At 39.0% G+C, this 72,089-nt stretch overlaps 1 protein-coding gene across 1 annotated transcript; it reads left to right on the top strand.

The window, feature by feature from the left end:
* The first annotated feature begins 18,677 nt into the window (after positions 1-18,677).
* LOC149286976 (bifunctional 3'-5' exonuclease/ATP-dependent helicase WRN-like) lies at positions 18,678-67,423 on the top strand. Its single transcript, XM_089493579.1, has 32 exons — positions 18,678-18,686; positions 20,075-20,190; positions 20,908-21,053; positions 22,796-22,944; positions 23,380-23,529; positions 23,727-23,799; positions 23,893-24,007; positions 24,097-24,406; positions 25,859-25,939; positions 26,403-26,544; positions 27,053-27,128; positions 27,803-27,870; positions 31,918-32,026; positions 33,228-33,296; positions 33,991-34,073; positions 39,660-39,766; positions 40,305-40,492; positions 45,579-45,753; positions 46,319-46,500; positions 46,991-47,092; positions 48,027-48,119; positions 50,355-50,496; positions 52,709-52,879; positions 52,961-53,058; positions 54,734-54,803; positions 58,592-58,704; positions 59,739-59,853; positions 60,696-60,824; positions 62,830-62,992; positions 65,422-65,630; positions 66,477-66,635; positions 67,301-67,423. Exons 1-32 carry the CDS (start codon positions 18,678-18,680, stop codon positions 67,421-67,423), a joined length of 4,035 nt encoding a protein of 1,344 aa, XP_089349705.1.
* Positions 67,424-72,089: the final 4,666 nt, after the last annotated feature.

The following is a 72,089-nucleotide window of genomic DNA, read 5'->3' as shown; positions in this document are numbered from 1 at the left end:
GGTAAGGCAGGCATTATATGACTGGGAAACTATGTTTACGCTTGTAAGTGAAAACAATTAAGGGGGTAAGTACTTAAGTTTGAGTTTGTAAGTTTGCAATGACTGGCAGGAAAAAACTGGTACAAACTGGATCCCAACTAAGCACTAGCCCAACAGACATAGACTCTGCGACTTACTTGCTTGCTGGCCACACTGCAGAACTGAATGCAAGCACTGGATATGATGTCACATCCTGTGCATCTGGTCAATATTACACAAAGCAAGTGAAGGAGAAAGGTGGTGAATAACCCTTAAAAATAGTCTAGCGGTGGTCCTACGAGGGCTCGGCAGGCACATGTGTTCTGAAACAGTGATGCAAAGAGTAAGTTGGTAAGATAAGTTGAACAGAAGCAGTAGAGACTAATACAATGAGGGAAGTTAAACATACATGGTATAGACATAAAGTTATCCTAAGACGAGACCTTAAAGTGAGGTCTTTACATCAGGGAAAGTGGGTGGACTAGATGGGCCAAATACTTCATATATACGGTCTGATTATATGTTTCTAATTGGGTATGTCCATGTGAATTAATAGATCAAGGTTATTTGTATGGCCACTGAGTATGCTACATCCATGCCAAGAATTAACATTGTATTGCAGTACTGCCAGCTGAATGTTATTGCATGGGCTCACCAGAATGTGATAAACTGTTGCAGGTTATTTGAACTGTACATTTTTAGCAGTTTGCATATATGGTGTAAAAACGCTTCAGAGTGACGAGCAAAGGGAAGCTGGCCTGCATCTGATGGTACAATATTGGGCCTGCCTTCCATATTTCAGGTAATTGATGCTTTTGAGACTGAATGGTTAGTGAAAGAGAAATATTGAAAATGTCAGTTATGTAATCTCCATCTCCCACTAACAAATGCCTGTCTGCATAGCTTCATTAGTGAGAAATATTTTGGGAAACAAAGGCATTCTTTCCCCAGCTGAAATATTTCAGCACCACATTAATATGTGGTCTATAGGACAGCCTAAGATTTCTGCATGCAGGATATTGGAATTAAATGCAATGAATAAATTCTGCATACATATCAAACTGTGGATAAAATGCCTTGAATGACTATTATAACAAAATTCTTTAAAGGGAAACTGTTTAAAATATCTAAATTACTTTCACAGTATATAATAAACCGTGTGGAAAAACATGTAGGTCTCCTAAAAATTGTAAAGCTAAAAATTTGAGAGAGCCAAGGGAGGAGGAAGTGTGTGAGGTGCATAGATTATCAGAAAGCGAGAGTGTGTGTGTAAGTATGTATAAATGTGTGGGGGTATATATATGTATGGTTGTTAGAATGGCTGAATGTGTGTAAGTGCGGTTTCAGATCGTGCATGGTGTTGGCGTGTGTATGGACATATGCTGATACGTGTAAATGTATGGTGTTAGAGTGAACATGTGTAAATGTGTAACTGTATAGTGTAGAAGGGGCTGTATATATATATATATATATATATATATATGTGTGTGTATGTATGTAAAAGGTGATATGTGTGTATGTATCTGTAAGTGTAGAGCTGCCCTTGACCATCATCATACTCCACACATAATGATTCATTACAATCCCCAACCACAATTATTATATCCCTAACCACCATATACATATCCCCTATCATCATCAATCTTCCTAACCGTAATTTCCATCCCCTCCATCCCCTCCATCTTCGTCCCCTCTTAAATAACTTTTTAGTATCTCCATACCTACTCAGCACTATTCCCCCATTATCTTCATATCCTTCTGTCAAAGCCTCAAGAATTCAAGCAATGAAATGCAACCATATAGTAAGGCGAGTTTAAGTAGAAATTAAACATTGATCTCTGAGGTGGGGCAGCCCCATCCTAGGTGTTTATACATTTCCGTAGTTCGGTAGATTAACATGTATTACGATGCAGATTAAATATCTCGACAAGCATGCTGACAAAATCCCTTAACGTCACACAGTACCTAGTTTCTGGTAAATAATCATGTTAAAATTATTTTGATATAAAATATTTCGGAATGTACCAGGCTTTGAGTCAAAAGGCACGAGCACAAGTTACACACGTTCCAACAAAAGTTAATGGACATATAGACAAAATGGAGTCTCTGAAACATAGCCTCTAACCCAGCCTTCCCCAGAGACACCTACAGTCCATGTCTCACACTTCCCTTAGAACACCCCTCTTCATACTTATGCAAACATATTTTTCCCCTCACTTCCTTATAGATTTGAATTATGAATTCCGCTCTGTTATTTAGAAATTATTTCTCCTCCAAAATAGAATAACAACAAGAGTTTATAATCTGAAACAAGAGGGTCAGGGGCTTAGATGTAAGGTAAGAAACCTTTACTTGACTGAAAGGGTGGTAGATAAAGGGCTGATTAAGGTTCCAGTCTTTGTCAGGAAAACTGGGCAGACTAGATGGTCTGAATGGTTATCTGCTGTAAAATTCTATATTGCTATGATATGTTGGAAACTGCGCTGGAATGCACCATTTGACTGCAACTCAATGTAATATTAATTAAACAGCTCTGTTATTAAGTGTTACCATTTAGCAGTTAAAGCATTTCTTGTGTATTGAAGGTTTGTGCGGTGAAGCTACAGAGATGGTTTCTGTGCCTCAACAAGACTATTGCATTACTCAATATGATTTATTTATTTACTTACAGCTGTTAGAAAAGTCATAAAAGTTAAGTAGAAACTTGTACCATAATTTTATGCACTTTTGTTATTGTCTTATGGTTTTAAGAAATATGTATCAAATTTTTCATTTATAGTAACTTTATAAGTTATTTGTATGTTACATATGAGTGCGCCTACCTATGACAATCTGCGATTTGAGAAGATAGCCCCTTTGTTTAATATATGGCACCTGATTGTGTCACATGTGACAAAGCATTCAATGTAATCATGTAAATCTTTACATGCGGCACTTAAATCTGCAAATGGTTCCACAAGTCCTTATGCAAAAATGGACCTTTATTTTTGAGAATACCCTGAAAGCCCCTTAGCATCCAAAGTTCTGCTAAGAAAGCCTGCACGCAGCTGTAGCAAACACTGAATGCACTGCATGGAACCCACACTGGGAAAATCAGGCACTAAGTGACCCTTAAGACTAAGTAAAGCATACAACTATGGGGAAGCAGAAAATAAATGTAAGGGTTGCCTGTGTAGACATTAATGATAGAGCAAGTTAATGTGATTTTAGTTACAATTTGAGAAATGCTTTGATAATCAGAACATCACATGGTATCATCAACTGAAAAAAGAGCTAGAATAATATGCAGAGTGTTTTAGCACCACCTTTCTAAAGATATATTAGTACAAAAAATAGTACAAATGAAGGTTTATGCTGTAAGTGCAATTCTTAACATTCACCAATAACAGCAATAGTTCATTCAGTGTTAACAGCTGTTGTCTGTTGGTCGGTTGCTATAGAAATAAAATGATTTTAATAAGCTATTTCTATACCATATTCCCTGGCCAGCTGTCCCTACCCTTTAATATGCTGGTATCGGAGATAAAATGGGAGCTTCCAGTTGTGCAACAGGTGTATGCAGCAAGCCAGTGTCTCAGAGGATTAACAAGATGCTTGTGATTCCACTTTGTGGTTTGTTCTTCAAGTGATGATAAATGTATTTATAAATGCTAGTGGTGTTCTCTGGCTTAGGCGCAAACTACACAAGTCCAGGAGGCAGCAGCAATTAGGCTTCCTGGTGTGCTGTTCCTTCCTGGACTGTTCTTGTAAACCACCCATAACACTATAGAGATTTGTGTCAGCACAGCCTGTATAGCAACTTTAGCCGGTGCTGCATATAATTAAGAGGATATCGGGAGATTTTATGGTCATATCCCAGAACATGTTTGGTAGCACATTATATATTACTAAGTGGGGTTTAACAATATTAAAAATACAAAGCCTTTTGTTGCCATTGTTATTTGGGACTTATTTTTTGCTATTGTCTTAACTATTAGATTGTGCCAGATAAGTAATTATACATATTATAATTTTTCTCCTCTTCTCAAGATTTTCCCTCAAAAGCAATCTTAATCAAAAATAACAAAAATGTCCAATATGTTATGTGATTAAGCTTTACACTGTCAACAGTTTTGGAGAACATTAAGGTAGTGGCGTAGATGACATGAATAGAATAATATTAATGAACACGAAAAAAGTGAAAACCTGAATTCAGCAGAAAATTCAAACATTTGTTATGTTCCAAGACAATTTCTTGGCTCATCCTACCAAGAACCTGGCCTAACCATAGGACCTGATTCCCATATTTAGCAATGTTAATAATCCATACAACGTTAAGGCCTATACCCATGGGCGTAGGAACCCCTAAAAATGTGGGGGGTAACATTTTATCCTATCAGACACCCCCTTCTTTCTCCCAATCAGATACCGCTTTCCTCACTACACCCTACCCCACTTTCTCCCCATCTTTTTTTTTTTTGCTTTTGCAAACAAGTACAATAATATATTTGAAATATATTTATATATAAGTTGAAACACTGGTCAAAATAATGTACATTTAATGTATTAAATATAGGGAAAAACAACTAATCTTGGTAACAATTTCTTTTGTAAATATTGAAAAATTGGACCCTATGCAAGCATTTCCTTGGGCCATGCTCCCTAGCATGCAATCACTCCCTCTGCTCCCACACCATGTATAGATCAAGTGAATAAGACATACAAGCCCTATGTTTGCAGATACACATAAATATATGGAAACCTAGCATAGCAGGTATAAATCAACATAATACACAAACCCAGCATTGCAGGTATAGATCAATTGAAAATCACATGTGAACTCAGTATTGAAGGTATAGATCAAATAAGCAGAATCAGACATACAAATCCTGTATTTGCAGGTTAACAATAATAATGTATGGAAACATAGCATGGCAGGTATAGATCAACAGAATAACACACAAACTCAGCTTTACAGGTATAAATCAACTGGAAATCACATGAAATCACATGTAGGTTGCACACCCCAAAGGCCAGCCATGGCATCCACATTGCCCACATAGAACCTGACCAGCACCCAGATTGCACATACAGATTATAGTCCAGAGTGAGCCATTCCCATAAACACTCAGTCTGTGCCATCTTGGTCCCCAAGGCTCAAACATCCTGCTTGTGCCATTTTTGCCTTTCCCTAAATCACATCCACGATACACATATCCATTAATGCATTCTCTCATTCAAGCAATTCATCCACACATGAATTCATTGTCTTACTCATTCACACAATTCATCCATGCATTAATTCATTTATTCTCTGTCATTCTCAATCTTTATTTCAATATTCTTACTACCCCCCCTTTCTTAATATCTTCACCCCCCATTCTCACTATCTACCCCCTCTCAGTCCTTATCACTATCTACCCCTTTTCCCCCCCTTTGTAGTTCACTTAGCTTGCTGAAGTCCTGTCTCTCTGCGGTGCTCAGCGTGAAGCGCCAACACCGAGACAGAGGCCTCTCGTTCCCACTACCGCAGTCAGGGCAGCGCTGAGGCGGGTAGTGGCAGGGAGCGGAGGAGACAGAGGGGCGCCGAGCAATTGCTGAAAACTCTTTTATGAGCGACCAGTCAGTGCCCCTCTCTCTCCTTCGCCTGGGTGCCGTACAGCTTTTCACTTGTCCTGTTGCATGACCCGATCTTGGACAAACTTTAGTTGTTAGATGGCTTCACATTTGAATAATTTGGTATACAGAGGATCATGGTCGACTCAATGACTGCAAGGTTCCTAGGTCCTGTGGCTGAAAAGCAAGCCCAAATCACAATTCCACCACTGTGGTTGGTATGAAGTGTTTGTGCTGATATGCTGTGTTTAAATTTCACCAAATATGGCGGCGTGCATTATGGAAAAACATCTCCACTTTGGTCTTGTCTGTCCAACGGACATTGTTCCAGAAGTTTTGCAAACCTAAGCTATGCTGCCATGATCTTTTTTTTCAGATAGAAGAGGCTTTCTCCTTGCAACCTGTCTTCCGCACTGTACAATGATGGACTTGTTTGTTTGGAAATGGCCTTATAACCCTACCTATATTGATGGGCAAGAACAATTGCTTCTCTAAGATCATTTTATGATCAATTAATCAAGGGCATTTGATTAGCGGCACCTGTCTGTGGAAGCAGTAAGGGTATACTTCGTTTTTCACATATGGCTTCTCCATTTTTGCTTTTTTTTTGTTAAATAAATAATGAAACGGTGTAATATGTGGTGTGTTGTTGTTCATCTGAGGTTGTTTTTTATCTAATAAGATAAGAACGTGGAACGACAATTTGTTCATTTAACATACTTCTCACTGCTTCTCACAACACTGGAAAAGCAGGGAAAGCAGAACAATAATCGTTACTTAGCAGGCTATAAATGGCAACGGTAAATAAATTTATCTCATGCCTGCAAACCATCCCTGAAGCTATTTAGAGGAAGAGGTCATGTTGTGTCTGGGTATGTCTAAACATTGAGTGAATTAAAGGGGCTGCATTTTACATAACTGATTTTGCTAGGGAAAAGATCCTCATGTTCTAGAAAGCTATGTATTTCTCATTAGTAGTGCCCCAGGGCCGGCCCTACAATGGAGCCCAAGCGCATTTTTATTTTTTTTTTAAGCGGAGGAGAGAGAGGGTCGCCGAGTGGTTTTCGCTTACCCGCTCGGCGCCCCTCTCTTCTCTGCGAGCCCTCTAGCTCGGTCTCGGTGCCGGCTTGTAATTCTGAGCACCGGAAGTGACGTCAATTTCTGGCGTTCAGCATTACAAGCCGGCACCGTGGCAGAGCAGGGAGACTTGCCGCAGCACCGTTTAAAGGTAAGTACAAATAGGGGGGGGTAGATAATGGCGTCGGAGAAGTTTAAAATGCCCCCTCCAGCGTCGGCGGGGGCCGTATTTTAAACTTCGCCCCAGGCGGCATTAAGTCTTGGGCCGGCCCTGTACTGCCCTATACCTGACTCAGGGCAGTGTCTCCTGTTGAACCCGTCTACAACTGCTGCCATTACTGCTCAGCATTCTGTCACTTAGATACATGTTTCGAGGTACAGCTCGCTGCGAAAGCTGCGATGGCTAGGCGGTCCTCTATAGTGTAAATTGGGTGCCACTCGTTTAGCAGAGGAGGGCCTGCTGCCCTAGGCCTAGCCTTCCTAGGCCAATATATGCTGCTAGGTCCAGATGTGGTTAACACAGTATACAGGTAGATTAGCTTTTGAAATTTCAGAGCTGTATGTTTAAGGAATCTTTGGAATGGGGAATCATTCCATTTCCAATTAGTGGAAAAATGTTGGCAATCCGTATACAGTTTGAAAAGTGGCCTTATTACCATAGAAACCAATGAAATGTTTGTGCTAATTGAACTAACCCATTGGTTGCTATTGAGGCAAGATTTTCAAACTTTGCTAAACCATGTTTAATAAATGTTCTTTTGATATGCATATATATTTCAAAAAAAACAATTTATTGAAATCTCTGTGGCATCATGGTATTTTCTGTCTAGAAACTTTATTAGAATAACAAATGTTAAATAATGCATTCTGTATACTAAACACAGGGTCAATATAGTCATGTGCGCTAATAATTTTTGAGTAAATGGCTTTTACAAAAGGTTCTCTAATTCTGTGTGGCAAAAGAATAGTTCAGGCATTACAACCTAATTCATGGTCATTCTCTAATGTCTCCTGTTTCACATTACAAGTATAAACATATTATTTATAGATCAAATACTGAGAATTTATTAATGCAATACTCGACTATTAGTATTTCCCCTTATCACGATTAATGAAAAGCTGTTATTTTATGCGTGTATTATTTCTGTTACACTGCTTAAAGGAGAACTGGACTGTTTTTGCCTTTGTTACATTTTGTGAATTGTAATAAAATACCTGCTCGGCAGACTCCTAAGTACCTTTATAAATGTATGCGTTAATTACTACATGCATCTCTTTATATCATTAGCATAAATAATGGAATAACTGCATAGGTAACAGCATGGTGAATAAAAATGTTATGGAAGATCCTTAAAGTTTTCTGCTATTGGTGTTGTTAAGACTTCATTGTAAGAATTGTGCTGTCTTTAAATTATGTTGTAGGGAAGTCTGCTCTTTCCCCATTTGTTAAAATTATATAATCTATTAACGTAGCAAGCCAAATTTGTGGTATGGCAATTTTATGATTCTTGTAACCTAAAGCCACATATTAAACACTATCCTGCTGCAGCACATTACAATAAACAGGTGGTTCATGTCTAATTTGGGGTATTGTATGTGCTTATATATATATTCAGCAGGGTTTTCTTTCTGTATTACTTATATAACTAAATATTGGTGCAGGACATGCTGAAAAATGAGACTAGGTAGCCCTTGTGACAAACACCTTTTGGCAGACATTTTAGGTTTCCCTATTGCGTTCTCAGTGGGGTGCATGGTTCCCTTTGTACTGTATTTAATGTATTATCTTTTAAATGTATTGTACTGTATTAAAATACCTATGAATTGCCTTGTATTGGACTTTAATGTATCTCAACACTGATTCCAGGTTTTACAATGCACGTTGACAGTTAGCTTCTATAACAACAAAAAATAACATTAGTCAGTGGTGCTATTTAATCTTATGGTGCTTCTATAGATGCTAACTGGATACCTGCTGAGCAAAGCTTGAAGGAATTACCATGACCTCCTGTATTGCGTCATCGTCTGTCTAACAACACCAGAAGTCTTTTTTGATAAACTTGAATTTCCTGTCAAATACCCATTGACAATCTGAGTGAAATTTTATATGTAGTTAACAATTTTTGTTTTTTGATTGTTTTTTGTTAGTTTTTTTGTAATTAGCTTTCTCTACTTTTCTAGAAGGAAGCAGCTCTTTCACAAATCCATGCTTTGTTCTTAGAAACCACAAATTTCTCTGTTCTAGCCAAGGACTTAACAGGACTTTTAATTAATCCCATCCATGATGCTGGAGTGGGTAATGACATCACTGCACAATCCTGATATGGCCAAGAACCTTATTGTGAGCTTTTGCAATCACTGGTTATCTCATACCTTCACACTATAAAAAAAATAGAAATATTTGCAAAAAAATTTAATTAGTAGAATGTGTTGCAAACAAAAAAACAGAACCACCTTAATGCAGTGACACTGTACAATTCAGTGAAATTTGTAATAGTTTTTGTGCATGGTGTTTTTTGGCATGTGGTTTGCATGGACCCATACACAGCACAAACCTCTTGGGAAAGATGTTATTTATGTAAGGCACATGAGGAAACATATATCAGAAAACAGACTACAAGCTACTTCACAGTCTGTAACAATGAACCAAAATATCAGCTTCAGGTTATATTGTATATTAATAGTTTGTTGCCCAAAAACAGTGGCCCTCTAGCTTTTCTAGAACCAAAACACCATGGGATACTGTTCAGACATAGTCACTCCTTTTACTGAGGTTTTCGAGGAACCAAAAGAAGGTAGTAGAGCATTACCTGTTGGTTGCCCCTGCTCTAGGGGGTAGTATACCACAGTGCATACTGAACTTTTACATTCTAACCCTGAAACAAGCATCTGTACTGTTTAAATAGAGCAGTGCTGCCCATTCAGTATTCAGACACCAGTAGTCATAGTCTTCAGATTACTTAAATAGCTGATTTAAAGGTGGTGTTCCAAAGTATTGATTGTGCTGTCTAGCATGGTAAGCATGTAAACCTACACAAATGTGTCATTTTATTACTTCAAACACTTTTTTATTTTAATCGGAAAACACAAATGTTTATGATTTTTCAGTTTCAGTGGCAACAGCCTATTAGTGCCTGCTTTTATGTCGGTTCACAGTTAAGTGTTCTTAGCAAAAAATATGAATGAATGAGGCAAACTCTTTCTAATGCTTTATTAAGTTATAAAAGTCACAAATTAAATTCATAGGCCTAACAGCACCTTTAATAACTACTACGATCTGCATACCAGCTCATCGGAAGGGGAGGAAGACATTTCAGTAAGTGGAAGCGGAAAAAACTCTTTTTCCCCTTTCATCATTGGGCCCTTGTGTATAATTTTAAGGTGCATGAATTGGCTCAACTCTTGCACAGGCTAAGCGATACAGGTGTGGGTTTGTTTCGGTCTCGGTACAGCTAAATGTAACTTTTGTAAGTTCTACAACACTCATATATGGAGTTCTCTATGTAAAAACCATAGGTTCCCCATGTGAATCTTTAAGTGGTGCTAACATAGTAGGCTTCCTGAAGGTGTCACATAAACTTCATCTATCCTTTGGACTCCAGACAGTGGTTTAACAATGTTCCCCAGCTGCGGGGATTATGGTTTATCAGTCTGTGAAGTAGCAAGTTTTGTGTCAGTGCAATTGTCCTCAATAAAGAGGCAATTTGCTCACTATAGAAACATAGAATTGATACAAGCTTTACATTACAGTTCCTTTACTAAAGTTTCTTGGCCTGATGGATTAAAAGTGAAATAATCTTGTTTGGTAAATTAAACAAACACCTCTGACATGAGCTGCTGTAAAAATATATATCTAAAAATTATCCTTAGTATATTTTGTATCTATTTGAACATGTTTACCCCAGTTATTGAGTGAAATTGCATATTGGTGTTTTGCCACTATATTTGTTCTGTCTTAGAAATAAATTTGCTTCTCTGTGTAATCAATAGAGTGTTTGTTTTCTTTATTTAAAATGTGAGGTCAGTTTGGATAACCTATATTATACCATGTGCAGGGGTGAAGTGACAATATGACAGGGGCAAATTCCCCTAGTCCTCATTTCAACTATCTGGTTTGCCCTTGATAGTGTATAGTGATGTCGGAGAATGGACATTTTTAAATTCTCCTGCAAAATCACCCATTTAGTGCATGGACCCTCTGATGCTGGGGTTCTAGTCTAGCACTAGATGGACAAAAGTATTGGGACACCCGACCATTACACCAACAGGGAATTTTCTGCCAAAACAGCCTCCGTGGTCTTGACGGCCCTACTTCCGTCCCAAGGTAGTTCCATCTCAAATAATATTATTTTTAGGTATGTGGGTGGACTCCATAAACAAGTTTGGGTTTTTTGGTTTTTTTTCCAGCAACAAGAGAAGTGTTCTAAGAACTCAAGTTCAGTTAAGACCTTCACATCAGGTGATGTGGAAGGGGGCTGATTGTTGCTTGAGGCTTCAGTTATCACATTTTGAAAAGCCTCCATGCAGACCTCCAAGCATCTGTTCAGTAAGGTGACCAGATTTTTTTAAAGAAATCCGGGGGCATTTTTTTAAAATTGGCAAATAGTGAAAAACTATTTTATAAACATATTTTCTACAAACTATATATGCAGTGTATTTGGTATGTGTTTATGAAGCAATTGTATGATATGTACATTATTTTTCACATTTTGTCCATAATATAATAAAATACTGGGCAGAGCTGGATTAAGAGCATCATGGGCCTGGTGCTGAGGGGCCTTTTTATGGAAATAAATAAAATAGTCTTAACTCTTCGGCATCCATGTGTACTAGATAAAGATGACATCAGTGCTTGTCAGATAATATATATATATAATATATTTAATAAAATATGCAGATTGAAATACATTAAATAACAAAACATTTTACACTGATTTCTGGGCCTAGAAAGTTTTGTCCTCTGAAGGGACTACACATTCAGGAGGACTTTTTATCTCTGAATTAGTAAAAAATGAAATAGTTCAATTTATTCCTACAGTAAGTAAAGTGCCAGGAAACAGATGACCAAATACACACACACCAGGACAGACACTGCCACACTGACCCCCAAACACACACACCAGGACAGGCTCTGCCACACTGACACCCAGACACACACACACACCAGGACAGGCTCTACCACACCCAAACAGAGCCCCCCCCAACTTACACATCCATGCTATCACACACATACTCATTCTTCAAACATTGCTGGATTCTGAACATTCATTCCCTCAATCACTCATACTTGTTCATACACCCTCCCCCACCCCCTTGCCTGCATTGCTGATCTCTCGCTGTCGCTTGCAGACTTCCGCAGGGGCCACTGCATCCCTTTGTGTTGCTCGCACTTCTCTTGTACCGCACAGGGGAAGCAAGAATGGAGCAAAGACATGTGACGTGACATAACACTCCCCTGGGTTCCTGCTTTCCCAGAGAAAAGCAGCGGCCCCTGCGGAAGTAAATATTAATCTGGCCCGGCATCCTGGGACATGTCCGGGGACATAATTTATCCAGGGACAGTGTCTGTGTCCGTGTTTCCGGGGACTGGGAACTGTCCCCGGAAACCGGGAACGTTTGGTCACCCTAATGTTCAGGACCTTCTAATTAAAATATCAAGCCCTATAGGAAAAAAAAAATCAAGAAAATAAACATATCAAGGTACTTCTAAGAACATCATAAAAAATCTGATTAAAGATAAATTTACATTTTACTGGCTCAAGGAGACAAGTTGTACACTTTCTTCTTTGACTAATCTGAAGGTCTTGTTCTAGTGGCTTTTTGTGCCTTTTTTTAAGGTGGCCTATCTGTGCTTAATAGAATGACAAGAGTACATTTTAAACATATTGATTTTGCATTTAATCAGTCATGCCAAGGTGTACTAGTGCTGCTTTTCATCATTGAAACCACTCTTTCAATGTCTACATTGCTATGTAGCAGCACTAAAAGATGTTTGTCAACCTTCCAAGACAGGGAAACAATTATATCCAGTTACAGCTGACTTCATTTGGGAAATCTTATACCACAGATATTCTTGAGATGAAGTGCCCTTATTTTCGCAGGAGCAGACAAACAGGTGTAAGTCACAATATGGGGCGCACCAGGTCAGGGCTCCCCCGGAAAGGTTCTTTTGAGCCATGAAGGATGCAGCCTTGGCAGGAGTAGAAAAAGGTAGGGGCATCCGTCATGTACAATCCGTAGCTTTGCAGGATATAGCAGGGCGAACCTGTTTTATTGTGAAACAGTTGCCTACACAGTGGGGTGAATTACTTGCGTTTCGCTGTCACAGAGCAGAATAATCCGATGCCACAGCGGAAGTAAGAGGAGAGAGCGTCGGGACCACATCTTCCAAAGAAGGGGATTGTAGCAGCAAAGTATCCTGTGAGGTCTCCTGTGGCTTCAATTTTGAGCTAGGGCACTCCCGACCAGCTTTTTGACTTGCTTTTCCCGTGAGCTTCTTCTGCAGCATGACACAGAAGCAGGTAGGTGGGAGCCGGCCGGGGCCTACTTCCAGGCCAGACTCTTGAGGTGGAGAGCTGCGATGACGGGGACTGCTGGGGAGCCCCAACCAGGACCCAATGGAACCTGTGATTTTGTCTCTTGCAAAATAGTGGCGCCCATTAAAAATAAGATGAGATGCATCTGGAATCAGCCCACACATCTCTGTCAATCTCTTGTCCATTTAAATTACCTTTAGATTTTCATAGGCATAATTAATCGATTATAAAAAAATACACCTAAAGTAAACTAGGAGTTTATAAAAATAGTCATTTAGTATTAGTATTTTATTCTTCACTGCCAGTCGTGCCAATATGTAACATTCAGTGTATGTAGGGCCATTAGTGCAGCCAAAACAAAATTCTTGCAGCCTGCTAAGGCATTAAATATATTTCTTCTTTTTTTAATTCAGTATGATGAATAGAGCTCAATGTAACAAGTTTGTTATACAAGTGAAACTATATTTTTGATTACAGAATTATGATTTATCCATCCTTCCAAAAGTGTAGGACTTGGTATAGCATGCCATTTTAAGGAAAACTGGGCCGATCAGACAATGACCTTCTAAAAGTGTTTGGTTAGCCCAATGAGGTGCACTATCCAGAAAAAGAGAAAATGGATAGATTAAGGAAAGAGAATAGTGAGAAGTGAGAGACAAGCAAAAGTGGAAGAAATGGGAGAGATAATTACAAAGAGGAGAAGAAATAGAGGAGATGAGCTAAAGAGAATGGAATATTGTGTCCCCAGCTATTTTTTTTACAGAGGTTTTTATTTACACTGCCCTTACAAACACCTGTCTATAAACACACATATGCAAATACACGCTGCCTTTACACACACCTGCCCATTAATAAGCATACACTGCCCTTACACACGACTGTCCATAAACACATATATACACATACACTGCCCTTACACACACCTGCCCATAAACACACATACACTGCCCTTACACACGACTGCCCTTACACACACTTGTCCATTAACACGCATATACACATACAACCCTGCCTTTACACACACATATACACACACACCAGCTTACAAACATACAAATACCTACACTACCCATATATACACCAGCTTACAAACACACACATATACACACATACACTGCCCTTACACAAGCCTGTCCATACACACATGTATACACGTTATTATTATTTATTGTTTTATATAGCTATACAAGCAGTTGGGGCGCAAAGAACATAAAAAGAAGAGAAAAAGTATATGTTTTATATAGCACCATCAAATGTCGTAGCGCTGTACAATGGATGGACAGGACATAACAAGTAGTATGTAACAACAATTTGACTCACAGAGACAACAGGTAAGGAGGGCCCTGCTCAAACGAGCTTACAGTCTAAAAGGATACACTGCCCTCATACTCCCCTGCCTTTACACACACACACCAGCTTACAAACACGCAAATACCTACACTGCTCTTACACACACACACTGCCCATACACACACAGCCCTTACAATCTGTCAGGGACTGGGTCCATACAGACGACTGTAATGACCCAGAGCACCCGAAGATGGAGTTCAAAAGGTATTGTGCAGTAGTGGAGGTGGACAGGGCCTGGTGCAGGGCGAGTGTACTCTCCAGGGTGTTGAGCACCTAGGGTTGTGCGGCCAAATACCAGGGCCCTGACATAGCTGCGGATGTTGTCCAGAACAAATCAAAGTGATATCCTGCAGGCACCCTGGAGTCGTACCACCCTGAATGCACGCAATCTCGTCTGATCTCGTAAGCTAAGCAGTAAATCTAAACACAAAACAGAGGACATACCTTTAGAGTGCAGACTGAGATAAACATAACAAACGGTGGGGCACACCTTATAAAGGAAACAGGAGCTGAAACTAAGAGTAGAATTGGAATCAAAGAATCAGACGTACAGGTCAGAGCATAAGGAAATCCATGGATTACAGCAAAAAGGGAACAGTAGCGAGACAGGGAAACCTAGAAACAAGCAGCTCCGCAGCCAGAATGGGGCGTGACACAACCCTTTCTCCCCATCTCTTACTTTTCTCATCTTCTATCATCCATAATCTTCTATCTTCCATCCTGTCATGGGAGCGCAAGGTCTGTCACTCCAGTCACTCCTCTGCTTTAGTGCTCCCTCATCACTTTGATGCAGAGCACCGGGGTGACGTCATTTGCCAGCGCGTAGTGATTAGGGTGCACAGAAGTCAAAGTCTGAAGTGAGAGACCTTGCGCTCCCTGTTGGGCTGGTTAGGGGAGGGGTTGTGATCAGACACCTCCTACCAATACCAACACTGATGAGCAGGGCTGGTTGGGGAGAGCACAATCCCCCTTTTAACAGGACCAACAGGGAGCGCGTGGTGGCCTCTCTGCTCGTCCCCTCCCCCTATAGATACGGTAGTGTTTTTTTAGGGGCCTCGTGGTAATTTACATTGCTGGCAGCAATGTGATTCGGCACGGGGCCCCTAGAATGTTGGGGTCCTGGGCAACTGCCAGTGTGCCCAATGCGCAACCTTAATGTTGGGCTGGTTAGATAGATCTGTGATCTCCCCAACTAGTCCTGCAGGCTGCAGCTGGTGATCGGGCGGCTGTGCGCCCCCTTGCAGCTGCACCAGAGGCGAGTGCCTCTCTCGCCTCACCCTTCCCTTTTTTTAACCCTTTCGATTCCAGGACGTACCTGGTACGCCATGGCTACATAGAGCTGCAGACCAGGACGTACCAGGTACGTCATCTCAAAAATATTCCCCCACGTAGCCACAATCGTGGGGATCTGGATGTCTGGGCAGACCAGCACAGCCACCCAGAGTCCATTCCTGAGCCTTCCATCACAGTCCCAATTTCAGGTCTCTGTCCCGCCTATCCCTTCCTCTGTCCCACTTTGCAGGGGCAGAGGAAGGGCGAGGCGAGAGCGATACTCACATCAGCTGCAGCCTAGCTGGGAGATCGCAATCTCCCTCTAGTCGGCTCAACATTGGGGAGCGCGAGGTCTGTCACAACCCGTCAGCATATAATGCCGAGCGCGGGGATATGACAACACTTAGTGATGAGACAGTAGTAGAAGTGACAGACCTCGCGCTCTAACCGCAGGATACAGAATGGAGGCAGAAGGATGGAGGATGAGGTAAGAGATGAGGCGAAAGGGGTGTAAGGGCAGTGTATGTATGTGTTTGTAAGCTTGTGTGTGTGTATGGGCCAGTATGTGTAAGAGCAGTATAGGTATTTTTGTGTGTGTGTGTGTGTGTGTAAGGGCAGTGTACATGTATATGTGTGTAAGGGCAGTGCACATGTATGTATGTGTGTGTGTGTGTGGGCAGTGTACATGTATATGTGTGTGTGTAAGGGCACTGTATATGTATGTGTGTGTGTAAGGGCAGTGTATGTGTATATGTGTGTTTGGGCAGTGTATGTACATACATGTGTTTATGGGCAGGTGTGTGTAAGGGTCCTGGGAGGGAGGCTTACATTAGCCTTTTATCGTTTAAAAAAATCTCTGCTGCTGTTGACTACTCTTCCAATGATTCTCAGCCAGCATTATGGCGGACACCTGGCTGAGAATCGTGGGAAGTTTTGTTCACAGCTAGCATCTGCAGCTTTACTGTTGCTGCACTTCCCATGACGCTCAGCCAGCATCATGGAAGTAGTATGTCTGGCTGAGCCTCATGGGGATTCAATTCAATGTGTTGGTTATTTTTAATATGTATGACTGCTGACAAAAACAAAGTGTGCTTTAAGTGGTGATGCAAGCGTGACATTGTGAAGTGTCCCTGACATTTTGAAATGTTGGAAGGTATGCATTCATATTTAACCCTGTAAGTGCCAAAATAAATGAAAATACCAGTCATATGAGGTGTTTCCAAAAACAGGATGAATACCTAAATACACTTTTGAAGTTTTTTTTCCCATATTATATATATTATATTATTAAGTTTAAGTTTTTATAGGTGAAACTGTGAAAAAAAATCCCCCCCCCTAATTTCCCCCACATTTTTAGATATTTTTCATACTTAATAATGGTTTATATATATATATATATAATTATTATTTCAAAAGAAAGCCCTACTTGTGCTGAAAAAAACTATATATAATTTGTGTGAGTGCACTAATTGAGAAGAGAGAATTTACTGTTGAAGAAAGACATAGCAAAAACACAAAAACTGCTCTGGTCTTTTAGCGCAAATGTAGTAACAAAAACTCATCCTGAAGGGGTTAAAATGGGTTGATGCCAACCTTTAGCTTTTCTTGTGCCCTTGCTTTTGTGGAATACAACTCCCAAGCTGATAAGGGCGATGGAAGGATGGTGGCCCACAACAGTAAAAAGCAAAGGCTGGCATACCTGTGCAAATGTATCTAACTGTGCTTGTATAGTGTATTATCATTTAACCCTTTATTTTCTGTGTGCAGTGAAATGAGTGTGTCACGTAGTGCTTCCTGTAGAGCTCATAAAATCTACAAAGCGTATGCACATGGGGTATTTCTGCAATCTGGAAATGACGCTGAATACATTGTAGTGAGTTTATCTGCAGTTGCATGTAATCTGCACAAACAATCCTGAAATTTTGGTTAAAAAAGGGAAACGAAAATCAATGTTAAGGCTCCCTTTGCCAAGGATTGGTGATCAACTGGTTACATGATGTGTCCAAATGCTCCTAGTGAATTTATTTTGATCTGGTAGGCTGCTAAACAGTCCCAAAATGAGGCAGAAATGCATCACAACATAAAATGTTAAAATTACAAGTTTGAAAAAGGGAACTGGCATGTGCCCCATAACTGCCAAAAAACCCTCTATGCATGTCGGGTTTTCTCATTAACATTTTCGTGGTATTTTGGTCAACTGAACTGGTTTGGAGACCATTTTCATTATTTTACTGAATCGTTAAATGTGTAGTGTATGTCAAGGTGGTGCTGCATTATAGTTCATCATGGGGGCCAACTCAGACTTTCTCGCGGGAGAATTTGACAAGCATTACCCCTTGTATAGTAAGTAATGAGGAAGATCATCAAGGACAACGGAGCACTGTCCCTCTTAATCCACTGGAAAGACTGAAGACGGATGCAACCTGTTTTACATCAGCATCTCTAAACAAATGCGCCACGTTCAAAGAAGACCTGGGTACAATTAGCAGTGGATACCTTTGAGATATTCACACATGCAAAATGGTCCCCGGGTTTATTTTATCCCGCAACCATATTGCGTTTAGTTTCATTAACTATGTGTCAGTCTCCATCTCCATGTAGTGGTTTCTTGTCCAATAGTGACACGACGTTTATAACTGACGCGTATACGCCGGCCTTCAGCATCAGTGCTACACTTCCCGTCCCACAGTGTGTGACGCAGCTAACACGAGTCGCGGATGTGACGTCACGGAGGCTGAATCTTGCCAGTCTGCTGGCGCGCTTCGTTCTCCCCACGCCATAGATTACATTTTTAAGCAGAACCGAGCTGACGGAATGTGACGTGTGGGCATGGTACAGGTGAGTCGAGAGCATTAAGCTTAGATATATGGTTGTGTAGTATTGGCAAACATTAGGGATCAGAAGGTAACTAGGCATACATAACAGTGAGTGAATGCATATAATACATGACATCTACTTTGGAAGCTGCTGAGGATTTACACAAGAAACACGTGGTAGAATGGGATATTGTTACTAATAACAATGAATAATTTCCAAATAAACTCTTGGCCCCACACCCAGAAAATGTTTCAAATGAAAAGAGCCAAGCTCCCTGTAACCTGCAAGGCAAACTTTGAATTTGCAGGCAGAGTTCCTTTGCATAAGAAGACTGTTACCCCAATCAAAGCCACAACAAAAACAATGAAATACATAAAACATTTTAAATCAACTACTTTGTTGCCGCCAAAAATGTTCCCCTGTTCAACTAGTCCAGGGCTTTAATGTTAAATAAGTGTTAACTTTGTCTGTAACTTTTATTTTGGGGGTCAGCAATAATATTAACTGATCTGGATCACATAGAAAGTCTTAGCACCAGGCATGACAGACGGCTACCTGGGGCATCGCTGGTTTGTTGCAGTGTATTCTTCCTTGGGAGACATGTCTGGTAGATTGTTTGGGACAGAAATTCTTGTGTCCCGTTACCTCCTCTGATGTCCTTTCTTCCTAAGAGAGCAAAGAGTATTTTTTCCTGGGGTGCTATATGATCTAGAACCAGCCTTGCTGGTCATTGATGTGGAATGTGACTGCAAAACACACTAGATAGTGATCGGTGGCTTTGGAAGCTTCTACGTGATAACACCAAATCACAACATATCATACCCATGTGTGTAGGACTTCAATGACATGACATTCCTTGATGAATGACATTATATATGAGAACATAGCCACAATGAAGGTCAAAGTAGCTTTTATTGCTCAACTTTGTCATTGTTTTACAGTGCTTCCAGTTATCTCTGATGGATGTTTTGAACCATTGTTTTATGGGGTTTTTTTAAGACTCCATAAAGTTTTTTTTTCTTTGGTTACAAAATGGCTAAGGAGCCGAGGAATCTTCCCCAATGGATGTCTGCTCAAGAAAAGGAAAGTGCAAATGGTAACAAAAAGGCAAGTTTAGAATACCTATCTTTTTAAAAAAGGATGTTCTTCAAATTACTTATAAAAAATGTATACATATATTAGATCAGCTGTTGGCAATCTTACCTCTTACCTATTTAAAAGAACAAAATATGAAGTTAACAGGCATACAGTGTCTACAGTGTAGAAATCGATTTATGTTGTTTAATAGTATTATTTCAGGTTTGCCATGGTTCAGTTTCCATTTTTTTAAATTTCTCCTGTTTTCTTTAAACCTATTCTTGTAAAATTTGGTGTTAATTATTAAATCATCGCAAAATTGTATTTATTAGAAATTGTTATATAAGAAGAATATTTTAGAAGACGACCTTCCTTTCTTTGAGTTCACTGGCTCAATAGTGTACAGCTACGAAGGAAATGACTGCTCTCTATTATCAGAAGTCATCAGGTGAGATAATACCGTTTTTCTTTCTTACCTTGTTATGCAAAGTCGGAATATAAGCAAGAGTCTGATTATTTGTTAGCAATTTCCCGAATTATTTGGCTAGCACAATATGGAACTTTAACATCTATGTGACATACACCTTTTACATAGCTTAAAGCAAGGTCAGGTGTAACTCACTTAAAACATCCTGCCTTTTTGCAGTGGCAGGGACATCTGATGACAGCCTGGGTTCTCCATTATCAACAGAAGCCAGACTTCCTCTCGACAGATTGTGTGTACACCTTCATCCTGTGATCGGTCATTTGTAGGTGTCAAGACAGGAAGGTCTTCAGAGAAGAGGAGAGACCCAGCTGACATCTCTAACTCCCCTGCCGGCTAATTGCACACATTGCGATCAGCAATACAAGGCTTTGGAGCCATGCTTGCTGATCGCAGTGTGATCTGAGGGAGAAACAAAGTTCAATTTAAGTGTCCTGGCACTACATGTAAAAAAATTATAACCTGGAAGGGGGGGGGGGTTTGACATCGGCATCTGTTTGTTTTGCCAAACATGCGCTATTAGTTCTTCATGCTCGACTTACTGGTGAACAACACAGTTGGGAACAACTGCCCAGTTGGGAACAATGTCGCTTAAACTGTGAAAACCTTATGCATGTTTGTGTTTTCATTTGTCGGTACTATGGCTATGTAAGTCATCTTTATATTCCCTTTCAAATCCAGGTCTGAGCTTCCTGAAGGAGCAGTGCTTGGGTTTGACATTGAATGGCCTGCAGTATATACAAAGGGAAAAAATGGTAAAGTCGCCCTCATCCAAGTCTGTGTTTCAGAGAGAAAATGCTACTTATTTCACATTTCTGCCATGACAAGTAAGTGATACCATATCAGACAAAAAATGCCAACACACATTATCTTTCAAATTCACACACCACCAACTTTGTCTACATATTTGATGAGGTTTAAAATAAGAATTGTATTGAAGCTGAATCCAGAAGGATTTAACTGCTGTCATGGGAACGGCTTACTCTAAGCTTGCAGCTCAGTTAGAGGATATGAGATTGCTTCCTTATTTTCAAAATTTTTGCTGTAGTTCATTTATTTTAGCAGGTTGCAACAGTCTTAAAGGTAAACAAATAAAGCATATATCTGTACTAACAATACACTAGAAAATTTTCATTAAGGTACCCTAGTTAATTGTGTGTTTTTGGGAGTGTTTGTATATGGACTCCCCTAACTATGTTGTGATTTGTAAAGACATTGTGATAACATCTTTCTATCAGGTTATAGCTCATTTTTGGGACGCCTGTTTCAGGTTTCTGTTTCATACTTAACATGGCTTGAGGAGCGTATGGAAAACTTGTTAAAGACATTTTAGCAAAGGAAGATAAACTCCTACACAATTGGGATGGGGTATAAAAAGTCGCTTTGAAACGTTGTTAAGTCAAGAAAACCAAAATAATTATTCTATCAGCACTCAAAAACCTACAACATTAGGACCATTTTTCAAGAGTTTGAATAAATGTAATACAGTGAGGGAATTTTAAACATGCATAAAGCTAACCAGAATCTACGATAAGATTAATTATTAAGGATTGATTAAGGTCTGAGTCTACATAATAAAAAAATTAGCAGACTACATGGACAGAATGGTTCTTTTTTGCTTTCAAATTCTATGTGTATAGTGTACTCCAGCTGTGCATGATATTATTTTTGCTGCTCCTTTACTACATTAATGAGCAGTGTGCATTTACCCAATGACAGAAGCAGCAGGAGGTAATTACTTCATTGAAGTTTAAGCCTGAGATTGGTTTGCATCTCTGAGCCCAGAGTACTCTAAAAGGGATGCACCATGAAGAAGTCAATATTCACATTGTACTTGTCTGCTGAATTTTACTTGTTTACTGCTGTGCAGTGTTCCAGCCCTATTTGTTTTTAACATATTATTTTTTTGTTAGAACTATATATATTTGCACATGACGTTTCTTTATATTTGTTGGTGCACACCTGGTTAAAAATACATCTGAAGTACTAAACAATGCCTGCGAATTGGTCTTTGATTTGCTATATGTACAAAGTTAAAAGGCAAGTATCCATTAGTACAATACCACCATATTCTAAAAAGTTATCTAACATAAACCCCCCACACACACACACACATATACTCATTCATTTACAGATACTCATTCATTCCCTTAATCACACATACTTGCTCATACACCCACCCCCTTACCTGAACTGCAGATCTCTGACTCGCAGACTACTGCAGGGGCCCTGCTGCTTCCTCTCAAACAACTTCTCTGGCTGCGCCCCCAGGGGAAGAAGGAACTGAGCAGAGTCATGTGATGTGCATTCACCTGACTCCGCTGGGTTCCTGCTTTTCCTGGCCGAGATGCTGCTCGCACATTGTGCGACCAACATGCAGGTAAGCAGCCCAGCCCCTGCGCACGATTTTCATGTTTTTTTTTTTTTCTTCGGCATTTTGCCAATAATGCCCTTTTCGACCGATATATTTCGGCCACGGATATATTGGTGCATCCCTAAACTAAACTGTTTGATGGTTTGAACAATGTATAGTACATGGTTATACTGATAATCACCTTATTTTGGCTAGGCTTCCCAAAAGGGCTAAAGAGGTTGCTGGAAGATGAGTCAATAAGAAAGGTTGGCGTGGGAATTGAAGGAGACCAGTGGAAGTTGATGAGTGACTGTGACTTGAAACTGAAAGGGTTCATTGAACTTGCAGATGTGGCAAACCAAAAAGTATGTGCCATTAATTCCCCAATTTATATGACTCTTTCATACCATATTAATCTGCTAACTTTTGTAAGATACTGAAGGATATAACTATGGCAACCACCAGAATGGTTCACTCAGCGGGTACTTTTTTGTTGGCAATTTAAATGTTAGGATATCTATTTAAAAAAATAAAAAAGGTATATGTGCATTTGAATAATTTTATGTTTGTACATTTGATATAGCACCGTCATAGTCTGCAGTGATGTCCAATGGGTAAACAGGACACGAAGCAATGCATAACATAATTTGACTTACTGTAATAAAAAGTAAGGAAGGCCCTGCTCAAATGCGTTTACAGTCTTATTTTTGAAGTTGGCTCATCCTCTGCTTGATTTAAAGAATTAGCAATTTTTTTTTATTCTTTTTATGCTTAATTTTGTTTTTTTGTTTTTTTACCAGCTTAAGTGCAAAGAGAAGTGGAGTCTGAATGGTTTGGTGAAGCACCTCTTTAAAAAGCAACTTCTTAAGGACAGTGCTGTGCGCTGCAGCAGATGGGATATGTTTCCTCTCAAAGAGGAGCAGAAACTGTATGCTGCCTCCGATGCTTATGCAAGTATCCATATACTATTTATTCAGTGAAAACAGTTTAGTCTGTCTGTGATAAATTATATCTTATAACCATCTTGTTCGCATGCAAGCAAAATAATTCAGTTGCCCATAACATATTACATTACGTATTACATTTGTACCATGGAGATTCTACATACACTCATTAAGAAATATATTATTTACACAATGTTTCATAGGCTGGTCTCCAAATATACCAGAAATTAGAAAGCATGGATGAACAAGAGAAGACTCTTTACCATCCCAACAAAGGTAATTTTAAATAATGTTTAGTAGAGTTCTATCAAAAAATTTAACATAAAAATGATCACATAAAGTGTGATTTTAAAACTATATTTTTTACAGAAAATAATTTTGCGGCGTTTGGCGTAAAACAGAAGATAATTCGTTTATCGCAAGGATTAGTTGAACTCGAAGATTTGGTTCCATGTGACTATGAGCACTCTAAAGACGGCCAGAGGTTGTGTTTATATTTGTTACATTACCAAATGCTTGCATAAAATACTGCATAATAATTAAATTGATCATCTATTTTTTTTCTTGATCCAGAGCGCTCCATATTATAGAAGACATTTTTGGGAGGCTGGAAGAGTTGAAAAGTATTATACAGGACTCCAAAAATGATAACGGTCAACTACAAGACGGTGGCCAAGAGAGCGACTCTCCTATGTTGCATGAAAAGTGTATGGGACCCAATGAAGGGCCTAGCAGAGGCAATAAGAGTAATGAGTCCTGGGGAAAAGGACACGAAGAACAAGATTTCTTCAGTACTCTAGGCATCAGTGAAGAGGAGCTAAACATGATTGAGCAAGAAGGCGTTGATGAGCAAAGAAGCAAGAATGATTATAAGTCAGATGAGGTAAAATGTGTGGTGACTTGTCATCCTGTGATTGAGGGAGAATATATAATTCAGTACTAACTAGGGCTGCAACAACTATTCGATAAAATCGATAACAATTGATAATGAAAATCATTGTCAACTATTTTCATTATCGATTAGTTGAATCATGTCAAATGCTCTGAAAAATACCCCTTGTCTTATAACCCAAGTAGTGGTCGGACTATATCTCTAAAATCCAGATCCCCTGCAGCGCTGCAGGGGACCTGGATCTCCTCTCTCTGGCAGCTGGTGGGCGTCTATACGATGCGCGCAGACAACCTCCGCTGCTACCCGACACTTCCGCCGGGGCTTCTATGATGGAGCACCGGCGTCACATGACCTTGCGGTGCCCAGTCATAGAAGCTCCAGCAAAAGTGCCTGCTAACAGCATTGTGTAAAAGGCATATCTGGGAGGCAGAGTGGCATATCAGGGGGTACAGTGGCATATCTGGAGGTATAAGGCATATCTGGGGGACAGGGTGGCAAGTCTGGGGTCAGATGTGCATAATTGGGGGGGGGAATTTTGGCAAATAAAAGGAAATAAAAACAAGAAATGCATTTTTTCCTTTTTTAATAAATATGAAAAATAGCTTACATGTAAATTAATATGTACTAGTAAAACTTTTTTAGGTATTGGGTATTTTTAGGAAAAATTATGTTTGGGTTCTTGTTCCTTTTTTTAATTTAGCTTTTATTATTATGTCGGTAAAATAAGAAGGCGATTAAAGAAATGCCATTGAGATAAGTGTTGTGTGCGCAGAGTACAATGACACATGTTAATGTAAATTTTAAGTTTTTTTTATTCTGATGTCTGTTTTTAACACCTAGTTTGTTTATAAAATGATTTTAAATAAACAAAAACATTTGCATATTGTTTTTTTATTCGATTAATCGAAAAAATAATCGGTCATCTAATTGATTATGAAAATAATCGTTAGTTGCAGCCCTAGTACTAACAATAACAAAAAAAGTGTAACGTAAAGACACTTATTTCAGGTGTTAACAGCATATTCCTCAAAATATCTTCTTATCTATTGTTACTAGCAACAATATTTAAAGTAGTCATGTCAATTTTTTTTTTTATATTTATGTTTATTACATGTTAGCATAATATTCCTCAGCAGAGCTATTTAGCACTGCTTCTGTCTGCCTCATTAAAATAGTAGTTTGCTTAGCAGCACAACTTTTAATTGTACTAGACGGGTGAGTCCAATTTTGGTGCTGCCTGCCAGCTGGTACAGTTATTAAGCAGTGTTTCTGATTGAAGCAGTTTTTAAAGAAAAAAAATACATCAGTGAGATGAATGTGTTATAATGTCACATTAGTAAATACTTCATCCAACCCTCATTCAAAAAAACATGGCTTCAAATCCCTGTTTATCCATTTTGTAAAAGTGATGTTTATGATGTTACCCTATGTATCTCGTGACAGGATATGATTGAGGCAGATGTGGACATGGATCCATCCATCATAATCGACAGTGATGAAGCGCTAGAAAGTGAAATGCTTAAGGTATAGCCTGCTTCGTATTATTTTGTTTAGCACTGCCATTTTATACCATGTCAACACCAACGCACTGGTGTAAATTGTAAGTAAAGACACTTATTTGAGGTGTTAACAACGTTTTGGTAAATTGCGATCTGTATTTACAGTTGCCAATCTGAGATGGTGTTAAATATTTTGCTTTTCATATACTTCTACAGTTCATTTTATGGGAAAATAGCCCTGGAAAGAAACTTAGGCATGTGCGCAAGTTATCTAAGCACTATTTCCTGTTTGAAACTAGAGCTTACAATGCAATATTCTTGATTTCGAGGTGCTAGATCTAGCTTTCTCAAGCATTGTTTAACAGGAGTAGATGATAGGCCTCATGCAAAATGTTAATTCCATCCATACCACTCCTTTTGATAGAGTAGATCAGAGAAGGCAAACAATTACCCCCAGAATATAAAAAAAAGTATGTCATTTATTGCAGTCTGTGGATGACTTGGACAATAGCCGAGAGAAGTGTCATGAAATTGAGCCTCTTCAGCAAGCCATTGGCAAAGAATTGACTGTTGCTCTTGATGAAGAAGATGAAGATGATGAAGGCATAGAAGAAGAGGAAGATGACTGGGGTATAATTTTCAAATTTCGCATAAGCACTATGGTTGGAAACACTAGATTGTATAGTTGACAAATGATAATTGGCCCCATTATCTTTATTTTAAAACCATTGCTGACATTTTTATGAATTTCCATCTTTAACATTCTGATTCAATCATGTTCAGAATTCCATTGTCATGTAATATATTAATATGATATTTTTTTTATTATGTAGTGGTGATTAGCAAACGATTTTAATTATCTTAGCTGGGTTTGGAGTCTTTAATCAGGACGATACATATGTTTTTATTGGAACAATGGGGAAAAAAAATATTCAAGACCTCAGGGTTCCCTTATTCAGATGGGATTTGTAAGCTGGGACTGTAAGTGATACCAGAAATCAGTCTGTGTAAAGTTAGTGTTTGAAACATGCATCATATTTGAACACAATTGTAATTTTAAAATTTTGATTTTTATTTCATTCAGCGGTAATAAAATTGCCACCCCACTAACATTATTCATTCTCCCTTTTTCACAAAGATCCATCTGTTCCCGAACCAACTCTACAGCAAATTTCATGTTTGAAGACGTATTTTGGCCATTCAAGTTTTAAACCGTGAGTGTTCTTTGATATAAAATTTACTGTGTTCCTTGGTAACAAATACATTTATTGTGCAGATCTGAACCTGTAATTCTATGTGTCTTTAATGTCCTAGAAACGAGGCCCTTTATCATTTCTGATACCCTATGTGTTCACTTTTTGTAATCTCTTTTACTGTGGATTTCTTTTTTCTTTTTCAGCATAAAATCTAGTGCTGTATACAGTAATGTAATTTAGTCTTGACAAGACCTGGTGTTATCTCATTTTCTCCCAATAAACATCCTTTATCTGTGGTCTTGGGGGCTGCCATTGTTAGTCATGTGATATCTCTGTTTTCATTAGGCTTGATGATTAAGACTGACCCATTGTATTCTTCACCACAAGGCAGTATAATAAGAAGCTAGAGCTTTTGTCTAGTAGATTGGGCTAATATAGCAGAGTAAGAACATATACAGTATTATGCTGATACCTGACGACATTACCCTGTGAAAAGAGCAGAACCATTTTTAAAAAAGAAAACATTTTAAAAACAGCCTTTTCGTTCTTAATCTGATACTAGCAATTATTTTCCTTTCCTTTTGAGGGGTTAACTGAGACATGCTACTATACATTGTTTAGCTGTTGGGTGCTGTTTGTCTGCTGTTTGTCTGCTCTAATTCTTTGACAGTTTTATGTATATGTTATACCAGTGTTCAGTGGAAGGTCATCCATTCCGTTTTGAAAGAGAGACGAGATAACCTGGTGGTTATGGCAACAGGTTAGTAAGTGTTTGGTTTATATTGGTGTCATGCTGTGATAATTTATAATATAAAAATTAAGCATAATAAAGGAAACTGGCGCCACTCTATAAAATAAATGTATAATTCAGTGTGTCAAAAGCTCTTCCATTTTTAATCACATTTATATGGTCCAATAAATAATGTCCATCAATCGTTTTGTTAAAGCCTCCTGGTGCTGCCTGTGAGGATAAATCCCCAAATCCTGGAACAGTAGTAATGCAAACTAAAACACAAAAGCATAACACAGGACTTTCATTGTGTAATATTTAATATGTATAAATCGGCCCCCATGCCTCTATGGGCAGGGGAAGGGGCAAATGCATTTGGGAGGTTCTGCAGAATCCACCATGCATTTGGAAAAGGGACCCCATGTATATTTAAATAGGACCTCTCAGCTGCCACATGCATTAAAGTGCTTATGATGGCTAGTGTCACTTTCAATCATAGGGGGTAGGAGATGCATTATTAAAGGCTAATCTACATACTCCAGCCAGAAATCCGAAACTTGTGCTAGCACCACTGCAAAGGATTCTGGTTAGGCATACACAAATAATGCTAACAATGATCCCATTTTTGCCTCCATATCTTTTATCCATGGATCAAATTCCTGCTGTACTAGGCAGCCTTTAAACAAAGTTGCAGAAGCCAGATAATCGCTTATAGACAGCTGTTTCGTCCTTAATGAGAACTTATCAGCATGAGGTTGGTTACTGGCTTGCTGCTTGAGGCTTACTCATAGTGCCTGACAAACATGGCTTTGCATTAACCCCTTGATGACAATTGCCGGTCCGGGTACGTCACGGAAAAACAAGTCGTTTACGACAAATGACGTGCCAGGACCGTCATTTGTTAAAATGGGTGAAAAAATCGATCCGTGATTTTTTATTTTTTATTCTTTTTTTTCCACTCAAACGGTGTTGCTCTAATGCCTCGACCTCGAGGCATTCAGCAACGCCACGATCGGTACTAGGGGCCATCTATGGCCCCTCACTGGACGCCCGTTTTAAAAGCGTTTAGGAGGCGATCAACGATCACCTCCTAAACCTAAATGGTGTCGCTGGAATGCCTCGATCAGGAGGCATCCAGCGACACCAAACACTTACCCCAGGATGGACTGTGACCGCTCCGGAGAGCGGTCACAGCCGCAGCTGCACGCAATCTTCACCATCCGCAAGATGGCGGCGGCCCGGGAAGACCCTCTAGAGAGGTACTGCATTCAACCATGCAAGTCAATGGAGCCCAGCTTTCTAATCACAGTAAATAAAAAAATAAAATAATAATTTGAAAAAAATAGTAAAAAAAACCAGTAAAATGTAAAAATAATTTCCCTCTGATGTCATTATCAGGGGAACCTTCAAGTTGAAAAAAAATGTTAAATTTTTAAAAAAAAAAAAAGCAAAAAAAAATGTATAAAAAATATATTTTTGTGAGCAAGTCCTAAAATTAGCACATTAGCTTAAAACAATTCTCGCATGGAAAGAGTTAAAATACTGGCATATTAAATGCCCATGGGGTGTCTACTTTTTAAAAATGAATGATTTGATGGGGTAAATTGAATTGGCCGGGTTCAACAATGTCCCAATTACCGTAATTGCTCGATTATAAGACGACCCCCCAAAATCTGAATATTAACTTAGGAAAAAAAGAAAAAGCCAGAATATAAGACGACCCTAAAGGAAAAAAGTTTTACCAGTAAATGTTAATTCATGTAAACTATTTTTTTAAATAAAAGCTATGATTGAGAAAAATATTTTTTTTGTTTTTATTTCCTTGTATTTTACAACCTGTCCCCCAGTTACGCACATCTGCCCCCAGGCTTGCCACACCAATATGGCACTGTGGCCCATGATATGCCTTTTATAACCCTCTATATGCCACTGTGCCCCATGGAATGCCTTTTGACCCCCTATGTGCCACTCTGCCTCCAGAAATGCCTTATACCCATATATATCCCATTCTGGCATTTAGGGGGTTAAAATGCATATTATGGGGCAGAGTGGCATATAGGGAGGTATAAGGCATTCAAGGAGGCAGAGTGGCATTAAGGGAGTTAAAAGGCATTGTATAGAGCACTCTGCCTCCAGAAATGCCTTATACCCCTATATGCCACTTTGGCATTTAGGGGGTTAAAAGGCATATTATGGGGCAGAGTGGCATATAGGGAGGTATAAGGCATTTCAGGAGGCAGAGTGCTCTATTAAATGCCCCCTTAACGCCACTCTGCCTCCTGAAATGCCTTATACCTCCCTATATGCCACTCTGCCCCATAATATGCCTTTTAACCCCCTAAGTGCCAGAGTGGCATATAGGGGTATAAGGCATTCCAGACATGCCCTATGCCCCCGTTTAACACACACACACACACACACACTTACCGGTACTTCCAATTTCCTGCTGTATTGCCGGGGCAGCGGGTTGACGTCTCCTTCCGGTGCAGCCGGAAGGAGGTGGAGTTGGCAGCAGGGGTTTGTCTGCGTCCGTCGCGGATACCTTCCCCGGCTGTCAGAGATCAGAGTTCTCTGATCTCTGACAGTCGGGGAAGGTATCCGCGACGGACGCAGACAACCCCCGCTGCTAGCCACACCTCCTTCCGGCTGCAGCGGACGTTGTCTACGCGGATCGCGTAGACGTCAACCCGCTGCCCCGGCAATACAGCAGGAAGCACCGGTAAGTGTGTGTGTGGGGGGGAGACAGGAGGATCCAGGTCCCCTGCAGCGGTGCGGGGGATCTGGATCTTAGTCTCATAATCAGACCTCTATTTGAGGTCTGATTAGAAGACGACCCCGATTTGCTCTGAAAAAAACCTCGTCTTACAATCGAGCAAATATGGTAATACGGGGGGGAAGGATGGCCACACATCTAATTTCCAATTAGAAAAATGCACACGTACCAAATGTGGCCTTTTAGTTCCCCCAAAAACTGTACTCAGGAGATGTTGCTGAACACATATTGGGGTGTCGTGTGACAGCGGCATATACCAGGAGCTGTAAATTCATACATAACATAGGTGTGTGGGGGAAAAATACACACAAAAGAATACTACTGCAAACTTTGAAAAAATTCTGGTGGTAAAATGTGTGCATGCAAAGAGTTAAAATACCCTTGGGTGTCTAGTTTTCAAAAATATATGGTTTTGTTGGGCACACTGAAATGGCCCAGCTCAAAGATGTACCAAATAGGGCATGGGCAGTTGATGGGCAATCGCCAAAGTTCAACATTGAAAAATGCGCATGCCCCAAATGTGGCCCTTTTGCCCCCAAACAGCCAAGCAAAATCATTCATGTGAGGTATCGCTGTACTCAGGAGATGTTGCTGAACACATTTTGGGGTGTTTTATGATAGTGACATATACCAGAACCTGTTTATTCATACCTAAAGTAAAATGTGTGTGAAAAAACAAATGCAAAAAAAATTACTACCATAAAGTTTGACAAAGGCTGATGGTAGAATTAGTGCTTGGAAAGGGTTAAAATACTAGCATTTGGAATACCCTGGGCTGTCTAGTTTTCAAAAATATATGACTTGATGGGGTAAATTGCATTGGCTGGCTTCAAAGATACCCGAAATGGCACAACGCTACCTGTACTTATTGCCCCATAACGTGTAGAAAAAAGCAAAAAAACATAAAAACATTGGGTATTTCTAAACTCAGGACAAATAGTAGAATCTATTTAGCAGGTTTTTTCATTACCTTTTATAGATGAGTAAAAGATTTTTCAACTAAAAGTTAGAAGTTTCACCATATTTTATACTTTTTTAATAGTAAATAATATGATACAATCAAAAAAATGTCATCTAAAGTCCTTCTTGTCCTGAAAAAAACAATATCTAATGTGTGTTCAGTAAACGGGAAAGAAGAAAATTACAGCTAAACACGAGCAGCTTAGAAATGTTAAAACGGCCATTGTCACGAAGGGTACAAAAAGTAAAATCAGCCTTTGTCACGAAGGGGTTAAAGGAGCAGATGTCATTTTTATTTGTGACTGTTCCTGTTTAATGACCTTGGATATTTTTTCCTCTCTCAGGTTATGGCAAAAGCTTGTGTTACCAGTTTGCCCCCGTATACACATCTGGTATTGGAATTGTGATTTCCCCTCTAATATCACTGATGGAAGACCAGGTGCTACAGCTCGAGTGAGTTTTTTTTTTTCTTTTTTTTTTTTCTCTACCTCAGTAAATGCATTTAAAGTTAGTATTCTTAGTGAACGCTTGTGTGCAATAGATTGAGTTGGTGTAATTTTGGAAATAGGAGGTATAACCAGTGTTCCCTCTAAGCTGTGCGCCTGTGCGCGCGCACATAGCTTTTTTAGAGAGCGCACATGTCCAAAAATTGTGCGCACAACAGTTTTTCCAAAAAAAAGAAAAAAATTATAATTTTTTTTGAAACTTTATGCGGCGCGGATATTGTGCGCACACAATTTTTGCTCTGTGAAACTTTTTGCACAAGAGAAATTTTCTGTGCACGCCAACTAAGAAAAATTAGATGGAACATTGGGTATAACCTACACTACAAGTATGGAATCTTTGTTGTAAAGTTGTTAATACTGGGTAGTAAATGTCTATAAAGGGTCCAAGTAAAGTTTTATTTTTTATTTTTTTGGACTGTGCATGACAGAGTGAATACCATGTTATGTGGTTGAGGTATCTGTGGTTTGGTGGAGAACCATGACAATCGGGATCAAGGCAGGTCTTGGCGAAATTTAAATCAGATCATAGTTAAGGGAACAAAACAGGGTTTGGAAGGGATGGTACATTGGGTTATGCTTGGAAGGTGACAGACAAGGCTGATCTTTATAGATCTCGTGTATTGCTCTCTATTTGAAGCACACATTGTATTGTTTGTATGTTAACATTTATTTAATTGATGAGCTGTATGTTTTACACCATGCTTACCACAGGATACATTGCCACTTGCCTGTCAATGTTTTCTTTTATGGTACGCATCTATATACAATATACAATATCCAAATCCATGTGTTTCTAAAGACTTCAGTAATTCTGATTCTTAAAAAAAAAAAAAAAAAAGTGAGTTTGCATATGACAGCTGTTAGAGCTGAAATAATGTCAAGGTGATTTGATAGAAAAGTACATTCAAAAGTTTTTATAGTTGCTATTTACTTAATGCGTAGAATACAAATAATTGTCCGTTATCCAGTGTGGGGAATCACACATTCTAATGTATCATGCACCGACTAATATATATTTGTCACTACGAGTTGTATACGCCACTTCTGGCTATAAAAATATATTACCAGCTTGTGATTGGTAGTGCTTTTCTTTCTCTCTTTTTCTTGGTTTTATAATGAAATTTCTTTTGTGCTCCGTGAAATGACAGGATGTCAAACATTGCATCGTGCTTTCTTGGATCTGCTCAGTCAAAGAACGTCATGCACGATGTGAAGGCGTAAGTGAGTTTTTGTTTTATTCTGGAACGTGTGTCATGAATATGAAGGGGTGAAGTCAGTCAATGGTCTGCGTTGTATGCTGCCCTTTATACCTCTAAAATGAGTGGTGCCATGTTCAGTTGTTTGACCCAAGTCCTACCACTAGCTCTTCTTTACAGGACAGGAAGCTATTTGTTGTTTCTGAAATAGACAAAACTATTTGAAATACACACTGCCTATACCTCTCTGTAGAAATTACCTGTATTATTGTATTACCTTATAAAATCATGTTCTACTGTTGCGTCTTACAAATGACTTACAAGACAGTCCCTGACACCTCCCTATAAAAGAATGCATGTTAAACCATGGGAGCATGGCATTTAGCTGAGTAGGGGGTAGAGAAAGGGACAAATGCATATTCTGCTGGACCTCCCAGGGATTTGCACAGTAGACAAAATGTAAAGGGACCACACATCAAAGTGTGTATAATAGCTGGTTCCTTTAAAGAAAAATTAGTTTTGCTTCCCGTCGGTGTGCTGTAATTCATTGAAAAAGCTGTAAAGTCATGTAAGTTTTAAGACCTTGAAAGTTTTGAGGTATTTCAAAACTTTCATGGTACTCTTATAAATCTCCATTTTGTTATGTAACATTATTAATTACCAGTACTTCAAATTGTGCGTACCGGGTAATGGTCATTTTGGATTTGTTTCCTAGGGGGCGATTTAAAGTTATTTACATGACTCCAGAGTTCTGCTCTAATGGCATGTCCCTTCTTCAGGATCTCCACAATAAATATGGTAAGCTATAGTTTAACCCCTTAAGGACCGGGCTCATTTTTCGTTTTGTACCCTGTGGGACCGAGGCTGTTTTGACACTTTTGTGGTGCTTGTGTTCAGCTGTAATTTTCTCCTCACCCATTTAGTGTACCCACATAAGTTATATATTGTTTTTTTCAGGACAAGATAGGCTTTCTTCAGATACCATTATTTTGATCGTATCATCTTATTTACTATAAAAAAAAATAAAAAAAACATGGTGAAAAATTAAAAAAAACACATTTTATGACTTTTATTTGAAAAATCTTTTACTCACCTAAAAAAGCAAGTATAAAAACTAGCTAAATAGATTCTACTACTTGTCCTGAGTTTAGAAATACCCAATGTTTTTATGTTTTTTTGCTGTTTTTTGTAAGTTATAGGGCAATAAGTACAAGCAGCGTTTTATGATTTCCAAATCTTTTTTAACAAATCTGGTCAGTCTGCCTCCATCTCCTCTTTGGAACATCTTTGAAGCCGGTTAACTCAATTTAACCCATTCAAACCATATATTTTTGAAAACTAGACACCCCAGGGTATTCCAAATGCTGTTATTTTAACCCTTTCCATTTATAGAACTACACTTTGTCAAACTTTGTAATAGCTATTTTTTTTATTTTTTTTTCCACACAAATTGTACTTTAGTTATAGATATACAGGTCCTGGTATATGTCACTGTCAAACAACCCCCCAATATGTGTTCAGGAACATCTCCTGAGTACAGCGATACCCCACATGCATGGGTTTGGCTGGTAAAAGGCTACTTTTTGGGGCATGCGTAATCCAGGTGGTCATTTGGTCATTCTGCCTCCATCTCCTCTTTGGAATATCTTTGAAGCGGGTTAACTCAATTTAACACATTCAAACCATATATTTTTGAAAACTAGACACCCCAGGGTATTCCAAATGCTGTTATTTTAACCCTTTCCATGCACCAATTATAGAACTACACTTTGTCAAACTTTGTAATAGTAATTTTTTTTATTTATTTTTTCACACAAATTGTACTTTAGTTATAGATATACAGGTTCTGGTATATGTCACTGTCAAACAACCCCCCAATGTGTGTTCAGGAACATCTACTGAGTGCAGTGATACCCGACATGCATGGGTTTGTCGGGTTGTTTGAGATTTAAAATGCCACATTTGGGAAGTGCGCTTTTTTTCTCCATTTTGGTCAGTCTGTACCTATGCCCTATCATTGAGCTCGGCCACTCCAATTTACCCCATCAGCCATTTTTTTTATATATTAGACACCCCTTGGGTATTGGAAGTGCTTTTATTTTAACTCTTTGTTGAGATTTTTGAGAAATTTTAGCACTTGCTCAAAATAATAAACTTTATTTTTTTATTTTATTTTTTTAATACTTTTTTTATATTTTTTTTTTACACATTTTGCTGGTACTGGATGGTTCATCAAGTGACATCACTGCATAATTATTTTTAAATGTTAGCACATTTTTTATTTTTTTTTTCCATTTTTTTTTTTTTTTTTGAATATTTTACTAATCACATAGTGATTAGAAAGCTGGGTTCCATTGACTTGCTTGGTTGAATGCAGTACCTGTATTCAACCTGCAAGTGGAGCCAGAGTTCTCTAGAGGGTCTGGAGACCATCTAGCGAACTCTTTCTTCTTTATTGTTTTTTTTCCCGCGCCGCCGCCATCTTGCTGATGGCGAAGATCACCGGCAGCTGCGGCTGTGACCGCTCTCCGGAGCGGTCACAGCCCATCCAAAGGTAAGTGTTTGGTGTCGCTGGATGCCTCCTGATCGAGAATTCCTCCTGATTTAAGTTTAGGAGGCGATCGTTGAGGTAATAAAAAAACCTGCTAAATAGATTCTACTATTTGTCCTGAGTTTAGAAATACCCAATGTTTTTATGTTTTTTTGCTTTTTTCTGCACGTTATGGAGCAATAAGTACAGGTAGCGTTTTGCTATTTCAAAGCCATTTTTTCCAAATCTGGTAATTCTTCCCTCCATGTGCCATTTCGGGTATCTTTGAAGCCGGCCAATGCAATTTACCCCATCAAATCATATATTTTTGAAAACTAGACAGCCCAGGGTATTCCAAATGCTGGTATTTTAACCCTTTCCAAGCACTTATTCTACCATCAGCCTTTGTCAAACTTTATGGTAGTAATTTTTTTGCATTTGTTTTTTCACACACATTTTACTTTAGGTATGAATAAACAGGTTCTGGTATATGTCACTATCATAAAACACCCGAATATGTGTTTAGCAACATCTCCTGAGTACAGCGATACCTCACATGAATGATTTTGCCTGGCTGTTTGCGGGCAAAAGGGCCACATTTGGGGCATGCACATTTTTCAATGTTGAACTTTGGCATTTGGGGATCCACTGCCCATGCCCTATTAGGTACATCTTTGAGCCGGGCCGTTTCAGTGTGCCCAATAAAGCTATATATTTTTGAAAACTAGACACCCCAGGGTATTTCAAATGCTAGTATTTTAACTCTTTCCATGCACCATATCTACCACCAGTCTTTGTCAAACTTTGTGGTAGTCATTTTTTTGCATTTGTTTTGTCACACACATTTTACTTCAGGTATGAATTAAAAAGTTCTCGTATATGTCACTATCACAAAACACCCCAATATGTGTTCAGCAACATCTCCTGAGTACAGTGATACCTCACATGAATGATTTTGCCTGGCTGTTTGGGGGCAAAAGGGCCACATTTGGGACATGCGCATTTTTCAATGTTGAACTTTGGCATTTGGGGATCCACTGCCCATGCCCTATTTGGTACATCTTTGAGCCGGGCCATTTCAGTGTGCCCAATAAAGCTATATATTTTTGAAAACTAGACACCCCAGGGTATTTCAAATGCTAGTATTTTAACTCTTTCCATGCACCATATCTACCACCAGTCTTTGTCAAACTTTGTGGTAGTCATTTTTTTGCATTTGTTTTGTCACACACATTTTACTTCAGGTATGAATTAAAAAGTTCTCGTATATGTCACTATCACAAAACACCCCAATATGTGTTCAGCAACATCTCCTGAGTACAGCGATACCTCACATGAATGATTTTGCCTGGCTGTTTGGGGGCAAAAGGGCCACATTTGGGACATGCGCATTTTTCAATGTTGAACTTTGGCATTTGGGGATCCACTGCCCATGCCCTATTTGGTACATCTTTGAGCCGGGCCATTTCAGTGTGCCCAACAAAACCATATATTTTTGAAAACTAGACACCCCAGGGTATTTTAAATGCTGGTATTTTAACTCTTTGCATGCACACATTTTACCACCAGTAGTTGCAGTAGTATTTTTGTGTGTGTATTTTTCCCACACACACCTACTTTATGTATGAATTTACAGCTCCTGGTATATGCCGCTGTCACACGACACCCCAATATGTGTTCAGCAACATCTCCTGAGTACAGTGATACCCCACATGCATGGGTTTGTCATTTTAGGGGGGAACTAAAAGGCCACATTTGGTACGTGTGCATTTTTCTAAATGGAAATTAGATGTGTGGCCATCCTTCCCCCCGTGTTAATTGGGACCTTGTTGAACCCGGCCAATTCAATTTACCCCATCAAATCATACATTTTTTAAAAGTAGACACCCCATGGGCATTTAATATGCCAGTATTTTAACTCTTTCCATGCGAGAATTGTTTTAAGCTAATATGCTAATTTTAGGACTTGCTCACAAAAATATATTTTTTATATATATATATTTTTTTTTTGCCTTTTTTTAAAAAAAATTTTACATTTTTTTTCAACTTGAAGGTTCCCCTGATAGTGACATCAGTGGGAAATTATTTTTACATTTTACTGTTTTTTTTAAAAAAAATTTCTAATTATTAATTTTATTTTATTTTTAATTTATTTTTTCTAATCACACTGTGATTAGAAAGCTGAGCTCCATTGACTTGCATGGTTGAATGCAGTACCTATATTCAACCTGCAAGTGGAGCCAGAGTTCTCTAGAGGGTCAGGAGACCGTCTAGCGAACCTTTTCATCTTCATTATTTTTTTTCCCGGGCCGCCGCCATCTTGCTGATGGCGAAGATCACCGGCAGCTGCGGCTGTGACCGCTCTCCGGAGCGGTCACAGTCCATCCCCAGGTAAGTGTTTGGTGTCGCTGGATGCCTCCTGATCGAGGAATTCCAGCGACACCATTTAAGTTTAGGAGGCGATCGTTGATCGCCTCCTAAACGCTTTTAAAACGGGCGTCCGCCGCCATACAAAGTATGGCGGATGTTGACGCCCCGGGGAGGGGCCAGAGATGGCCCCTTTCTGCCGATAATGGCGTTGCTGAATGCCTCGAGGTCAAGGCATTACAGCAACACCGTTTCGGTGCAGAAAGCGTAAATAGATCGCTTTCTGCACCCGTTTAATGACGTGCCGGTCCTGGCACGTCATTTGTCGTTATCGACTTGAATTTCCGTGACGTGCCCGGACCGGCAATTGTCATCAAGGGGTTAAATATCATTTTTGTTTTCAAATATGATGCTGTTTCACATGGGCCCGCACATCACATGAGCGGGCCCATTTGTTACATCAAAAAATACTACTATATTAGTTGGAGGTGTGTTTGCCAGTTCAGAACCAGAAGAAAGTATACTTAAGGGGAGTCGTAGTTAAAGTTGGCGTTCCACTGAGACCCAACATCAGTTTAAAGCCTTAACCCACGGGTGGTGAACCTTTTCCTCCCATTTTGATATTTATAACATCATTTGCGAGTATACAATAAAAATTGGCCCCACATTGTATATTTATCCCACCACCCAGCCCCCCCCCTTTAGTATTGATTTATGTGATACCCCCAGCTAGCCCCACATTGTGTATTTGATACCACCCAGCCAGCTACCTCTTTATTATGTCAGCCCTGGCACCCGCATTGCATCCACAGGACCTGCCTGGTACCCAGACTGAAAGCAGACTCAGACTGCCTCCCTGTGTCGCCCCCACTTAAACATTCGTTCATTCGCTCAATCACACATAATAATTCATACACCCTCCTCCACCCCCTTACCTGAACTGCAGGTAAACTATGCCACTCGCAGGGGTCCACTGCTTCCCTCTGTGTTGCTCGCGTCCCCATCTAACTACCATCCTGTTTCTCCTTTCTTACATAGCTGAATTACATAACTTAAATTCAGCATCTTAAGCTCAATAGTACCTTTTTAAATACATTCAGTTCATAGAATACAGAAAAAATGAGTCCAGATTAAATTACATATTTCATGTGTGGGTGAACCCAAGTCTTCTGGGAAAGGAAATGTCAGAATGCAGTAAAGCATTGTCGCCCATTTGATTTTGTATAACCCAGATCCTCCTAGAATACTCCAAAGGTTCCTTAATATGACACCCAGAGACCCCCAGAGTAAATTATTGGTACTGTCATCTGCTGCATCAGTTAAATGGCAATATCTTCACATGATTGATTGTCATACTGGTTGGCTCATTGTAGGTTTATTATAAGATACCCTTTACCTTAGATTTCTAGGTAACATTTCGATTTGAAGAATCAAAAGCTTCTTCTAACCACAGTAACTTTTGTTTCCTTCTTCGCTCTGTTTTGTAGGCATAACATTGATCGCGATAGATGAAGCACATTGTATTTCGGAATGGGGTCATGATTTCAGAAGTGCCTACCGAAATTTAGGGTCCCTGAAAAGAACACTTAAAACAGTAAGTGGACATCTATCCAATGCATTATGAAAAATATCACTAGGGTAGCTCTACTGCAAGAAGGGCAGAGAGGAGCTTGTATAATACATAATGTGTTCTGATTTCTTGTTGGCTCAGCTCTTCTCACAGGAGAAATTACCTGGGATTTAGCTCATTGCAACTAATCTGCTGACTCATGGTTTAGTAAATGAAATGCAACAGTGTACTCATAAGTATTTTCATCCTTTTATAGCAAATAAATACATTTATGGCAGAACCAGCATAAGCATCACCAAACAAATGCCACTGGTGCATGTCTGACCTGCAGAAAGTATACTGATACATGTCCAGTAAGACTTGTATCTGTGAAAGTGATAGAATACTTCTAAAATGTTTTTTTGCTTTTTTTTTTCTTCAAACGGTGTATGCTAGAGGATCAGTGTTTAGTGGTATTATTGAGTAGCGTACTTGTAATGATGCCTTTCTGTAGCTTTAATGAAGCAATCCTAAATGTATAGTGTACAGACTAGCTTCACTTAAGGACTTTGTTCTGTATCAGGTACCATTTGTGGCTTTGACTGCTACGGCAAGCCCTTCAATCCGTGAGGACATAATTCGGTCACTTGATCTACAAGACCCACAGATCACCTGTACCAGCTTTGACCGGCCCAACCTATTCCTGGAAGTGGCACGCAAAACCTCTAATATCGGCAAAGATCTGCAACAGTTTCTCATTAAAAAACAAGGGTAAAACAGAAATAATTTAGATTATTATTTATTGACTTGTATTTCGGAATCATATTCTGCAGTGCTGAACAATCGGTTAACTGCACCTAGAAGCAGAAGTTATCTCATAACAATTTGGACTTACAGGAACAAAGGATAAGAGGCCAATCAAGAAGGAGGTGGGGGCATATTACATGTGTTTGAGGTGGCCCATATACATACGTACTCCATGTACACAAGGTATAAATTAAATCTTATCACCAGGCACATGTACAGACTGGTAAGAAGCATCTTACTGTATAGACTTCGAGGTACCTAACTTGTGAGCTGAGCAAATCATAGACTGTGCTAAATCTGTAAAGCTGATGCTTTAATTTTCTTATTAGAGCTTCAGTAGCTTAATTAATTTATTGAAACTGTTTCTCGTTTAAACCTGTAACAGTCATAGAAGAAGAAAAATGTATAGCTAGCAATGCAATATTACCCTAAGTGTTGGATTTTATGATCACCCTAATTTATGGGTAACCTTACTGAGAATGACTGGTCTTTGAAGAGGTTTGGGAAGCAGGCCAGTGGTGCAACACAAGCAAAGTTAGGCTGGAGCTCAAAGCCTGGATTTAGATTACAGAGCTACACTTGAGCCTGCCCAAACCCACACATAATGGCTGTGAGAAACAGAATTCTAAACATCTGGATTGATCTACTTGTAAAATTGAGCATTTAGCTTGATCCCACGCCTGCTTACCAGCTATACATTTTAGGCTGTGTATTTTATGGAAACAAGCTGTGTGTATGTACACACACACACTATATGGGCAAAAGTATTGGGACACCTGACCATTACATCAACATTATGGAAACAAGCTGTGTGTATGTACACACACACACACACTATATGGGCAAAAGTATTGGGACACCTGACCATTACATCAACACAAAATTATGCCCATTTACCTAGTAGACGATTTGATGTTGGATGAGAAGGCCTGGCTCAAAATCTTTGTTCCAATTCATCCCAAAGGTGTTTGATGGGGTTGAGGTTAGGGCTCTGTGGGGCTAGTTAAGCTCTCCCACACCAAAATCATCCAATCATGTCTTTATGGACCTTGTTTTACGCACTCGGTTACAGTCATGCTAAAATAGAAAAGGGCCTTCAAAAAGGGGCCCCAACTACATATTAATGTCTATGTATTCAGAATGCAATGTCATAAAAGTCCTTGTTGGTGTAATGGTCAACTGTCCCAATACTTTTGTCCATGTAGTTTTGCATGTATATATACATATGTGTATAATGTACAACATTTCCAGATGTACTCTTTGAGATACACTGCTCATCCAGAGGCTAGCAGAGAAACAAAAAAAATGTTGTGCTGCTTCCACATACATGCAAAATCCTCAGGTTTTGTGAGTTTGCCTCTTGGAATTTTATATGTGGGTGTCCATGCAGCAGGCCCTGCAGTATCTAGTCAATGTCATGTCTTAAGGTTCTTACCCTTACTAAGACTGTCTGAACTCATCAACAAAAATCATATAAAATAATGATCCCTTTCTCTACGGTATACACATTAGCTGGATTTTCCATACATGTATCTTGCATAATTTACCATGTGAAGACATAAACTTGGGTTTATTATGCATAACTGTAAAATATACAATTGTGGGAAAATGGCAGATAAAATTTTTTGGCAGTTCTTGCATTGTCTTAAATAAATGTATGGTAGAAAATAGGTTTAAAAAGTAACGAAACACGATCCTTTAGTTATAATGACTTCTTATTACTGTGTTTGTTATTTCTCCTTTGTGTTTGCATTGTCCATTTAACTCATTAAGTCCCAATAACGTGGGCACGTCACAGAAGAACACACAGTTAACGACAAAGTATGTGCCTGGCATGTCATGGGGTTAAAGAGCTTAGAAAGTGATCAACAATCTCTTTCTTTCCTCAGACGGTGTTGCTGCAATGCCTCGATATTGTGGCATTGAGCAACACCATAACATTGCCGGTGTCCTGTGTGATTGCTCTCAGGAGCAATCACATTCGCCATATTCAATGTTGTGGCAGCCGGCTGCTTAAAAAGAGCTTAGGAAGCGTTCAACTATTGGTTTCTAAGCTCAGTCTGTTGATGTATAGGCATTAAGCAACAACAACAAAAAAAAGGGGGCCCCGTGTGATTGTTCCTGAGAGCGATGCTGCCTTTCACAAGATGGCAGCGCACAGTACAGGGTAAAAGAGTTTGCATAGGGTTATTCACTTTACCCCCACCAAACCATGTATTTTTGGAAACTAGACATCCCAGGGTACATCAAATAGTGGTATCTAACACTTTTGATGCACCAATTCTACCACCAGCTTCTCAAGGTTTGCAGTAGAAATTAGTTTTGTGTAATTAACTTACTACCACAAACTTTAACAAAGGATGGTGGTAGAGTTAGTACATGAAAAGTGTTAAAATACCACTATTAAAATACCCTGGAGTGTCTAGTTTCCAAAAATACATGGGTTGGTGGCGGTAAATTGAATTGGCCTGGGTCAAAGATGCTCACAATAGGACATTAGCGCAGGATGGCCAATATGATTTTGAAATGGCAATACTCTACTTTGTACGCATTGGCTTATGTATTGCAAAAAAATATTAAGTATTTCTAAACTCACGACAAATATTAGAATCTATTTAACAGGTTTTTTTTTCCATTAGGTTTTGTAGATGAGTAAAACATTTTATAGAATGTTTTTTTTTTTTATAGGAAATTAGATGAACTATGTAAAAATAATATATAAAATAAAAAAGCCCTTGAAAACAATATATTATGTGGGCACACTAAATGAGATGAACGAGAATTACAGCTAAGCACAGAAGAAACGTTAAAATGAGGGGTACAAAAATGTTGACTAAACAGCCCGTTCCTTAAGGGGTTAAACATGTATGCTTACACATTTTAGAGATGCACTTATATATGGTTTATAGAAGGTTAAGTTTGTGTAAAACATTGGTCCTTTTTAAAGAACGTGTTTTTGAAATGCACATTTTGGTACCGTATATCTAATTGGCGTAGTGTTCCCTCGTTTAGCTTGTCTGAGACTCATAGATTACTGTAACAAATTATTAGAAACATGAAGGGTCTTTAAATAAGTTGGGCAGTTTCCCTGGGAGGTTTAACAGTTTTTAATCAGGATCTTTACAGACCTGTTTCCTGATCTTTCTATTAAGTCATCAAGGCAGGTTTTTTTTTTTCTTCAAGAAGTGCAATTGTCCCTGCAATACTACATTTGTAAGAATTGATTTTCTAACTTCTTAATGTAAAGGAGCCAGTTACTGTAACCATATGTTTACCAAAATGTACTTTACATAATTTCAAAAAGGGATGATACATATGATACACTGCTGAAGAGCTAACTATCAAAATTTACACCTGAGCCACAAAGAGATTGGCCTGCCCAAGGGTAGCTTTACCTATTTTCCTCAGATATCTATCAAGTTTCATTCAGGGTTGCAAAATACACAGATGTTGTCACAGATGGATAGAGCTCAGGGTCCAAACAAAAAGTTAATGCCAGTAATTTCTCTGAGGGCTTCCTCCAGGTACCGGATCGTTTTACCAAACATATCATTAGTAGGTAAATGAGTCTGACGACGCTGTCTGAGAATTTATACTTTGGTAATTGGTATAATTTGTATACACAGATGGCTGTCTATAGATGTTAAGGCCTGGAATCTGTTTATACTACAATCTGGATTTAGATCTCAAATCTGATTTGATGCAAATCTGGGAAAAAATGACAAATAATTTTTAAAAATATCTTGACTTCTAAGCAATATTGTTTTTATTCTTGGTTAAAGGTGAACAATAGAGTTTAGGGTGAACAATATTTTTTAATAGTCCTAAATTATATAACTTTAGATTAAAGGCAATTATCTCACTGGTAGGGCAAATTTTATTCTTCCAGCCCTGGTGGAAAGACTTCCAATAATACCGTATTTACTTGATTATAAGACGACCCCCCCAAAATGTGAATATTTATAAAACAAAAAGCCTAAATATAAGACTACCCTATAAGAGGAAAAGTTTTATGAGTAAATATTAATCCACTCTGCCTCCCTGAGCGATGCGCGCAGACAACCTCCGCCGCTACCCAGGACTTCCGCCGGGGCTTCTATGACAGAGCACTGGAATGTCACCCTGGTGCTCTGTCAAAGAAGTCCCAGCGGAAGTGTCAGGTAGCAGCGGAGCTTTTCACCGGCTCCTGCAGAGCTGCGAGGGAACCTTCTCTCTGGCCAATCAACGTCTGTGCAATGCGTGCAGACAACATCCTCACCTGCTGGCCGGTGCTTCCGTCGGGCTTCTATGGTGGAGCACAGCAAGGTCATGCCGGCGTTCTGTAGAAGCCTCGGCGGAAGTGACGGCTGCAGCGGAGGTTGTCTGTGTGCATCGTGCATATATCCACCGGCTGCCAGAGAGGGGGATCCAGGTCCCCTGCAGAGCTGCGGGGGATCTGGATCTTTGTCTTTATAGTCTGACTAGGATCTGATTATAAGACTACCTCGAATATAAGATGAGGGGTATTTTTCAGAGCATTTGCTCTGAAAAAAACCTCTTATAATTCAGCAAATACGGTATATTCATCTTATGAGATGCTATGATGCAACCAGCCCATACTCTAGTTTCGCTCACTTTCTCAACAGTGTTAAAGGTTTGGGTTTTTTCTCATTCTCTCTCTTCACTAACCCAGTCATTTATTAGTTGTTTATGAGGATTCTTTCTTTATTGTGTTAGGTTTTTGGTTATTTTGATCTTCTTTTGTACAACCCAAAGGACATGGCCCATAAACAACCATTTGCAGATCCCTTTGATCAGTGTGCTTTTGAATACCTTATTGTTACAAATAAGACTTTCCCAGAATGTTGGCCATCTGCCTCTCTCTCTCTGCTGATGATGTAGTATATTGTACATCAAGGGTTTTCTATTTCTTGAAACGTGATTTTCATATTTATGTTCAATTTCCACCTATTGCATATTTTTTTTTGGCCTTGGAAGACCACAACACAGGCCTCCGTCCTCTAAAACCAAGTTTAAACCAGTGTTTCTTTGCTTGCTTTTTTTGCTTTAGTTCTAGCTGGGAGTTTGAAGGAGCCACGATTGTTTACTGCCCATCCAGAAAGACATCAGAGCAAGTCACAGCAGAGCTGACCAAGCTGGGCATTAAATGTGACACATATCATGCAGGCATGGGGATCAAGGCAAGGAGAGACGTACATCACCGTTTCATGCGAGATGAAATCCAGGTGGGGGAACCATTGGGTCATATCATTTTTTCAGTAGAGACACTTTTACATGGTAAAGCTCAATCTGCTGTTGAGTAGTACGTTTGTGAAACATAAATTGTCTGTGCCAATAATGTCGAAGGGGTGATAATCCCTTAACATAAGGTGTTATGATGAAAGTTTGTGGAATATTGATGTATGTGAATGTGATAATTGAAAGTATGCTAATAGTGGGAAGTTGGAGGACTGTTATTGGTATGATGGTGATGCAGTTAATACATTCCCTCAGAAATATCAGACATAGGGCAGTGGGATAAGTGATACAGTATCCGCATACCTGTTACATAGGTTCAAATATTTACCCTTTACAGTAAAACATTTAATTTTATATGCATTTTAATGCCCGTAGGCAAATGCTTTTTTTTCTGCAATCAATTTTTGATTGTGAGATGTGATTTTGTAAAGCTGTCAGGCCTGATCTAAAACACCATTTAGAATTGTTGCACAAACGAGATGCTGTGATAGCTCAAGCAGGCCTGAGCGTAGCAAACAATATTAACCGTTGCTTTTATTACTCTTCTGTCAGTGTGTAGTGGCCACTGTGGCATTTGGGATGGGCATTAATAAGGCTGATATCCGCAAAGTAATCCACTATGGAGCTCCTAAAGAAATGGAATCGTACTACCAGGAGATTGGCAGAGCAGGAAGGGATGGACTTCCCAGCTCTTGTCATGCCCTATGGGCCCCAGCAGACATGAACTTTAACAGGTAAATATTGTTAACGGAAAGTAAGTGGACCATATTTATAAATTCTGGGGCATAGTTACATGTATGGAGCAGTCATTATCGAGACCCATAGAATTTTAATTCTAATGGTTGCTCCTTTTATACCAGCAGTGCTTTATAGAAATGTCTCCATTTTAAATTACAGACAGTTAATAATTGGTTTTAATAACTATTAATTCATATAAATGTTAATGTGGCTTTAAATATGTATTCAGTAAATGGCTGAACTAAGCCAAGAACACCTGCGAAAAGTCCTACATGTCTTTACCTACATTGGCTTTACGTACGTTTGTATAGAAGTATTTTAGACAAAATAAGAGGGTCAAATGAAATTGTAACCTAATGAATACTGTTTTTAAGGGAACGCTGCATAATAAACAAGCTTTAATCTTCTTTGTTAGCGTTCCTTAAAGTCAATACGCTTACATATGACAGCTGTATGTTGCTTAGTGTATTCTCCCCTTTTTGCTAGGCACATGCTTAGTGAGATAAAAAACAAATCTTTTCGAGAGTACAAGCTGAAAATGTTGGGAAAGATGGAAAAATACCTCAATTCAAGCAGCTGCCGACGCAAGTATGATTATTTTTATTTCACCTGTATTATTGTTAATAGGCCAATTGTTGAAACATTGAACCGTTAGTTTTTTAGAAAAGTATTGTCCGAGTTCTAGTTAACAGCTCTGTGACCAGCAAAACGTGTCACGGCATATCATTGATATTTTTCTGGGACCAAAACTAAAATTTAACAAAGTAACTTGTGGCCAAAGTTATATTAAGAGACCACATTTGGAATATCTGCTAGGGCTGCACTACTGTTTAGCTGAGAGCAATGTTCTCTTTTCCCTTAGTGTGAGATCTTCTGAAGTGTCTACACTACAATAACTGCGCATGGCTACATTAACTACAAATGTCAATGTTGACATTACGGTTTTAAATGGAAAATATGTAAAATGCGGATTTTTTTACATGATAAATACTTTCTTAACATTCGACCCTGATCTTTTTATATTTAATTTCCTATAGTTTGACATTGGAGAAATGCTTTGAATTGCCTAGCAACAGTGGTAGCCAATCCTGTTTTACAGGCTTACAATTTATCTGCACTGTTAGGGTTCCTGACTTTACAGTGACCTAGCAGTGACTTTAGACTTGGCATTGAACTGTTTTTGTGGCTGGGTTCATTGAACTGGTGATAGCTGGACAAGTATTCATAAAAAAAATGCAACTTGAAGCTTACTAATAGTAAAAATAAGTAAATCATGATTTGCTTCACTTTCCCATAGTTAAAAATAAATAAACAGTAATTGGGAAAGGTTTTTAATCTCATTCAATATAGTTTTATTTTTCTTCCCTTTTTCAAGACTGACATCACTCTCTGTGAATGAAACAGACAAGTAGCTGTCTCCCCTAAGAATTATTTAATGAAGATGATTTCAGATGTCGTCATGTTCAATTTAACATGTAAACTCTTGTTCTTTTTATTTACCTCACAACGGTCCCACGTGTAGGATCATCTTGTCTCATTTTGAAGACAAACAACTCCGCAAGGCCTTGTCTGGTATCATGGGAACTGAAAAATGCTGTGATAACTGCAGGACAAGGTGAATACTCTGCCCTACGGGAAAAATGCCAGGACACGTTTGACCTTTCTTTTTTATCACAAAGTACATACTTAGTCCTTTAGTATCATAATCATTAACAAACAAAATATCATAGCATCTTACAAAGATTGCTTATCAAACTGTCCAGTCCCCTTTCTGCCAATTGACCATGTGTAACAACGCTTGCTGTGAGCGCTGGTATTGAACCCACCGCAAGTTCATTTGACAATATGAAAGCCTCTGTAGGGTCTTCATAGAACCTGCTGGCTTCTTCCATTGCTCCCCCTGCTGGCTGATTGTAGTTATAGTAATCTGCAATGCAGGTCTATCAAGGCCTGCTTGCTGATCAGCACAATCAGGATTAGGAGAGCAAGAAAAATACTTTCTCCTCTTGCCAATGAAATGTAAATTTTAAATAAAAAAATAAAAAAAATTCATTGTGAGACCAATGATGCCACCATAACATCACTGGCAAATAAAAATGTATGAGAGATGCTCAAAGGGATCTCGAACCATACTGCACTGGGAATAGTGCAAAAACAATTATTATAAAAGAAAATGAAGCAAAATAGTTCTAAAAAAAAAGCCCCTCACCACATCCACTATAAGTAAAAATGAAAAAATCACTACCCCCAATCCCCTTAAATCTGTACTATAGGGTGATATGTAAAGCATGGATATGGCCCTCTGAAACATTAAATCTGCACCATCACTGTACTACCACACATGGGACCCTTTTGTGTATATTTTTCACAATACTTTTTTTTCTTTCTTTCCAATGCACTGTGTGGTTTTCTCCCACCTTAAAGTGCCAGAACCACCTGGCCATTGCTAATCTGGCCCTGCGCACATCTGAAAAGGGGTGAATGCACAGCACCTCAATGGGTACTAAAAATTTAGAGACAAGTACAAACATGTCTGCCTGTTGATGAAATAGTACCAGTGCGTTGGAATGTGAATCCCATGGTCCCGAGGATGCCAGCTTGTGTGAAAGTACAGCAAGCACATGGGTGGGTTGATCTGTCAGAGCAACTCATACATGTATAATTATGTTCAAGCGTAGCGGCTGGTATAAAAGAGTGGTGATAAACTTTCACAACTCTTTCCTGATTTTTCCAGATGTCGGGACAAGATGTTATTTAATGAAATTCCAGCTTGACATCGTTTTAGAAATGCAAAACAAAGAAACAAAGCCCAGAAAAAAAATCTGTCTACTGAAATACTGCAATGTTTGCTAAAAACTTGGAAAATTGGGTTTTACTTACATTTACTTATCTTGGCACAGGTTGCTGATCAAATGGTTAAAAATATTCAACTTTTAAATAATATTACACCAACAATTTACACAACAGCTAATATATTCAGAGAGTATGAAAAACCAGAATTGACAGACTAAGACAAATTTATACATTAGGTAAAGAGGGCTCTGATTGTAAGCCTTTAATCTAGAGGGAATAGGGTATAGAGAAGCAAGGTGTAAAGAAGGGGGGATAGCATGCCATAGATCGATGTAGGGGTTGTAGTAGTGACCTAATTTCAAACTGTAAACATTGTATGCTTCTCTAAAGAAGTGGGATTTTACATTTTTCTTGAATAGTGAGAGGAAGGGTAAAAGCTGGAGGTTAGGTGGAAGTGAGTTCTAGAGGTATGGGGCAGCACAAATGAAGTCTTGTAGTCAGCCAGCACTAAAAATAATTAATGCAAAATATATGAAAATAAGCATAACACTTGCCAAAAAAAGATAATAAATTGCAACATACTCTTGAAATACACTCTTAGTAATCACTCTTCTCTTCCACTCCAATATATACCTTCCGTCTTGGCATGATAACCTTGAACATTTCACCCACTGTTGTTTAGGACAAAGTCCCCTCCTGAGTTTATACACCACACATCCTGCTGGGCAACACTTTACATGTGCCATTTAGTCATCTGGGGAATATACTGTATATTGTTCTGAGAAAAATGCCAACTGAGGCAATTCTACTTTGAAGTTTTAAAATAGAAGAATCTTTTCTTATCATATAGATTCAACCTTTTTCCAGAAACACATATGTACAACACTATTCTCAGAATATACATATAATTCTAAAATATTATGTAAACCCTATTTAAAATTGCAATATTTTGGATGCTACATGTCCATCCCTGACTGTGGCAGCATGAGAATAATGCATCCCACTTGAGTGTCATTGTGTTGTGTGATTTAAATAAATGTATTTTTCCATTCTTTAGATTAATACATAATCTTTCAATCAATGACACGGAAGGCAATTTACAAGACTTTGGACAGAAGGCTTACCAGTTCCTGTCGGCAGTAGAGGCACTGGGTGGCAAATTTGGGACTGGCGTTCCTGTCTTGTTTCTACGTGGATCGGTAGGTGGCTCGTGTAAATTCTAGAACTGCACTTTCTTTCATGGTTTATTTGGGGGTATTTTGATGTACCCCCAAAATAGTATGTGCTAACTCTGATACCCTTAAGGTGCTAGTACTGACAATTGCAATGTGATTTGATCTCACATTAATTGAATACTAACTTTTAAGTATCGCCTAACTGATGTTGAATATATGAAATATTTTTTGTTTGGTGACAAGGCAAATGCAGCGAATAGTTGTAAGTCTCAAAAAGTTACGTTTTAGTAGTTGGATTGTCAATACCTTTTTATTAAAAACATTTTTTAAATATACGCTCTAAAGAAAAGTGTCGACAATTTTGTTATTATTGGACTCTTGGAAGGTGAAGGACCAATTTGATCATGTTCTCTGGCTGGGCGCAGAGGCTTTTTAATAAAGAAATAAATACTTAATCTGCTCCCCTCCCCCCATAGCCTCAAAAAATTCCCATTTTGAAATGATTAAAACAGTGTTTTGCTCTTACATAGCTAACCCCATGGCATATTGTCAACCGATAATAGTAAAAGATTGTTGTTTTTTGTTTAATTTGGGAAATACATCACCATATTCAAATTTATTTATGTTTTCTTATTTTTCATACAGTGAATTCAGTTTTGTTTTTTTTAATGTTCAGTCCACCTGTACTTCTTTTTCCCCTCTGATAACAATGTACAGATGGGCTTCCAGACAGTCCCGATATAGACCACAGGAGGGTATCTGGTTTCAGTTATTATCTGTAAACGGAGTCAGTCTGTTGTACTGAACAAGACCTCCCGGGAACTTTCAAATTAAGAAGTTGCTTCTGATGAAATTTTATACTACCTCTGTTATAATGAGAACCAAGACATCTCAAAAAGGAAACCCTCTAAAGTAAAAAAAAAAAAAAAATAGTGATTGTCTTATCCTACTTAATGAGATGTTGCTTAACTGTTTTTTTCAGGCCCTAATCACCAAAGGCAACATTTGCTTTTACTGTTATTAAGATATCAGTTTCATTGTATTATTATTCAGTTGCAAGGTTTCTATTTATAAATCTAATTAATGCTTATCAGTCTCCTGTTAAAAGAGAAGCAGCACATTTAATTCTTCTTGTGTTTCTTCACAGGCCAGAATAGCACATTCTCTCAAGTTGTTAGTGGCAGCGTGAACAGCTAATTTTTATGTAACAGGGCAATAAAATGTACAGTGTAAGAATTTGTATTTATTGTAAGATTATAGCTGGCAGTTCCCACAGAAATAGTATCATACTTACGTGCTCTGGCTTGTACGCTGGCTCCACAAACCATGCTGTGGTTTACCTTGTACTTTCGCTTCACTTAGAAGGCTAAAATCTAGCTCACACCATGTCTGGCTTATACCCTGGCTTCATATGAATTTGCCCCTTACTCTGACTTCAGTTAACCAGGCTAAGGTCTGGCTCGCACCCTGGATCCAACCAACCAGTTTCGTGTCTGGCTCGTACCTTCATGGACCATGCCCAAGCCTGGGTCATATCCTGGTTTCAACAAAACAGGCTAACATCTGCCTGATACCCTTGGCTGCTGTGAATCAGACAAAGGCCTGGCTGATACCTTGGATCCAATGAACCAGGCTGCAGTCTGGCTTGTACATTGGCTTCATCAGGCTAGGCCTAGCTCATATCCTGTCTTCAACAAGCCAAGCCAAGGTCTGCCTCATTCCCTGACTCCATGAACCAGGCTGAGGCCTGACTTGCACCCTAGCTTTGACATCCGCACTGGAATCTTGCTTATAACTTGGCTCCAGTGAACTGGGCCAGGGCCTGGCTCATAACCTAGCTCCATGAATGTGCATCCAAAGCAGCATGAATTTCACAACAAGGAGTTAAAATTGTTTACTAACGAAAGCATAGATCTTCATACATGATGTGTTAAAAAAAAATTCTACTTTAAAAAACGTATGGGTTAATTTCGATTGGACATTTTGCCCAATTGAGTCAAAAATCAATTGACTATTTCTAGGCCGGTCATACTTTTGACAGAGAAACATTGCAACAGTAGATCAGGTAGATTTTGTAAAATTAATTTGGTCTGACTGTTGATCAGGCTGCCACATAACATAGTTCAAAGTAGTTGCATAGTACAATATAACAGAACCTTCAGTGTACACCAAAAATGATTTAAAATAAAAAAGTACATTTGGTTGTACTGATCATTAGCAGCATTTGTCTTTTTAGAACTCACAGAGGTTGCCAGACAGATATCGCCGCCACCCTTGCTTTGGCAAGGGTAAAGACCAGACCGAGGTTTTCTGGAAGGCTTTGGCCCGGCAACTTATCACAGAGGGCTTCCTTCAAGAGTCTTCTGGCCACAACAAGTTTGCCACCACTTGTGGCCTTACTGTTAAGGTAATACCAGTTCTAGCTAAACTTAAATGTTTTAATTGTTCTCTTAAATGCTTCTAATAAAATTGTTTTGTTTTTAATTAGGGCCGAAACTGGATTAGCAAAGCTGAAAATGAATTAACTCCAAGTTTGCTGCTTCAGCCCAATGAAGATTTATGTCCTCGTAGAACCTTTACTCCAAGGTACCTATCTTTAAATTTGTCCCTAAAACAATCCTTCGTGTGGCTAGGAATTATTACATAGGCAAATGATAGACCTGTATTGAAAAAGTCTGTGTCAAAGTCTATGGTGTCAACTTGAATAGCTGTCTAAACTTTAATGTTTTGTTATTCATATAGATTACCATAAAAAAAAACCTAAATGCACCAAGTTATGTACGTAATACCTTATTTCAAGTACTAATTTTGGGGTAGCACATACATTTTAGATCCTGGGGAAAGTTAAAGCTTCTAGTCAGGCCAGTATTAGCTATCCCTTCCCAGGCTCATTTATTCTAATTATTGTGTCATTGGCACCAGGGCACCATTAAGGAATAATCGAATGATTTCCTGTATTATGGTGTTTCTGGAAATCATTCCTGTTATGTATGATGTAAGTGATCATGTATTTCTTTATTTTTGTCATTTGCAGTCTGCAGACGCATTCTCCTTTAGTGAGACAGCCGTCACCAAGTGCAAGATCTGCTAAACCTGAACCAGATCATCGGGTTCGTTGGTAGTTTTTAGTAGTTTTATGTAAACTGCTTTTTTATTTTTTTTATTTATTTTTTTAAATTTGAGTTTGACAATGTGTTGTTTTAACTATAAACTTGCAGAAAACTTTGGACAGGTTTTCATATAAAGAAGGGGAGAAACTTCCCAAAACTTCAGTCTCAAAAACAAGGTACCTTTCTTTAACTTTGTTTCTTCATGCATAAAAAAAGTCATCTGAACAAAGGATAGATATTTTAACAGTCGTTTTAAGTAAAGTGAGCGTTTCCCTGGTTCGCTTGCCTACTTATTCCCGTTAGAAAAGGAGTTAGAAAATGACAATTGTCACGTTTCCCTTTCCCTGCCTCTAGATGTTGCTGTTCCACATACTTTGCTGAATGTCACACTAAACCTGGCATTGGAAACATCATCCCTAACACTCTTAAATGCCCAAACCTTTCCCAGAAATATTCTTACATCAAGTAAAATTTTGGCAAAACATTCAATTATCCAATGTCACAAAATTGGTTGTTGTCATCAAAACTGAAAAGGCTTGTAATTTTTTTTTTATCTGATTAAATCTTCAGAGGAGCAAAATGACAGATCTGCTCCAGTTTATTTGCTTAACCTACTAGGGAGTGCAATTAATGTACAAGTAGAGCAGCATCTTTAAGCTTCCTGCTTTGAGTACAGGCAGTCACAAGTCCGATGACTAAAGAATATGAAAGATACATTCAAGTCCATAGACAAAAAAAATATTAAAAATAAAAATTTGAGGCACCATTTGTTTTGGTAATTTACAGTACTTTCCCATAAACTGAGCATTACTGTTTTTTTCACTAATCCTTGTTTTTAACATATTTTAATGTTTTTGGTCCATTTATAACCATTATATGTTTCTAGCGAGTATTGGATACGGCTGTATTGTCTTCAGTTCTTTTTATGTGAAAGCTCTCAATATTACAATTATTGCCTAGTACCAAGAGACAATAATGTTATAATATATAATTTTAAGTGCTTACCATTCCAAAATAATTGCTGCTTGTCAGGGTTTAACTTAGTGTGTGTGTAGGCAGGCCTCTACCCCTCCAGTGTATATATTATATTAATTATTAATCATTGGTCATATCTCATACATTTCTATCATGTTTCCACTGTGTCATTCAAGACTGCAGTCGCCAATCAAGCCTTCCAAACCACCAGAGCCCACAATTTCCCCCAGAGAGCTGGAGCTGCAGGTGAGTTGCTTACTCAGGCTAGACCTATGGTTAGGGCTGCTTTAAATTGGGTGCTTGAAGTGTATTAATGTTTCACATGAAGCATTAATTTACATTGCAGAGAAAGATTGTTGTCTTCCTGCATAGGAAATTGGTGTACATGTTAGACCTTACTTTTGTTTATTGCAAACGGTTTTACGATAAACAATGTTTATTGTACGTCTCTGCAAATACATGGATGAAGCAGTCATGGCATCCCTGTGCCAGGCTTACTTGTCTGTTACGGAGCATTCTGTTGTGGTAACCTTTAAATGTGTTGAACAACCTGCAGCTAAAAGGGAAGGAGGTGTTTTAGCTGAATGGTGAACATAGCTGTATCTTAGTTTTAAAGTTATATTGTCTAAGACACACTTAAATTAAGTTCTCCTTGGCTTTTAAGTACAGATGTCATGGCTGGTATATCAGTTTAACTACACGTATCTCCTAGCCCAGGGGCGTCCAACATGCGGCCCGCGAGACCTCGAGGTGCGGCTCGCGTAAGATCGGCAGCCAGAGCAACTGATCTTACGCGGGCCGCAACTCGAGCCCTGCTACAACAAGAGCCCTGCTACCTACCTGTGGGAGGGTCTTTAGTACTGCCCAGAGGAAGCGGAACCCAGCAGAATTCACGTGACATCACATGACTCTTCTCCAGTCCCGCTTCCTCTGTGCAGTACCAGAGAACGCAGAGGGAGGCCGCGCCCCCTGCTGAAGTCTGTGCAGGTCTGTCTGAGCGGCATCGAGGAGCTGCAGTGCAGGTAAGGGGGTGGGGAGGGTGTTTGAATGAGTATGCGTGATTGAGGGAATGAGTCTGTGAATGAATGAGTATATGAATGAATGAGTTTGTGTGTCATAGTATGGATGTGTAAGTGCTGGAACCTAGGCATGATGGGACTGTGATTGCTGTTAGCAATCACACTCCTATCATGCCAAGTAAGCCAGTACATGCTGAAACCTAGCTAGCTGCCCCCCTTGTGTATTGATGCTGCCAGCAGTATGGGGTCTACACATCACTTACAGCCACCCTGTGCCAGCATGTACTGGCTGACTTGGCATGATAGGAGTGTGGTTGCTCACAGCAAGCACAGTCCCATCATGCCTAGGTACCAGCATTTACTGGTTGCCTGGTTATGATAGGAGTGTGATTGCTGTTAGCAATCACACTCCTATCATGCCAAGTGATATTGCTAATTTTTGTTTGTCCAATTGTGGTGTGTTACCTACTTTCATTAAAAATGTGAGTTTTTATTATTATTTTTGAAGGTGGGGGGTCATTTTCGGTGAACCGTGAATGTTTTGGTCCAGAATTTTCATTTAGGTGCATCCCTAGAATAAATAGAACTATTTCATTTTTAATTATCCAGAATCCTGAATTTGTATTCACAAAACTTTCTAGGCCCAGAAATCAGTGAGAGGAAAAGTAAAGGTTTTGTGTCATTTACTTTATTTTAATCTGCATATTTTATTAAAGGCCATATTTTCTCACAGTGAAAAATGAGTGCGGCCCACACACGTATACAATTCTGATGAAGTGGCCCACTGCAGAAAAAACTTGGACACCCCTGTCCTAGCCAGTAGATGTGACACCACACCATATGGGTATTCTCCTGGGACTGAGTGGGGTGCAGCTTTGGAAACCTAAAACATGGGGATCTAATGATGTTTTGTGTTTTATTTATTAAAAAGCTCAATATTAAGTTTGTTTTTTTACACAAATAGATATTTTGCTTGTCAGTAACAGATTCATTATAAAGGTAATTCATATTACAGGGCATTGATGGTTAGTCATTGTGGAGCGCCATCTCCTGGTCATTTTCAAATTAGCAAATCTATTTTATTACAGAGGTTATAATCTTCAAACTAAATTACATGCACTGTAAGTGTATGTTCTTTGCATCACTGGGCATGTGTTTAATTGAGATGCTCAAGCTTGGATATTGTGGCCTGTGTGTTTCCCTCAAGAACTGGAGTTATGCACCCCTGCTTTATACTTTCAAGTTAAACAAATATATCTACTTTTGTTGCATAGGAGATCTTTAGGTAGCACTAATCAGCATTGTGTGAAATGTATATACATATATGTAATATCCTGGTAAAAAGGAAAATTGTCACAGCATACACATCAATAAAATTGTACTATAAGAAGTTTGGAAATACCCCTGGCATCTTCTTAAAGCAACTGCGGGTATGCAGTCGGTAGTTCAGTAGGCTGTTGTTAGGGCTGCCATCAGAAATCTTGGTGCCCTGTACAAACTTAAAGCCTGGGCCCTAATGCTCCTCCCATGATACTGCCCCAGGTCTGTCCCATTGTCCCACCCTTCGATCCACCCCTTTTCCATATGAGTCTCTCATATGCACACCTTCTGAGAGCAAGGGTGAGCTTGGGTTAGTGACACCTCGGAGTGGTCTAACTTTTGCCCTCTGATAACAAGCATACATAACACCCCAATGCCATGTAACGTGTATGCAGAAGTCCAAAACCCTGAAGCAGAGATAGGACCAAATGGCAGGTCCACAAAACAGGAACTGAGGTAACCAGGTTGTCAGGACAAAATCAAGATGGGTGCAGAGGCAGGGGTTGCGCTGGGTCAGAACCAAACTTGATGCAACAAAACCAAATTGTGGAGCAAGCACAATTATAGACTAGACTAGGTCATGATACCAAAAAGACAGGTGCCTAACTGGATCAGGAACTATAAGCAAGGTCAAAAGAATAGCCGTTTGAAATACCTTGAATCACCAATGCAGCAGATAATACTAGGACCTCTACACCAACCAAAGGCAGTGTGCAGAATGAACATCCAGTATTGTATGGGGCACTTCTGGGTCAATCGGGAAGCAGCGTAATATAATAGGCTCTGCGACGGCATTCGAGTGCACGTCATCTTCTTCCTATCATGTGAACGCCCACTGTGAGTAAGGCCTGAAAACCAAATACTAACAGACACACAGTAGTGCTGTCACCACACACACATATATATCGATAGATAGATATAAAATGTATACACTGACTCTAACACACACTGATTCTAGCACTATACACACACTATTAACAGTACAGTGCACAAACACATTACTTCCCCTCCCTCCTTAATTCATGGAGACCTGGCTCATTTGCAGCTCGTGTTCTGCAAGCGAGCTGCTGCATCACCTACTCTCTACTACTACTACAGGGTCACATAATCCACTTTACGTGACCCTGCAGTACCAGACCCCCCCCCCTACAATGATGGTGGCCGTCGCTCCAGTCACTCACACTGTGCTGCTATGAGTATCTGCAAGATGATTTTACAAGTAAATGGCTTCTCAAGAAGATCACATCTAAAGACACAGTCTACTGTCCCAAACAGCTTCCTCAAATCTGAATGCATATTAATGTACTTTGTCAGTACCTATATGCGTTCTTTACTTTGTGGGGCTCGTGCATGAGCCAGAGCTGGAGATGGCTGAAGGTGTGTGTGTGTAGTCTGTCTTACCTGTTCATAGCCCTTACACAACAAAATATATTATTAAAAGGGAAGATCTTTTAGATCTCTATAATAATAAAAAAAAACAAAAACGAGATTTTACCACGTACCACGTAACCATGAAGGTTATTTGATGCCATTGCAAATACACATTGACCAACTTAATCAAATTATTTCTTGTGAGGGGAAGAATTGAACTAGATATGGCTACTGAATTAAACATTAAAATTGGTGGTTATCAGATATGTTTTCCATAGGTTTAATTCATGTTTTTTGTTTTTTTATCCCTTTTGTTTGACAAAGACTTCCCTGTATGGCAAGCTGGTTGCTGCTAGACAGAAAATTGCTAGCGAGAAAGATATACCCCCTGCAGTGCTGGCTACCAACAAAGTACTGGTGGACATGGCTAAATTGAGGTAAGTCCTGTTTAGTTTCTTTATCAAAAGACATAAATGACTAATGTAGGCTTGTTTCAACTTGTATTGGGTTTTACCTATGGGCATGAAGTGATTTTTTTTTTTATTTTTTTTTTTTTACTAAACTGGGAGTTTACAGGTGGGTTGCACATCTCAACTCACTGATATCACTGTGCAATATGCAGGTAAAACGACACTGTATCCTCTATCCTCTTCGCAGATATGCATGAGTATTCTTCAATTTTTGTTACATTATTGCTCGCCTTTGGTGGAACCTAATTGGCTTTGTCGCCCTTTGGTGAGAAGGAGAGGAATGGGATCATAATAACAATGCTTGTTTGCCACATATATTGCTTGAAGAAAATACACCCTTTTAACAAAACATTGACACTAACAGCAGGGTGTAGCTAGTTTCAATATGCATAATTAGTAACTCACATTTTATCATAAAACAAAACATTTAACCTTCAGTGAAGAAATGTAATTTTGAAAAAGGCATGCCCTTTTCTCATAATAAAGTTGTAATTTTAGTAACTGTTTAGCTTTAGAACATACTGTTACTAAAATGCTCCTGACTTTTGCTTGCTGACAATGTATCTATTTTAATGAATTGCTGCAAAGCCTTCATTGTGGAACAGTTTCCAGTGGAACCTTCTGCTGATTTGTCAACATTTCGCACCCATATCTGGGAACTCTCAGGGTTTGATCTTGAGTCTGAGCTTTTTGTCCCGATGTCAAGGACATATTCTCAGGGTCACACAGTCTGGAGATGGTGAACAAATGTGGCCGATCGGGCTATTGAGGGTTAATACTTCAAGATTCACAGGGTCAGCTTATTTAGATTTAGATGTGGATGTGTACAGTGATGTAACTGGCTGCAAGAAGTAGCGTTTGTGTCTTCCATATTATCGATACTGGTAAGCTGCTGGTATTTGACACAGATCCCTGGTAAACTATTACAATATGCTATACGAAGACTTACTGGTGCCTGCTAATAATTTTTGTTGTTAATAACATATTATTGTCTTTTGTAGGCCAACCACTGTAGACAATATAAAAAAGCTTGATGGTGTGTCAGAGGCAAAAGCCACAATGTTGGCACCCCTTGTTGCCACCGTCATGGAGTTTTGCCTTGCTCACGGTTTACAGGTGAGTTTTTATTACTTGTTGATACAGAGCCACAAGACTTGAGCCTCGTTTTAAACAGACCTGAAAAGACATTTAAATCCCAGCTAAGAGCTTGTGACTTGTTCTGCATGGCGTATTTGGTGTCATCACAAACTGTGGGTTGCTTGTTCCATTTTAAATAAGGGCTTTATGAGGTTTATGTAATCTTAGTACATAATGTACATAGTGGTTACATATAAACGTAGAACTTGATGTAGAGACCCAGACCCTAATCAGCCCTTGGTCTTGTGTTTATATTAATGATAGCTTTATGCCTATCCAATGCAACTCTCATTGTATTAGTCTCTACCACTTCTGATGGGAGGCAGTTAAGTTTATCCACCACTCTGTCTGTAAGAAGTAAACGTTTCTTAAATTACATGTAAACCTCTGACCCTCCAGTTTTCGACAATGGTATCTTGTGCTAATATTTCTCCAATGAAATAAACTTCCCTGTTGTACTTTGTTCCTGTCTTATGCACCCCATTTAACACTCCCCCCCCCCCCCTCCCCACCGGTGCTTCTGACTCCCTGGTGTGTAGTCGGGGCAGGGGGTAGACGTCTACGCAATTTGCGTGCGCAACTTCCGCTGCAGCCGGAAGGTGGTGGTGTTAGCAGCGGGAGTTGTCTGCGTCCATCACGCAGACTTTCCCCGACTGTCAGAGAGGAGAGATCCCTGCAGCGGTGCAGGGAATTCTCTCTGACAGCCGGAGGGTATATGCTTTTGCTTTAAGAAGCATAAACAAAATGTGCGGGATTTTTCCTGCTATGAATAAATGGCGATATTGCAGGTTCTAAGATATTCACTTTAATATCCATTTCAGACAGATGCGCTTTCCAGTTCCAGCCCAAAATCCGCTAATACACCAGTTAAGAGAGTCTCTGTTTCTATCTCTTTACCCGAATCCCAGCGAGTTACTTATTCAATGTTCCAAGAACAGCATTTATCTATGGTAAGTGTTCAGACATATCTTGACTACCACTATTCCTACACTGTATATGTAATATTATATATATACTGTCGCAATTAAAAATGTTCAACCCCATTGCAAATTTATTGTCTAAATTTACAGACTTTCAGCTGTTTGCAATGAACAAATTAAACAAAAGCAATTGAAATAGTCATTATAAGTTCAACTAAAATTGCAACTTATAATTACATTACATTTATTTTTAAAGCGCCAGCAGATTCCGCAGCGCTGTTACAGTCAGAATAATTTCACATACAAAAACACAAAATAACAAAAATAAATAAATACAAGCTGGTGCAAAAGAGAAGAGGGCCCTGCTTTTGTGAGCTTACAATCTAGTTGGTGGTTGAGGGGGAAGTGAGACGATAGGAGAGGACTGCTTGTATGGGGATGAGTTGATCTGGTTCTGATGATGTGTTGAAGCTGTTGATTGTTCAAATGGCTTGATTATGATGATGGTTGGGGGGTACTGGGAAGGAATGTTGTACGCTTCCCTGAACAGGTGGGTTTTCAGAGAGGTTTTGAAAGTTGCGTATGAGGCAGAAAGTCTGACGGAATGGGGAAGGGAATTCCACCGGAGGGGTGGACTTCTCTGGTCTCAAAATGATTCAACCTCCTGAATAGAATCCCCTCACAACAGCCCAAATATGCAACTAATCAAGGGCTTCATTAGTTGCACTAGGTGTGCTTGAGCTGGAACACATGAAATACCTGAACTGCCTAGGGATTTGAGTGTCACATTGGACTGCATGCTAGAAATATGGCAAAAGAATGGTCCAAAAAGTTATGAGAAGAGATCCTTGCCTTTCACAAACAAGGAACAGGATACAAAAAAGATAGTAAAGGCACTGAAGCATAGTTAAAAGTTAATGGAACATTGGTTACACTATCCGGACGGGGCAGAAAGAAAACAAGCCTTCTGGCTTGTCTGGTGTTTGTAAATCAGTGTTTAGCAATGCTTCTATTACCCCATTGAAGTATCAGGAAATCCTAGGAGAAAAGGTCATGCCGTCTGTGAGGAACCTGAAGCTTGGGCATCATAGGACCTTTAAACCGGACAATGATCTCAAGCATACTTCAAATTCCACCAACACTTTTTTGCAGTAGAACTCCTGGAAGATTCTACAGTGGTCATCACAGTAACCTGACGTGAACCCCATAGAAAATCTCTGGTCGGATTTCAAGAAGGCAGTTACTGAACTGGAGGCCGGTGCTCATGAGGAATGGGCTAAGATTCCTCAGGAACGCTGCCAGAAGCTGAAGTGTCTGACTATATATCTTGTCTGCAACAAGTCATAAAAGCAAAAGGGTGCTCTACTAAGTACTAAAGATACTTGCCATGAAGGGGTTGAATAATTTTTAGACTGGAGAAGTCATAAATTGCATTTTTAGTTGAATTTGGGGAAACCACTTGAAGCATTTGTTTTGTTGAGTTATTTCAATTGCTTTTGTTTGATTTGTTCATTGCCAACAGCTGAAAGTCTGTACATTTTTACAATAAACCTGATTTGCAGTGGGGTTTGAATAATTTTTATAGGAACTATATATGTTCTAATGGATCCTAGGGTTTCTCAATCAGTAATGTTTCAAAATTCCTGTGCACTGCGTGTTTGGATTCTTCTCAATCTCTGGTAATCTGGTTTCATTTTAACTATACTTTTCTCCTTCTTAATCTCTCATAATACTTTAACCTCTCTGTGTCAGAACTTTTACACCCTAGAGACAGTGGCATCTAAAATAATTTTGTTTGTCCTATATAATTTGATATATCTGAGTTTTTAATGTTTTAAGAGCACTAAAGCACTGCATTCTTAATTACAATACCTGTAGTCAGCCATGATGGATCATCCGAGATCTCAGCAAGCTTTTGCATAGACCCTCTAGAAACTTGGATTGTCTAAAATGAATTCAACATAAACTCTGTTTGAACTCCTATTCAACCTGAAGTTGTAACAAATATATATATATATATATTTTTTCTTTGCAGCGAACAATTGCAGATTCACGTAGTCTAAGTATAGCTGCAGTAGGTATGCATTTATGCCAGGCATTGAAAGCAGGTTACCCAGTGAATGTGCAGCGGGCTGGCCTGACTTCCACTATACAAGACACCATTAGTAACGTTATCAAAAAGCCGCCTATTAATTCAGGTAAGATTTGCAATTGCTCTACAGAGGTGACGACATTGTTGATCACAGAACATAGAGTGCTCTTACATTTTAAATATTCTAACAATTGTTTTCATTTTGTTGTATGAGTCTGTTTTTAATACAAGACAGCTATGGCATGAAGTAACTGCGGTTGGAAGGGCAAACGAGCCCGCCTCTCTAGGGGGCCCGGGCGACCCTTGCGACCACTTCCGCACAGTCCTGCAGCTTACCTCTGTGTTGCTCGCGCACTCTCTTGTACCATCTAGTGGAAGCAGGAATGCAGCAGGTCACGTTATGCAACCCTGCTGCGCTCCTGAGTGTAAAAGAGAAGTTGCACACACAATGTGTGAACGTCAGAGAATTCTGCAGTTGGGGTAAGGTGGTGTGAGAAGCAGTGTAAATGAATGTGTTAATGAGTGAATGAATATATATGTATAAGTTTCTGATAGCATGTGTAAGGGGGGTGGTATATATATATATAATATATTTACTCACAAAGTCCAATGCACACCATGTCCTGATGTGCTGACCATCCTTTGAGAGTGATATATAGATATATATAGATATATACCTTTATAATGCATTCTAAAATTGGAAAAAGGTAAATTCTCTGCAAATCAGTTATTAGTGAATACACACCTTTGATACATTATTTCCTTTCTAAAAGCATTAAGAGATCCTTCGCTGGGAAACTGAGCAACAAATCCATCACTGCAGTGCCTCATTCAATTCCACTAATTAAAAATTCAAATTAAAGGTCTTTGCAAGTACTTTATTCCCTTAAAACCTTGATGAAGTTCCATGCTGTCATGAAAACGTGCCAGAAATCACATCGGCAAGTAACACCCAGATTAATTTACCAATGTGCACTCAGGACACACCACTACTCGACGGGCAGCTTTGCATGTAATTAAAAAAAAAAAAAAAAAAACACAATAACCTGCTTCCACAAAATGAAGGCGATAGGAATTGTGGCACACAAAAAAAGGTCCACCAGAAAGACAAGAGGCAGGCATACAAGGGATGTCTGGTGCCTTCTGGGGGGCAGGTAAACACAAGTGGCCTGTGGCCCCTCTGTAACTCACATACCCACTGTCACACATGCTCTCATATTTATGCAAATTTACACACTAACATACATATACATTTATGCTCGCATACACTTACAAATTCATGATCACACACAAACAATTTCATGCTTTTACCACGTTATATGACCCCGCTACATTTCTGCTTCCCTGGGCTGGCCCAACATTGTTCATAGGTCAGACCGACCCTTTGTGAAGACATTTGGAATGGCTTGGGGAACAATTGCTTCATGCCCCTGCCATCCCTGTTTTTTTTATTTTTCTAACCTGTGTTTGTACAGTGTATTATGTCTGACCCTTGTGCTGTTATGCAATGCAATGAGTGTCTCATGTAGTGACTATAGAATAACCTATACATGTTGGGTATTTCTGTAATCTAGAGGGGCAGCTGGTATACATTTTGGTGATTTTTTTCAGCAGTTATGTCTGGAAGGGAATGCCAGATCGCACATTTGAGCATTTCTTTTTGCTTGCAAATGCAGTCATATCATGCTGTGGTAGACAAAAGCATGACATCCTGTGTAGAAAACAAATGGGACAAGTACAACAATACAACCTCAAGTGTTAATAAAATGGCATCTAGTCATTTTCTGTTGTTGTACGTGATATCTGCCATTTTTCTGTCATGATTCAGACTGGTCCTTTACCATAAATATGTGGGATAGGCAGCACAGGGAAACTGCATGACTCAGTTTACAGTAGGATCCCAATCCAGTCTTTGTAAGTCTATGGCTGATTGGTGTACATAAGATGCAGAAATTTGCCTAAAAAAAGCAATTGTAAACTAATTTGCCTAAGTAGGCTGTATAATAATGAATTTATATGCTAACGACATTCAATGCTGTTTTCTGTGATAACAGGAGCATTTTTAAGTGTATTTACGGTTTTATCAGATATATTAATAGATAATCATTACTTTCTAAATTTAAATGTTGACTCAGAGATATGTATTTACATTAGCATAGTTTATTAATAAACTCATGCCTCTTCTAACATAGTCTGAGGCTTAATGAGCCATGTTTGGAACCTGCTGGGGATTTCTCTTGCCTGGCATGGCAATAGTTAATATAGGAGAGCACAACATTATTGTAAAAGAAATAAACCAAAATAAGCTTTTTCAGCAGTACTAATTGTGTATTACAGACTTTATTGCTTGTTTAGTTGCTGGCACTTCTTTGTATTTTAATTAAACTGTGTTAAATTAATTTATATGTTTTGGTTTTTGTGGAGATTTGTATACCTGATGATGTATACTAGAATAGATTCTTAATAGAATGTGGTTCACTTGACTGGTCATGGTTTGTTCATTTGCCAGTAATTGTTTTTTATTTCTGTTTAAAGATCTGTCTAGTTTTACATCAATTCGGGAGCAGGTTCCTCCTTCCATTGATAGCTACCTCATCCGAATGGCAATTGCTCTACTGGAAAAGGAGCCCAGCAAGGAGAGAGAGGGTCAAAAAGCGGTCTCAAGCACAAGCCTACCGATTACCACAGAACAGCCAAAACCCGAGTTGATGAAGGGCACATCCGTTACCTGGATAGACAAAAAGGTTAGAAACTATATCAGAGTATTAGCCTTCAGTTACCTATTCAGCGGTTCTGCCTGCTTTGTCTGTATTGTAAAGGAAAATGTGTCTGTGAGTAGTTAAACATTGTGGGATTTCCACAACTGGAGAGTTCTCTGTTGGCTACTTTGCAATATGCTGTATTATGACTGCTATGTTCATCATTCTTAAATGGATTCATGCAGTGAGCTAGGTAGAGAAAAAGGCTGTACTGCCAAACAGCTCTTTTCAGCAAAATCATTGCTCGTGCTTAGTGCAGGTATCTCTGGGGATAGGTAGCTGTACAGTTTGGCTTCCGATATAGTTTAATGCTGCAACCCTGCATGTGCAAGAGTTGCCTAGAGGCTAAATACATATAGCTGAGGGGTAAAGAAAATGGCAAAATGGATTGTACAGACCCCCCCTCCCCCCAGTGCATTTGCAAGGGGAGTGCCACAGAAATTCAAAGGGAACATGCAGCTTGATCACACGCATCAAGGGACATATGATGGCTCTTTTTTCCCTTTAATTGCACTAGCATGCTAAAGAAATACACTTTTCTAAAGCCTTCTTTTTATGCTTATCCACAAATGGTTAACACATAAAAATGTCGGGAAAAAAGTTTGAGACACCCTATTTTATTTATTGCTTTGCAGGCATGTGTAATTTAAGGAGTATTTCATTATGGAAGTTGGGTTGTACAGCTGAATTGTAATAATAAGGGTAATGCATAGGATATTTCAATGTATGTTGAATAATGTCAAATAAATTAAGGATACTGTTCTTTGTCACTGTTCAGTTCATTGCATGTATCACAAAAAGCATTGTCTCTGTTCTTTTTAATCTATTTAGAAATCAATGGAAACACTTAAATCGAATTTGCAGCAGCCTGCAATAACTCAATCAGAACCGTCAAAACCTCCAAATGTAGCTCCGATCAAACTGGCATCATGGAACCAGCCCACGCTGGATGCAGAAACAGAGGAACTGTTCTCAGAATCTCAGTTACAGGTAAAATCCTTCAGCAACTGCCATAAGGCACCAGAATATACTGAAGACAGAATGTGTGTGTGTATTTACACTTTTTAATGTAATGTGGAAGTTGAACATCCATAGTGCATGAATGGAGAGTTTATTCCAATTTGTATTGCAATATGAGAAAGTTTTACATTGCTGAGAGGGTGTTAGCTAATAGGGACACCCTACCATCCGAAATGGTAGAGGGTTTAGTAAGGTAATTTAAACATGCATAGGCGTATAGTTTTTCTGAACCTAAGACAATACCAAGGAATAGTTAAGGTCTGAGTCTCTACTAGAGGGGGCAATTTTGATCTCATGGGCAGGTGTTAGGTGACATTTCTGAAATATGCTAATTAAATGCTTGGGAAGTAATGAAACAACTCTGCTTTTTAAATTCTATTGTGCAGGCCATCAGAAATCGCCACATTAGGCATTTGTACCTGCTAGAACGGCTCTAAACATACGTTACGCCAGCGTATACTATTTAACACCAAACAATTTAAAATAGTTCCGTGATATAAGTGAATGCCCATGAAAAAGGGGCAATTAAATCCCACTTAACATTTCTCATCATTATATAGTATATGTACATCATTTTTTTTCTTCAAGGTATCACAGTATATGTTTGTTTTCATTTTTTGAAACTGTTATTTCAGAGCAGTGCAACCACCCCAAAGAGGAAATTACCTGAATGGTTTGGATCTCGAGGAGCAAATTCCGCCTCATCTAATGTGACCAAGAAAGTCAAAGTTGAGAAGAAAAAGGGTCTCTTTGGGTGATATTGCCCAAATGACGGTTATATATAAAGTTGGCAAATGACACTGTTACTGCGTGTATGTGTGTGTATATAATATATATATACATATGTCAGTAATATTTGGAATCTTGGACCAGCTATGTCGTTGCAAACCCTGCTACATAGTTGTTCTAAAAAGCCATGATGGCAGTTATTTGCATTACTATTGCTGATATATAAAAGATTCCTAGCATCAAGCAATGATTGAGGCAAAGAATGCATCTTATTATACAGCAATACTGGTTTAAGTGTTCTGTATGCTCCTTGTAACTTCTGCAGAGGGTATAAACAAGTGTGTAACACAAACCTGCTCAACCAAAATATGAAAGGACATTGTATGTACCATGTGATGTGCATCCGTTTTCTTAATCATGCACACATTCTGGCCCAGTCGTGTTTTTCCATATCACGGTTTTCCTCCTGTTTGCAAATAAAACACCACATGTATTTCCTTTGAAACGTCTTCAGAAAAATGCACCTTCTTTATCATTATCAGTAACATAAAAACCTTGCAGGAACATCTTAATTATTTATCCTTAAAACTAAAGGTCTTTTACCGAGAGACCTCACATTTCCTGTTTGATAGACTCGCAGCATATCCCAATTGTCAATTGTCAATTCTTTGTCATTACATTGAAAATAGCTTCTTCTTCTTCTTCAAAAAAAAAAAAAGTTTGATGTGCTAAAGTGTGTTTAAAAATTAAGCACTATTGATAGTTACTGATGGCAATATTTTGGACCAATATATAGTGATGTATCATATTTGCTATGGAGCTCTGTAAATATTTGTCACGTTTTTGTCTGACATTTGAAAAACGAATGCAGTAATTTTCCAATCTTTTGTCAAGTATTTGTAAAAAAATAAATTAGTTTAAATTGTAAAAAAGATGTTCCCTTAAATTATTATGCAATAATTTTAACAGCAAAAAGTATGCGAAATACACATCTGCTTTGATTTACACGAAGCGTTACACCACGTTAAGTCACAGAGCTGGGTCACCAAGTGCTGAGGCATAAACTGTGCAGTGGGAGCTTCATGGAGTGGGTTTCTATGGCTGAGCAGCTGCATGCAAGCATCACATCGCCAAGGACAATGCCAAGTGTCGGATCGAGTCGTGTAAACCACGTTGTCACTGGACTGAAATGTATTCTGTGGAGTAACAAGTCATGCTTCTCTGGCAGTCTGATGGGTGAGTATGGGTTTGGCATATGCCATGAAAACGTTACCTGCCTGACTGCATTGTGCCGACTGTGAAGTTTGGTGGAGAAGGAATAATGGTATGGGGTTCTTTTTGGGGGGGGTTCCAATGGTGTTTGGACCCCTTACTTTCAGTAAAAGGAAATCGTAATGCTTCAGCATACCAAGACATTTTTGACAATACTATACTTCCAACTTTGTGGGAACCATTTAGGGAAAGGCCTTTTATATTTCAGCATGACTGCCCCAGTGGAGAAAGCAAGGTCTATAAAGACATGGTTGGGGTTTAGAACTTGAGAACACAGAGCCCTGACCTCAGCCCCATCGGACACCATTGGGATGAACTTGGACAGAGATTGCGAGCCAGGTCTTCTCCAACATCATAGCTTGACCTCTCAAATACTCTACTGGATGAATGGGCCAAAATTCCCACAGAAACACTCCAAAATCTTGTGCAAAGCCTTGCCAGAAGAGTATAAACTGTTAAAGCTGCAAGGGGGGGGGGGGGACTACATATTAATGTAAATGAAGCCCAGATTTCTAATCACAATGAGATTAGTAGAATATTTTTAAAAAAAATAAAAAAATGACAAATAAAAATGGCTACAAAATAATAATGTGGTAACATTCAAAAATAGTTATGCAGTGATGTCACCATGTCAAAATGTAAAAAAAAAAGTCCACAAATATATATATATATATATATATATATATATATATATATATATATATATATATATATATAAAAAAAGTTTATTGTTAGGAACAAGTGCTAAAGTTACCGCTGCATCTTCCCAAAAATCCTAACATGGTGTCAGCGTTTCCATCTCTCCTATTAGCTGCTTTGGCCTACTTGCATGGTTTTCCTCTTATTGCCTCTGAACCCTGTTAACCTTGGCTTTAGGTTGTGGCTATAAATGCTGAGCTGCTTCAGTAGCTGATTGCCCCTTTTTGTGGTTTTTAGACGTGATTAGCGCACTTCTGATTTTTGACTACTGATTCCTGTGTATGACCTGGCCTGGCTAAGGTTCCTGTTTTCTGACTTCTGATCCTTGCCTTTTGCTGAATACAATTCCTCTCTTGTTCCTGACCTCAGCGTGTACGACTACCTCTTCTGGATTCAGCCCTAGGCTAGTTCTACGTTTGTTTTGGGATTTTGTTTTGTTTATACGTCATTTGTCATTAATTATTTTAATAAAGGTATGTTAACTAGTATTTCTGCTTCCGTCCTGATTCTTGGTACCTTGAGACATGGAAAGAGAATACTAGCATTTCAAATAGCCAAGTGGCGTCTACTTTAAAAAAAAAAATGTAGCCTTTTAGCCCACAAATAACCAGATAAATCCATGCATGGGTGATATCGCAGCACTCAAGAGATGTTGCTGAACACATATTGGAGTGTTTGACGGTGACCATACCTGGGTCACTGTCAAACACGCCTACCCGGCGCCTTCCCTTGCGGGACGTGGCCGGGACTGTCCACAGACTTCGGTGGGAGTTCCCGCTAATGTCAGCGGGAAACACCCTAATTTAAAGGGCAAATGGGCGGGGAGCGGGGCATGTCAAGACCCCGCTCCTGCAACCCAGAGGATTCGGGTGTTGACCCGGAGAGTTTCCAGGTATGACAGTGACATACACCAGGAACTGTAAATTCACACCTGAAGTACAATTTGTGTGATAAAAAACACAAAAAATACTACCACAAATTTTGACAAAGGCTGGTGGTAAAATAAGTGCATGCAAAGGGTTAAAATACCGCCATTTTTTATACCCTGGGGTATCTAGTTTTCAGAAATATATACTTTGATAGGGTAAATTGAACTGACCGGCTTCAAAGAGGTCCCAAATAGGACATGGTGGCAGAAGGACCATATGTCAAAGTTCCAAGTTAAAAAAATGCACACTTCCCAAATGTGGCGTTTTACCTCCCAAACCCCTACATGGGCAGTATCGCTGTACTCAGGAGATGTTGCTGAACATATATTAGGGTGTTGTTTGATAGTGACATATACCATGAGCTGTAAATTCAAGCCTAATCTAGAATGTGTGTGGGGGAAAAAAAACACAAAAAATACTACTGCAAACTTTGATGAAGGCTGGTGGTAAAATCTGTGCACGGAAAGGCCCTGGGGTGTATAGTTTTTAAAAATATATGGTTTGATGGAGTAAATAGAATTAGCCGGCTTCAATGATGGCCCATTTAGGACATGGTGGCAGAAGGACCATATGTCAAAGGTCCAAGTTGATAAATGCGCACTTCCCAAACAACCCAACAAACCCATGCTTAGGGGGTATCACTGTACTCAGGAGATTTTGTTGCTTAACACATACTGGGGTGGTGTTTGGCAGTGGCATATACCAGGAGCTGTAAATTCACACCTGAAGTTAAATGTGTGTGATAAAAAAAACGATAAATTACTACCACAAAGTTTGACAAAGGGTGGTCGCAGAATTAGTGCATGGAATGGGTTAAAATACCACCCTTTGAAATACCTTGGAGTGTCTATATGGTTTGATGGGGGTAAAATGCATTGTCCAGCTTCAAAGATGTCCCAAATAGCACATGCAGCAGAATGACCAAAAAAGGGTTTAGAAATAGCAAAACGCTACTTGTACTTATTGCCCTATAACTTGCACAAAAACAAAAAATAGTAGAATATATTTAGCAGTTTTTTCCCATTAGCTTTTGTAGATGAGTAAAAGATTTGTCAAATAAAAGTTAGAAAAGGTGCTTTTTTCACTTTTTCATCATATATATATATATATATATAATATATATATATATTTGTTTTTGGGTTTTTTTTTATAGGAAGTTAGACGATATGATCAACAAAATGGGATCTGAAGAAAGCTCTTCCTGAAAAAACAATATATAACTTGTGTGGGTACACTAAATAGAGGAGAAAATGACCGCTTAACAAGAGTACCGCAAAAGTGTTAAAACATCCTTGGTCATGAAGGGTATGGGGGAAAAAAACAGCCTGGTCCTTAAGGGGTTAAAGTACTCACAGAGTACTTTAATATGCACTTGTCTATAGTACTGGTCTCAGGGATATTAGACAGTTCCTTCAATTTTATAAACAGCTACAAATGTATTTTTTTTAGTAAACCCGTGCCACCAAATAACATCTGAAATAAGTGTCTTTTCTTTGGCCACGTTAGGAGGTATGTCTAAGTGTTTTAAGTGCCACTTAGGCATTCAGTACCTTGAACTGTTTGGGCCCAGCAACTTAACAGGTTCCTTTGACACATCAGCATATCATCCTTCTTAGGGTGTCTCCATGTAACCACACATAGCTTTAGTGCGTAATTGCATAACCGTGGTAACAGGAACTCAATCTATTTGTGTTGAAAAGTGAAATTAATGTACTTTACTTTTTGACACATACTCTCAAGTGCAAATTATATCTTACCAGCTTTTGCCTTATAATCATTTAACTTAAAAAAGCTT

The sequence above is a fragment of the Sceloporus occidentalis genome, unplaced genomic scaffold, assembly GCF_023333645.1.
Source record: "Sceloporus occidentalis isolate IW3139 unplaced genomic scaffold, rSceOcc1.0.p SCAF_65, whole genome shotgun sequence".
In the NCBI taxonomy this organism is placed as follows: domain Eukaryota; kingdom Metazoa; phylum Chordata; class Lepidosauria; order Squamata; family Phrynosomatidae; genus Sceloporus; species Sceloporus occidentalis.
Note: the sequence above shows the minus strand (reverse complement) of the source record. Positions and strands in the feature narration are given on the sequence as shown.

What these genes read in the sequence shown, in the direction of transcription:
- LOC149286976 (XM_089493579.1), top strand. An exon ending in CTATTATCAGAAGTCATCAG is followed by an intron (nt 20,191 to 20,907) that starts GTGAGATAATAC and finishes TTTCAAATCCAG; the next exon opens with GTCTGAGCTTCCTGAAGGAG. An exon ending in TCTCAGAATCTCAGTTACAG is followed by an intron (nt 66,636 to 67,300) that starts GTAAAATCCTTC and finishes CTGTTATTTCAG; the next exon opens with AGCAGTGCAACCACCCCAAA.